The 72,089-nt window shown below is 44.3% G+C and overlaps 2 protein-coding genes across 2 annotated transcripts in view; both read right to left on the reverse strand.

Moving 5' to 3' along the window:
• Nucleotides 1-23,056: 23,056 nt before the first annotated feature.
• SYNJ2BP (synaptojanin 2 binding protein) lies at nt 23,057-49,812 on the reverse strand. Its single transcript, XM_088471220.1, has 4 exons — nt 49,588-49,812; nt 37,507-37,643; nt 31,154-31,249; nt 23,057-27,926 (listed from the first exon to the last, which is right to left on the reverse strand). Exons 1-4 carry the CDS (start codon nt 49,643-49,645, stop codon nt 27,783-27,785), a joined length of 435 nt encoding a protein of 144 aa, XP_088327346.1. The 5' UTR covers nt 49,646-49,812; the 3' UTR covers nt 23,057-27,782.
• A 19,120-nt stretch (nt 49,813-68,932) lies between these two features.
• Nucleotides 68,933-72,089, reverse strand: part of MED6 (mediator complex subunit 6) — an 11,612-nt gene continuing 8,455 nt past the window's right edge. Inside the window, exon 8 of the mRNA XM_088471304.1 lies at nt 68,933-70,328. Coding sequence (XP_088327430.1) covers nt 70,198-70,328 — 131 coding nt within the window. The 3' untranslated portion in view covers nt 68,933-70,197. The remainder of the gene's footprint in view (nt 70,329-72,089) is intronic.

Here is a 72,089-nt window from a genome sequence, read left to right on the forward strand (position 1 = left end):
CCCTTTTTGTAATTCTAAAACTTCCATGGTATTCAGCGAAATGGCACCAACCCTACGTTATGCTGTCCCTGTGGCACATGTGAACACACCCAGCAATCAGTTTAATTTAACACTTTGCCTACCATGCTATGATAATCCTCTAAAGGATACCCACCCCAGTACGGGTTATATTTAGGTTGGCACCGTTGGATACAGTTCTCATCAACTAGGGACCCACAAAGCTCACAAATACAGGAATCTTCAGACGATAAACCTCCACACCGTCCCCGAGTATCCGGAATGACAGCTCTCTTAACAATAACAGTACTAAGATTGGTCAGACACTCCCCTTATTGGCATTGCACTCCTCTTGACTCCACTCCATCAGCACTGCCATCAGCTCCCATTTCCTCAATCGGTCTCCCATTACAGAAACTGGATATCCGTGAACCGACCAGGATGGTGAACACTCTAAAAGAGAATATGAAAATTAACACAGCAGGCCCATCCATTGTCACAACAAGACCTGCAAATTTCTCTCAGTTCAGGTATCTCACTACGACCTTTTCAATCCTCCCGGAACAAGCTCCCGGGCGACAGGTCCACGTTATCAGCCTTGTCTCTGACTTGTTTCTCCACCGGTTGATTGACCTTTTTGCAGTGAGTGGAATGGACCCATGTATCTCTCTCAGCCACCTTCAAAGATGTAGTACTTGTCAGCAGCACCTGGTACGGACCTTCCCACTGATCAGTCAAACAACCTGAATGCAAGAAACTTCTGATCATAACATATTCTCCTGGTTCAACATCATGACAGTTAGTTTCAGGCATATCATTAGACAACAATTTCAGTTTCTGCTGCTGTTGCTTTAACTGCTTACTCATTGATATAAGATACTTTACGGTTACCTCGTTGTTACCTTTCAAGTCTTCCTGTGGACTTATATAATCAAATGAGGTTGTCTACCAAACAGTATTTCAAATGGGGACAGATTTAGAGGGGGTCTAGGGGTGGCCCTTATACTATGTAGGACCAAAGGTAACGCTTCTGGCCATCCTAGTCTAGTCTCTGCCATGATTTTACTTAACTTATTTTTAATAGTCCCGTTCATCCTCTCTAACTTGGCACTGGCTTGCGGTCGGTAGGGGGTATGAAGTCGGCTATTAATACCCATCAGATTACACATACTTTGAAAAACATCAACTGTGAAATGAGTACCCCTGTCACTCTCAATGATTTTAGGGATACCGTACCTGCATACAAATTCCGAAACTATTTTCTTGGCAGTAAATGCAGCAGTATTAGTGGCCGCTGGGTAGGCCTCAGCCCATTTAGAAAATACATAAGTGCACACTAATACATACTTAAGATTCCTGCAGGGTGGTAATTGAATGAAATCAATTTGTATCACCTGGAAAGGTCCATCGGTCGGTGGAATGTGGGATGGTTGGGTAGGGATCGCATTCCCTATGTTCTTCCTCAAGCAGGTCAGACAGGACATTGCTATCTTTTCTGCTTGTGAAGAAAAACCTGGTGCACACCAGTATGCTCTCACCAACTTGCACATACCTTGTTTTCCCAGATGAGTCAGACCGTGTGCTGCCTCAGCCAGGCTGGGGTAATATGCCTTGGGGGCTACTGGTTTACCTTGTCTGTCCCTCCAGAGCCCGGAGGACTCTTGCCCACATCCCTTGGACTTCCAAATGGATTTTTCCTGAATTGAACACAAATTTTGCATCTCAATTAATTTAAGCATATCAATTGTTTGAAAAGACATAATTTTTTCAGTTGGAGAAAACATTTTTAACCCTGCTGCCCATTTTGCAGCTTCATTGGCTCTGTTGTTGCCCAGTGACACCGGATCATCCTCACATGTATGGGCTTTACATTTCATTACTGCCACCGCTTTGGGCAGTTGGATTGCTTCTAAAAGATGTTTTATGTGTCGGGAATGTGCAACTGGTTTGCCTGCTGCTGTCATAAAATTTCTCAGACGCCATAGAGCCCCAAAATCGTGCACCAACCCGAACGCGTACCTCGAGTCAGTGTAAATGTTAGCAGATTTGTTTGCTGCCAGTTCACACGCTCTAGTTAGTGCTACTAACTCTGCCACCTGGGCTGAGTGAGGAGGACCAAGAGGTTTAGCTTCTATGATGTCTGTGTCATTTACAACAGCATAACCAACTCCCATCTGTATAAAAAGTCACATCCATATTCCCTAAAGGTGTTTCAGGTATGTCAGGTCTAGCAGTAAAGGTCTGATTCAGATATTTCATACAATCGTGCGTATCATTATGTGAACTCACCTCCCGCCAGCAACTCGCCTCCTTCCACCCTTTGTACATCATGTTGTACATATGGTAAATACGTTGCTGGATTCAGCATGCTGCAATGTTTAACAGTGATGTTTGCGGGTGCGATTAGAGCTAGTTCCCATTTGGTAAACCTCAGCTGGTTTGAGCTGAGTTCAACAGAGCAGATACAGCATGGGGAGTGTAAACAATCATATCATGACCCAGTACTACGTCCTCACTTTTACTCACCAATAGAGCGGTAGCTGCTACACTTCTCAAACAAGTGGGGAGTGATCTTGCTACAGTGTCCAATTGGGCACTGTAGTATGCTACGGGCCTACTGGCATCACCATGTTTTTGTGTAAGGACACCTGCAGCACAACCATCTGCTTCCGTACAATACAAATCAAAAGGTTTTTCATAATCAGGTATTCCCAATGCAGGCGCTTTTGTCAGACTATCCTTAAGATTAAGGAAAGCCTGCTCTGATTCCTCTGTGTGTATGACACGATTGGGCTTTGAGGAAGAGACTAATTCCTGTAAAGGCAAGAGCAAAATAGAAAAACCTGGGATCCACATTCTACAGTATCCAGACATTCCCAAGAAGGTACGAATTTGCTGTTGATTCTGAGGCAGTGTCATGTTCTGTATGGCCTGGATTCTATCATTTGTAAGATGTCGTAACCCCTGGGTTAGGCAGTGTCCCAAATATTTTACTCTGGATTGGCACGGCTGTAGTTTGTCCTTAGCCACCTTGTGTCCTGTATGCGAGAGATGAAGTAACAAAAGTTTAGTATCATTCAAACATAACAAACGAGTCAGAACATAGCAATAAATCATCCACATATTGAATTAGAACAGATTTATTGGCAGGTTGAAAAGATTGTAAACAGTCGTGCAATGCCTGGGAGAAGATACTGGGGCTGTCTATGAAACCTTGGGATAACCGTGTCCATATATATTGTACACCTCTGTATGTAAATGCAAATAGATATTGACAGTCAGGGTGGAGAGGCACAGAGAGGAAAGCAGAACAGAGGTCAATGACAGTGAAATGGGTTGCACTTGGTGGGATTTGCATCAGGATGACAGCTGGATTTGGCACTACAGGGAATTGCTCTCTACCACCTTATTAACACCTCTAAGGTCTTGTACCAGCCTATAACCCCTCCCACCACTCTTTTTCACTGGAAAGATGGGACTGTTAGCTATACTAGCTGTACGAACTAAAATTCCCTGTTGCAATATTCGCTCAATTATTGGAAAAAACCCCTAACGCTACCTCTTGTTTTAGTGGGTACTGGGGAATTTTTGGAGCTTGCCTACCGATTTTTAAATTTACCATTACTGGGCTTACGTTTGCCATTAATCCAGTGTCCTCTCTATCCTTAGTCCAAAGAGAATCTGGAATTTGGGACAAGATTTCATCTACCTGGGATGGATTTTCATTTAAACTTGTAGAGTGATACATTATGCTTTGGGGAGTGTCCAACATATCCCGCACCTCGTGTGCAACTCTCTCTGGGATATCTAAAAATACCCCATCAGGGGTGAAATATATAACACATCCCATTTTACATAACAGATCTCTACCCAGCAGGTTAGTAGCGGTCGCAGCAGCCAGAAGGAAAGAATGCCTAGTATGCAACGGCCCAATAGTAACCTCTGTGGACTTTGTTAAAGGATAATGTTCCACTTTACCTGTTACACCCATTGTTGGTTCTGTCTCGTTGGTCACCTGTAAATTAACGGCAGATTTTATCACTGACCTGGTCGCCCCTGTGTCTACAAGAAAAGGATATTCAGTACCAGCTACATCAACCATCATGACTGGTTCTTCCCTAGTACTTCCCGTTAACCTGACTATCTGTAGACTACAGGTATGACCTGAATCCTAGCGTTGGCTACCGTTCTCCAATAAAGCATTTACGGCCACAATTGGAGCTGGTGCCTGCTGGACATTTGCTGGTCTCTGTGCATATCCCTTATGGGGATATCCAGGTCTTCCCTGATTTGGGGTTCCTACTCTTTTTACTGTACAGTTTCTACTTAAGTGTCCTGTTCGTTTACAATTAAAACATGTTCGTGGATTGGGTGAAGACATGTGTTGTTGTGAGGTTTGAGCAGAGGGTAAAGGTGGTGGATATGGGTAAGGATATGGAGGGTAAGGGTATTGTGGGGGATATGAAGTTTGTGAGTAGTATGGGACCTGTGGTTGTATCGGGTTAGTGGAATAGAGCTGTGTTTGTTGTTGTGTGGGTATAGTGAGGGCATATAACTGTTCAGATGTAAGTGTGTGTGCAGGTGCGAGTGTGTCTGTTGGCTGTGATGTTACCGTCATTCCCTCCAGAGCTTGGATACTGACAGCCATTAGTTTTTCGCTCTGGATCTCTCTCTTCTTTGAGATGTTTTTATCATGTTCTATGGCGGATTCTATGAGGGTATCTATTGTGAGTCCCCTCCAGCCAGGCTGTGATGTCTGAACCCGAGTCTTTAAATTCTCTTTCAGACCGTCCATGAGTACCGTGACAATCATTCCCCTGTGGTGAGTGCTATCTTTAATATCTTCTATCCCAGTGTACTGGGTGATAGCCTGCAGAGCCCATTCGCAATAATCTTCTGCATATTCACTCTCATTTTGCTTAATGGTGAAAATTTTGTTCCAGTTAACTACTACTGGAAAATACATACCCAACTGAGTTACAATGTGGGAAATGTTACCTTGGTTTACTTGGTCTGTTAAGGGAACGTCACCATCCAATACACAATCTGTGATAAATTTTGTCACGTCGGTATTGCGTGGTAGACAGGCCCTTAACACCACACGCCAATCTTTATTAGTTGGCTCATGTGAACTACCCAAATTTCTCAAAAATCTTTGACATTTGGCTAGTTCCTTTTTGGGATCGGGGAAATCATTTATGATGGAATTTAGTTGTGCTCTTGTCCAGGGACAATGCATAACTACTTCCCTCGTGGGCACTACACCATTCGCATCTGCATTTCCATTCGGAACAGTTATCGTCCGAATGGGATGCAGACCGGTAGCGCTGCTACCTTTGACCTTGTTACCTGGCTGGGGGTTTAATCTGTTGCTGCTACATATGGTATTAACGACTTCCTCTACGGGTGCAGAGGGTGTTAACACTTCCCTTGCTGTTACCGATGGAGATGGCGGCACCACTCGTGATTGTGGTGATGCAGCATCTATCATTTGCATGGGAAATGGCAGACATTACAATAGGCTCATCATCCACATCATAAACATGTTCTTTATGGTTGTTTAAGAGAGGGTACAAATTGCTTGTTACATTTTTATGGGTATTTTTGGTAACTGTACTTGCACCTCCATCCACATAAGGTGGGGGAGGTGAGCGTGAACTGCTGACAATACTCTCCACAACGCTACCTTGCCGCACGTGCACGCCATTTTGCGGCTCGCCCGTATTGCAATTTAGCGTCGCGGATGTATTCTCTGGCAATGCGCTCGCGATGCTAGTTTCCGTCACTTGCGCATTTTTAAGCCACGCATCCCCTTCATGCTGCCACAAGTTTAAACATTCATAATATTTCACCTTTTTCTCTCGGGAGCGCATCAGACTGATGTGATCCCGGACATTATCTAATACATTTTTATCAAAACTACCAATTCTGGGAAACGGTCTAACACTCTTCATCATCATTTTAACCCATACATCACAATACCTTATCGAATAAGTACCGTACTTAGTATGCATAATACGACGGGCTGATCCAATCGGCGCTTCCATTAGCAGCACATCATTGTCTAACATCTCTACTGTGTACGGCTCCCATTCTGAGACAAATCCTATGCTTTTCAATAAAGATTTAAACTGGTGAAAGACAATCAAGATACTTTCACTTACCTGTGGACGATTTAAGTCGGCAGCGCCCACACACCTGGATAAGATTTGAAAAAGGCAACTTCCACACCCGGATACGATTTAGTAAGGCAACTTCCACACCTATGGAAGTTTGTATGTCGGCTACTTCCACGCACCTCTCTACAACAAAGACAACATGTACACCTGCTACTGTGTATAGAATGGTAAGCTGCTTACCGAGCGACTAGCACTTAGCCCTTAAAGGTCATACGGTACCTTTAACTGTAGGGAACAAGTTACCCCTACCAACAAATACTCACTGTTACACACTTTTTCCTGCGCAGAAAAATACATGTTAACCCAGATATTGATAACAATTGAAAAATGTAAACCTCAACGGCTTTGTTTAAACACGTGGCAGCACAACCGGAATTACGTATACGATATTGTGCGACCAGTCGCATACACAATAATGCGACTACCACACTACCGTATGATGACTTTTTAGCTGCATATGCAAAAGTGCGTCTTTGCTGTGTGCAAAACTGCGACTCAGCCGCGTACTCAATACTGCGGCACCCCTTTAAACGTTAGGTTCTATCAACAAAGGAAAACAAACTTTTTCCTCTCTTGTCCCTGGATTCTAGTCAGCTTCCTTGGCTCACATGGAAATGGATAGCGATGTTTCAGCACAAAGCGGTTGCAGGTAAACCCTGCATGTGGCCACTCCACCCTTTGCTGAGATATCGATAGCCGTATGTACTGTGTGAGTAGGTAAGTGACTTTACTATGAGCCCCCAACTAACGATACTGTTTTAGAACCTCTATACACTCCTTCCTATACCTTCTAATATCCTGCCTATACCTTCTAAGGATGACGCTAATTTGCGTACGCAGTCATACAGTAAATAAAGACTTCTGACCTGGACTCTGTGGTTCCAAAGCACAAAGTATTATTCAAGTAAAAAGTACAGTCAGTTACACGCTATTGATCCAGACACAATTAGGTGCAAAGGAATTATACAGACCCAAGTACAGTATACATACGCAGCGCTTCCGGACCAGATGTTAGGCATCAGCAAGAAACCCCTCGTCAATCAGCATTCAGCACGAAGACTAAAGACCCAGTGTTGGAGCACACATATTTATACACCCCAGAAATAGACAAAACATAGAGATTTTTGTTGCTGATGCCATTGGTTCCCAAGGGGGATGCATCTGTTACAGAGCGTTTAACAGGCTGTTTCAAATAGACCCAACCCAGCCTCCAAGAACGGGGGGGTCTCTGGATTCCCGCCTCATGCAACATCCTAACAGTTATTCATATCATATACATTTTGTTGCTTGAAGTCTCTGCGGTCCATAAGTCGAGAATGCATGATGCGATCTCCACACCGATAATACCGGAATTCTGTTGAAAGAGTACGCATCAGTACAAAACCAAACACGGCTTACTTAGCATTTATAAAACCTTAGTTACCAAATAATCTTTATTTCACAGATTTTATACTAAATGAACTAACTTAAAGCTTATGGAACCTTGTATGTGAATATGTAATGTGTGAGTATGAGGGGTTTGATATAAGGACGCTGGTTAACTTGGGACAGATGCGGGCGCATTTAGCTAATAAGCAGCATTTTCATATAGGATCTTATGCATTCGCTAATATGCGACTAGTTAACTGCGCAATTGTGCGTATTAATGTGTATATGAGAAATGGTAAAAGTTGCAATCGCATGGTGCTAATAGTAATATCGCCATATGTACTTAAATGTGGGTTTATCTAAAATGACGCTTGGGCAGCCATTCGCAAAATGGCATCTTGCGATCTCATTTCCAAGATGGTGTCTTGCGGCCAGTCGCAAGATGGTGTATCTGCAATTCAATTTTAAACTGATCTTGTCTCAGCCAATAATCCAGCTTCGACAGGGTAGACAACTCCACCAGCCACAAAAGACCATTTTCAGTGTTATTAGGAAATTATTTTAAGCGACCCAGTACTGTGCCTAGAATATTGGTATGATACTTTTTCTTTACATTTTAATTATGGACAACTTGTAATTTCATTAAGCATTGTTGCCCTTAACAATAGTTATTTTTAATTAACAAAAAAAAAATGTATTAATAATGAACCTGGCTTGTACAGTACATGCATTCCCACTGCTGATCATTGTAAATAAAGTGAGCAAATTATGATGCATCATTTAAGTCATTTTGTGGATCTCCTCCAAGATGCAGGCTTCAGCAGATGGTTTGAAGACTTAGATGGTTGTATATAATATGAACATTCCCCAGTCTTGCTCACAATTTGGCTGGGTATTTAGTCTGAAGATAGAAGTCTTGACACATAGTACTGAAGGGGAAAAACGATGGAGCAAACTGTTATTTTATTCAGCTACAGACTTAATGATGAATGTGTTTTGTGCAGGCTTAATATAAGTGCTAAATTTAAACAAGAGAACCATATGGATCCATGATTAGGCTTGTCTGCCAGACACTGGGATATCTTTTTCCAAGCCAGTAGGATAAAAGAAATGTGATGTCTTTGGGCACTTCAAGAATTGATCCTCAGGGAAATGAATTCCTAAAGCTCTCATTTATAATCAGCTTTATCCATCATGAAATGATCAGATGGCTTTGCAAGGCCATCTCGTAACAATGTTATTTATGAAGTCATGGCACCAGCTTTCCGACACGGGTCTATGAACAGCAGATCCGATCTTTTGCTTACCACTGAAATGCAAAAGTATAATAGAGAAATTATAAAGATGGAACAGACTAACTAAGCACTGGGGTTTACTAACCAAATATACTATACATCTGCTTCCAAAGCAATTGTATCTGTACAGATCATCAGCACAATTACTAAAATCAGTCTGTCATTCATTCATTCAATTCCAGATTAGTGTGCACATGGGCCTGGAGCTAAAATTTATTAAGGACCTATTGTGTGTCACTGCAGCGGGTGTGACAAGCGCTGTGGCGTTGTGACTACTGATGTGGAGGCATGACCAGTGTGGTGTGGGTGTGGTCTACACAGGTGGAGTGGCCTGTGCCATGCATGTGCCTATCTCCATGGAGGGCATGGACACTTTATAAAGGTTTTTTGTTGTGAAAGGGTGAGAACTGCATTGTCTGCCTTTCCTTGACTGCTGGAATAGTTTAGACTAAAAAAAATAAGTGTTATGGTGTAACATACCTTTGTTAACTCTTTTTCTTCGAGGTCCATAGGGTCCACAGAAAGTACTTTGGGGTATGTGGTTGGAGTCATCCAGGCACCAAACAGTTAACAAGCTTAAGCTTCCAGGATGCACTGGGTCCTCCTCCATATATAACCTACCCCTGGCCACAGGCAGTTAGTTTGTTATCAAGCCCAAGCAGAAGAAGGAAAAACAAGATGAGAAGGAAGGACTCCAGAAACACTCTAAGAAGAGAGAATAATAGAAAATACAAAAGAAAAGATTACCCAATAACACCAGGTGCGTTACTGTGGGTGCTCTGTGGACCCTATGGACCTTGAAGAAAAAGAGTTAACAAAGGTATGTTATACCATAACTCTTATTTTCTTCTTCGGAGTCCATAGGGTCCACAGAAAATACCTTGGGGATGTCCCTAAGCAGTTCCCTTAAAGGGGGGTAGGACGCTCCTGTGTTTCCGTAGAAAGGAGAATCCTACGCCCAGAGGAAGCATCCTGAGAGGCAAATGTGTCAAATGCATAAAATTTGACAAAGGTGTGAATGGAAGACCACGTGGCTGCCCTGCATATTTGTTCAGCAGAGGCACCACGACGAACTGCTAACGATGGTCCCATAGATCGAGTCGAATGTGCTGTTACCGTGTTTGGAACAACAAGATCAGCTTGTGTGTATGCTGGCCAAAGTCTGTTTGTTAGCTGGCCAGCCTCGCTTATGACAGCCGTACAACCAGAGGCGGATTTAGGCGTCATAGGGCCCTAAGCAAGATACCAATTTGGGGCCCCCCTTCTTCAAAGAATTCCAGTTAGTCGGCATATGCCCAATCCCCCCACCCCACCAGTCAGTCAGTGTATGCCTAATCCCCACCCCCCCTTCCGAGGACTGGAACATTTTCAGATATGTGGATATTACAGAGAGGGACTTATGTCTACAATAACTTATGTGCCAGGTTTAAACCCCTCCACACCCCCGGACTGCACCCACCCCACCCCCAACTACCCAATTGTAGCAGGTGAATGTAGGTGAAGTTGGAATCAGTAAAGGTGCCTGCTGGTGTGATGAGGTGGTAGGGGGTGTTGCCAGCCCAAAGCACCCTGCCTTCCCCCCACACTGGCAGGCACTACCAACCCCACACCTGCGCCACCTCCCCCTTCCCACAGTAGAATCAAAGGCAGCAGGCGCACTGTACTCTACTATCCACTTTGGGCAGCAGCGCACCTCAACTTCTATCTTCTTGGCTTCCCCCTCTCTCTGTCACGTCTCATGCAGGCAGACAACACAGTGGAGAGCAGGAGCGGAGACAGAGCAGCACCCGGCACCTGTCCAGAATTAATGCGATGACAGTCTGCCTGGGCCCGGAAGTAAAAATGCAAATAGACACTCCAATAAACAGCCCTGTCACCGCAATGGCAGAACTAGTGAGTGGTGGGACAATATGTGAGTGGGTGCAACAATATGCTTTGGGGAACCCACCCCACTGCAAGCAAGGGACTATGGCCCTCATTCAGAGGCGGTCGCAAGAAGCGAGCGCTCGTTCTGAATGAGGGCGGCCACTTCTATTTTTAAGTGCGGCCTTCTGGTTACCACCCACAGCTTAGCGACCAACCAGGGTGATGGTCGCGATGGTCAAGAACATCACGACCATCAGGGCTTGCGACGAGACCCTGGGGTTGGGTCTCGGCAGCCGCAAGCTCCAGGGAGCTTCCTGCTCTGATCGAGCAGGAAGCTCCCCACTGACATCACTGCTGATATCAGTGCGGCCACCCACAAAACGGCAGGCGTTCCTTAAGGAACGCCACCGTTTGTGAAACCACCACCCCCGTGCCCCGCCTACAAAACGGGCCGAGCTGTTGATCAACATCGACAGCCGGCCCTTTTGTAGTGAGCTCCGGAGCAAGAGAGTTTCTGTTTCGCTCTGGGGCTTGCGCACGCGCAGTGTGGCCGCTGTGCGTGCGCGGGGCCTAACCATTGACCCAGTTGCGAACGCTCAGCGCTTGCGACCGGGTCTGAATGAGACCCTATGTGTGCGCCAAAGGCGCGCAATCAAAATAGAGGTGTGGTCTTGTAGTGAAGTCTAATATAATGCAGAAAGCTTCACAGTGACCACCATATAAATGCAGAGAACATCACAAAGACTGCCTAGTAATGCAGAGAGCGTCGCAGTAACCAGTAAGAGCTACATAATGCAGAGTGTGTCACAGTGAGCGCCATATAATGCAGAGTGTCACAGTGAGCACCATATAATGCAGAGTGTCGCAGTAACCAGTAAGAGCTATATAATGCAGAGTGTCGCAGTAACCAGTATGAGCTATACAATGCAGTGTCGCAGTAACCAGTAAGAGCTATATAATGTAGAGAGTGTCGCAGTAACCAGTAAGAGCTATATAATGCAGTGTCGCAGTAACCAGTAAGTTATATAATGCAGAGTGTCGCAGTAACCAGTAAGAGCTATATAATGCAGTGTCGCAGTAACCAGTAAGAGCTATATAATGCAGAGAGTGTCGCAGTAACCAGTAAGAGCTATATAATGCAGTGTCACAGTGAGCAGCGGAATTGGTATGAAATACCGCTGGCCGCATGGCCGGCGGTTCGATTCCTGGCAGCGCCTGACCGACAGATGCAGAGTTCCCGGTAGCGGAAACCCGACAGCTCTGGAAATCCCGATCGTCCTAAGGTAAGTATCTACTAACCTAACCTCCTAACCCTCCTTAGGGGTGCCTAACCCTAACCTCCCCCCCAAGTGCCTAACCCTAATCCCACCTCTGAGTGCCTAACCCTAACCCCCCCTTCCCCGCTGCCTAAACCTAAGTCCCCCGGTAGGGTGGTTAACCCTAATTCCCCCCCGGGGGTGCCTAACCCTAACCCTCCCCCTAGCCTAACCCTCCCAGGGGGATACCTGACCCTAAGTCCCCCCCGGGTGCCCTGAACCTAAAACTCCCCCCTGCGGCTGTCCGCTCGCGGGGCTTGGCATCCCTTCCATCGGGATGCCGGACGCCTGTCTCCCGGCGTCGGGGAAATGTCAGGCGTCTACATCTAGACGCCTGGCATTTCATCCCTCGCTGGGATATGACAGTCGGGAAGCCGGCTGCCGGGATTAAGGCATCCGGCTTCCCGATTGTATACCGTGAGCACCATATAATGCAGAGAGTGTCGCAGTAACCAGTAAGAGCTATATAATGCAAAGAGTGTCGCAGTAACCAGTAAGAGCTATATAATGCAGTGTCGCAGTAACCAGTAAGAGCTATATAATGGAGAGTGTCGCAGTAACCAGTAGGAGCTATATAATGCAGAGTGTCGCAGTAACCAGTAAGAGCTATATAATGCAGAGTGTGTCGCAGTAACCAGTAGGAGCTATATAATGCAGAGTGTCACAGTGAGCACCATATAATGCAGTGTCGCAGTAACCAGTAAGAGATATATAATGCAGTGTCGCAGTAACCAGTAAGAGATATATAATGCAGAGAGTGTCGCAGTAACCAGTAAGAGCTATATAATGCAGAGTGTTTCAGTAACCAGTAAAGGTGCATACACATTACACACGTAACAATTTTTGAACGATTTAACTATAACAACGTCATTATTGTTCAATCGTTGAAAAAATCATTCAGTTTCTGCGTTATAACGATGAACGATTATAGTTCATGCGCGTTCCCGTTTGTAGTTCATTTTGACTGACCAACTGAACGATTTTCATTAAGGGAAGTTACAAAAATCGTTTGTAGTTCATTACACTTTAAATAATCTGACAGAAAATCGTTCATAAAATCATTGGTAACAAAATCATTGTGTGTGTATGCAGCTTAAGAGCTATATAATGCAGAGTGTCACAGTGAGCACCATATAATGCAGAGAGTGTAGCAGTAGCCAGTAAGTTATATAATGCAGTGTCGCAGTAACCAGTAAGAGCTATATAATGCAGAGTGTCGCAGTAACCAGTAAGAGTTATATAATGCAAAGTGTTGCAGTAACCAGTAAGAGCTATATAATGCAGTGTCGCAGTAACCAGTAAGAGCTATATAATGCAGTGTCGTAGTAACCAGTAAGAGCTATATAATGCAGAGTGTCGCAGTAACCAGTAAGAGCTATATAATGTAGAGAACATTGGTAACCCACATATAAGTTATAAAACAGATAATATGAATACACCTCTTACACACACAGAATATGAATACACCCCCCCCACACACATTACATTAATACACCCCCACCACAGATAGAATTAACACATTCCAACCCTCCCCCCCAACAAAAAAATAATAATCATACACCCCCTCCCCATTACATACATATACCATCCCCCTAGATGACACTGGCACTTACCTCAGGATCTGTGTGGCCCCTGCTGGTCTCAAAGAGACAGGAAAGGGAAAAACTCAAGGAGACACTGGGCTAAACAGAAAAGGGGTGGGTCTCTGTGTTAGAGGGCATGGTCTCAGGCATCGTTCAGGGATAGGATGACTATAGAATAGACAAAGAAGGGGGTGGGGACACATGGGGAAGGGGCAGTCTCGGTGTTGGGGGCGTGGTCTCGGGCAGCGTTCAGAGATAGGAGGGTGACTATAGAATAGACAGAGGAGGGGGCGGGGACTCAGGGGAAGGGTCTGGGCCTCGGTCATGCTAGTGACAGGTAGAGCGATAAGAAGGGGACCCTCCTCTCCTCCACCCAGACCTGCTCCTCCTTCCTTATGGCCAGCTGTCAGCCGCAGAATACTAAAATAATGAGTCAGTGTGACAGTACTGCCTGGCTGCTGGCCCCTTCATTGCTGCAGGCCCCCTGGGACCCACTGGGCCCTAAGCATCCGCTTTGGTAGCCTACTGCATACAACACAAATAAAGAATCTGACTTTCTAATGGCGTTGGTGCGATCCACATAGATACGTAGTGCACGGACAACATCCAATGATGCTTCACCAACCGAAAGGCCTGAAGCTTGCAAAACCAGAACCACAATTTCTTCATTCATATGAAACCGGGATACTACCTTAGGAAGGTAACCTGCCTTAGTACGAAGAACAGCTCTATCCTGCTGAAATATCAAAAACGGAGAGCAAAAAGATAGGGCTGCCAAATCAGAGACCCTACGGGCAGAGGCGATAGCCAGAAGAAAAACTGTCTTAGCTGTCAACCACCTTAGGTCTACTGATTTCAGGGGTCCGAATGGAGGAACCTGCAAAACCCTGAGAACCAATGTCAAATCCCACGGGGCTACCGGGGGGACAAAAGGAGGCTGAACCCTCAGAACACCCTGAAAAAATATTCTAAAGTCAGGCAATGGGGCGATCCTTTGCTAAAACCAAACTGAAAGTGCAGAAGCCTGAACTCTCTGGGTGGCCAGACGGAGACCCTGGTATAAACCAGCCTGAAGAAAAGAAAGCACTCGTGAAACCCTAAACACCTTAGGGTCACATTTTCTCAGTTCACACCACTGAAGATACGAGTGTCAAATTCTGTAATAAATGCGGGCAGAGGAAGGTTTCTGTGCCTTCAACATTGAATTACAGAATTGGAAAGACCTTTTGCCTTTAAGATGGAGGTCTCAAGAGCCATGCCGCAAAAGACAGAAGAGGAAGATCAGGATACAGGTAGGGACCCTGTAGTAACAGGTCCGCCCTTAGAGGAAGAGGCCACGGAGTGTCTATGGAGAGACTCTGTAAGTCGGTGAACCAATTGCGTCTTGGCCAAGCAAGAGCTATCAGTATTACTGTCCCACCTTCCTGCTTGACCTTCCTGATGACCCTTGGAAAGGAAAACAAAGGAAACAGATACACCAGTCTGAAGTTCCACTTTACATGCATGAGCATCCACAAACTCGGCTGCAGGATCCCTGGTTCTGGGCCCATACCTGGGAACCCTGTGGTTGTTACGTGAGGCCATATCTACCTCTGGAAGACTCCATCTGTCCACCAGGCTCTGAAATACCTGTGGATGAAGAGCCCACTCTCTGGCATGTATATCCTGCTGACTTAGTAAGTCCGCTTCCCAATTGAGGACTCCTGGTATGAACACCGCCGATATTGCCGGAAGGTGACATTCTGCCCAGACCAGAATGTTTGACACTTCCATCATGGCAGCCTGGCTCCGCGTGCCTCCCTGATGGTTGAGGTAGGCTACTGTGGTGGCATTGTCGGATTGTACCTGGACAGGCCTGTCCTTAGTATTTCCTGATCCTGAACCAGCGCTCTGACTACTGCCCTTAGTTCCAGGACATTTATGGACAGAATGCTTTCCCTTGTTGTCCATTTTCCTTGAAATGTGTGTCGACCGGTCACTGCACCCCGTCCCCGGAGGCTGGCATCGGTCGTGACGAGTACCCAATCTGGAATCCAGAATGGGCGAACCTTGTTGAGACCACCATGACAGGGACAGTCGCACTTCTGGTGAGTGACGGATCGTCTGTGCCTTTATTCAGTGGTACTCCCCCAGATCCCAGAACTCGCATTGCTGCATGAACAGATACTGATCAGCTGTGAAGAACCCTGCGTATCCGCAGCTGAAGGGTCGCAATCTTGTCTTCTGGCAGATATATCCTTTGTGCCAGAGAATCCAGGCGTGCTCCTAAGTGCACCATCTGCTGTACTGGAAGAAGCAATGACTTCTTCCAATTTACAATCCATCCCTGTCTGTGTAGACAGGCCACTGTCAGTCTGAGATGATGCTGCAACTCTTGTGATGACTGAGCCAATATCAGGAGATCGTCCAGGTATGGCAGGAGTCTGACTCCCTGGCGCCTGAGGCAGGCCGTCATTACTGGCATGATTTTGGTAAACTCCTGAGGGGCTGTTGATAAACCAAAAGGCAGTGTCTGAAATTGGAAATGCTCCTGCACCACTGCGAATCGCAGGAACCATTGGTGGGACGATGTAATCGGTACATGAAGATTATGCATCCTGAATATCCAAGGATACCATGAAATCCCCTGGTTCCATTGCCAACACAATAGACCACAGGGTTTCCATACGAAACCTGGGTACCCGGACAAATGTGTTGTCACTTTAGGTTTAGAATAGGGCAGGTGAGATGCATTGGGTTTTTCAATGAGGATAAGGTTGGAATAATATCCCATTCCTAGTTGATTCACTGGAACCGGGATTATTACCCCTGACACCAGCAGGGAGTGTATAGCCTGCTGGAGGGCCAAGGCTTTCACAGAATCCGCTGCCGGAGTTGTGCAAAAAAAAAACCTTTGCGGGGAAATTCTCCAGAAAGTGAGGGCATACCACCTCCTGAACCCAGGCATCTTTTGTTGTGTGATGCCAGGCATCTGAAAACTGAAGAAGTCTGCCTTCTACCCTGGAATCCCCCAGGGGGAGGCCTGTCCCATCAGGTTGCAGGTTTATCTTTAGTCCCGGAAGCCAGATGTCTGTTTGGCCAGAATTTCTTAGACTGCAGTTTCCTGTAAAAACTTGTCCTAGAAGAAGATTGACCTTTAGTTTTTCCTTGTGGCCGAAAGGACGACTGCTTAGGTCTAGTAGTGGATGCTGAAGGTAAACCAGCTGTCTTAGAGGCTGCTACCATCTTGTTTAACTCTGTGCCAAACAAAATGCCTCCTGTAAACGGAAGGGATTCCAGGGCTTTCTTAGACCCCGCATCTGCTTTCCAATCTCTTCAAGCCACAACTAAGACAGCTGATGCTTTAGAGGATAATATACCAGAATCCAATGCTGCCTCTCCCAAATAAGATGCTGCCTCCTTAACATAGGAGATAATCATCAACTGTTCCTTGGAAGCTTCTGGCAGAGTATCTTCCAGAATTATCATCCATTCCTCAATGGCCTTGGAAACCCAAGCCGTAGCCATGGCTGGCCGCGAAACTGCTCCAGATAGAGTGAAGTCTTCCTTGAGACAGTTTTCAAGTCTCGTATCTGTGGAACATTTAAGAGAGGATGCAGGTGGTATGGGCAACGTGGCAATCCTAACCAGATGTGCCACATGTGCATCTACTGCTGGCGGATCTTCCCATTTGGTGCACTGCAATGCTTCCCCTATATTTTCCGAAAGGTGCTCAGATTTGGGAAATTCAGCTTTTACAACTTTCTGGCGTTTGAATACTGGAGCCTTTCTTTGTACAGGCTCCTCATCATTTATGTTTAGCACAGCTTTGACCGCCCTAATCAGAGGGGAGACATCTGCTGTTGGAAACTGGTCTTCCTCTCCTGAGAGGAGACCTGTGTATCCCCATCCTCATCAGAAGATGTACCAGAGTCTGAGGACTGGACAGCGTGTGAGGTCGACCGTCTTCTGGTATATGGCTGTATGGGCCTAGCTGCTTACTGCGGTTGCTGGAAATCTGCCGAGGCTGAAGCCATATTCTGAGCTGAGTGAGCATACATGTCCATCCAGGACGGATGCATAGGGGTCATAAACATAGCAGGTTGCAGCTGCTGAGGGTACCCCATCATCGGGGCCGGCATAGAAGCCGCCAACGTTTCCACAACCTGCGCCATGATCTGGGAAAAGGCAACCCAAGGAGGTTCCTGTCCAGAATCTGGTCAATTTGACCGTTGTGGTGACTCCTTAAAACAGTGACCACATAATCCAACTTGTATGAAGTCCTGTTGTGAAACCCCGCTTTACATGCCATATTTGACACCAGCACAGGGGCTTCAGCCACTTGTCTTTCAGTCTCTTTGGATATAACGATATCTCTATAGTTATACAAAGTCTGAGTATAAATGTGACAATTGTTCCACACCCAATATTCCCACACACCTGTAGTATAGGGTTAATGAGGAGAAACAGCAGTGATAGGTTATGACTGACAATTATTCAGAAATAAAAAAGGCAGCATAACACAGCAGATTTCATTAAGTCACATGCAGTGCACATAGATATACATATCTCCATGTCATTAGACCTACCCTGGGAGCCCGACGCCTGGCATACCGAACGAAGGTAAGCCGGTTGCTAGGTTTTAGGGCTCCCGAGGGGACTTCAGGTTAGGCACCCCCCCGTTTAGGCTAGTGCAAGGGGGTTTAGGCACCCCTTCCCCAGGAGACTTAGGTTTAGGCAGCAGGGAAGGGGGGCTAGGTTTAGGCACCCATAAGGCAGGGTTAGATTAGGGTTACTCACCTTTAGAAACAGCGGCCGGTGGGATTACATACCGATTTCCCTCCCGCAGCCTAACCCTCCTGCCCCACAGCTTAAACCCAACCCTCCCCCTCGTACCTAACCCTAGTACTTACCTTCACAATCTGTTAGGATTCTGACAGTCGGGATGCTGCTGTCGGTATTGTGACCGCTGGCATCCTGTCAGGAAGCCGACTCCATCCCAGTATGGTAGCTAGCGAATGTTGATATTCATTTAAATACGATCATTTGCCTTTAATGGTAAATATCAAGGTGTTCTAGTTTTAAAAAATGCTGCAAAGTAAGAATGGTTTAGAAAAAAAAAATAGAAGTGTCAATAGTTTATTTTTATCAATTAACAAAATTCAAAGTGAATGAACAGAAGAGAAATCTAAATCAAATCAAAATTTGGTGTGACCACCCTTTGACTTCAAAACAGCATAAATTCTTCTAGGTACACTTGCACACAGTTTTTGAAGGCATTCGGCAGGGAGGTTGTTCCAAACATCTTGGAGAACCACAGATCTTCTGTGGATGTAAGCTTGCTCAAATCCTTCGACTCTTCATGTAACCCCAGACAGACTCGATGATGTTGAGTTCAGGGGTCTGTGTGGGCCATATAATCACTTCCAGGACTCTTTGTTCTTCTTTACACTAAAGATAGTTCTTAATGACATTGACACCTCCCTGATGGTATTGCATGATGGATAAGTACCTGCCTGTATTTCTCAGCACTGAGGATACCATTAATCCTGGCTAAGGCCCTGATTCAGAGCCGGAAGCTCTGACAGAGCGCTCGCTCTGAATCAGGAGCGCTTTTTTTTGTTTTTTGTTTAAACGGCCTCCTGGCCGCTCGCATTGCTGTGGGTGACCACCCACAGCTATAGCGAGTGGCCAGGAAGATGGTCGCGATGGTCAAGACCATCGCGACCATCGGGCTTGCGACGAGACCCTTGTGGTAGGGTCTCGTGGCCGCAAGCCCCCCCCCCCCCCCCCGAGAGATTTTGGCTCTAATAGAGCCGAAATCTCTCCCACTGACATCACTCGTGATGTCAGTGGGGCCGGCCCCAAACGGAGGCGTTCACATGGGAATGCCTCCGTTTGGGCAGCCACTCACCCGGCCCGCCCGCCAAAGGGGGCGTGCTGTCACTCAACATCGACAGCACGCCCCCTTTTGTACGAGACCCGGAGCGTCGGATTGCCCATCGCTATCCGGGTCTTGCGCATGCGCACTGGCCCACCATCGACCCGGTTGCGAGCGCATAGCGCTTGCGACCGGGTCAGATCAGGCCCTAAATCCCCAACTCCATTTGCTGAAATGCAGCCCCAAACTTGCATGGAACCTCCATCATGCTTCACTGTTGCCTGCAGACACTCATTATTGTACCGCTCTCCAGCCCTTTGTGAACAAACTGCCTTCTGTTACAGCCAAATATTTAACATTTTGACTTATCAGTCCAGAGCACCTGCTGCCATTATTTCGGCACCCCAGTTCCTATGTTTCTGTGCATAGTTGATTCCACGTAGAAGGTATGGCTTTTGGACCACAATTCTTCCATGAAGACCACTTCTGGCTAGACTTCTCCGAACAGTAGCTGGGTGTACCTGGGTCCCACTGGTTTCTGCCAGTTCTGAGCTAAGTGGTTAAATCAAATTGACTGAGGTACTAATTAAGTCACCCGTGATCAAGCATGGATATCCTTTAATCCTGGACTGTAATGGTGGAGCTTGGGAACCTCTGCTGTAAAGATCTGAAGTCTACAATGAAGGCCTGGTCTCCATTTCCCTATTCCACTGTATTTGTTTTGTCTCCCCTTTAGTTTGAAACCGAGAGAAAACTATTTCAATTGACATGCCGTTTGTTACTAGCAGAATCACTAGTGGTTGGGGCTCCCTGTGCCTACCACAATGTGTTACCAGTGGTAAGCACGGGGAGAGGACAACGTGTTCCGAGAATGGTACAGCAGTAGTGGGTATGGTGACATTACAAACAATGGCTTCTTTGTGTTGTACAAGCTTACATTCATTTTACTGGCATTAAATTAAAAACATTATGTAAATAACTCCTATGGGTATAATAATATAAAAGTAGCCTGTTACAAATGCTGGATACAAAAACCATCTGGACTCAAGCATCGCTATCCTTACATGGACTTCAATGGTGGAGTTTAGGAAGCTCTGCTTTAAAGAATAGTGTTAGCAAGAAACACTGGAAGGTGAAAGCTTTGTTTTAATTGGCACAATGTGCAATTCACAACCTGAAATAACAAGTTTCACATATTCCTACAACCTACGCAGCATAAGAATCCAGTCAGTCATCACCAGTCAGCCATGGGTTCCTCTTCATGCCAGCCTGAAATTAGTCAGCCTGCCTAGTTCTGCCAGCTGATCCTGGTTTAGTTAATGTCTGCCTATCTTACCAAGCTATACACAACACCTTGATCTAGTGTACACAGGTTTGATGATCACTGCAGGATTTGCAGCATAGCATAAATTTATTGGAAACTTTATAGCAAGAGCATGAAAACACAGACAGGCCGCATCAGTGTGAAATTATAGTGTGTCGCTGATTCACACTGAAAAATGGGGATATTTCCAAACTCTTATCATCTAGGGCAGTTGGCCACTAGTGTCTTCTAAAGCACAACTCCAAATAGACAGCAAACGTTGGTTGGAGATTGCACTAAAGGTTAGCAGTGACTGTAGTAAGCCATCTCGTTAGGCAAAGAACACCTAATAGATGGCATTGGAACAAGACAAGCACTTCATTATAATTTGTTTTGTTTCAGTAGTGATCAAATGCAAAATTAGAAATTGTGTGTGTTTTTGCCAGGCTATTTTTAGATCTGTTCTTATTTTCTAGGTTTTAGAAGTTATTTAAAAAGAGAATTTTAAATACAAACACAAAATTCTGTAATTGGCCTGAATGGGAATTGTAGTGCTCCAAGCTCCAGAGATTTTATTGTACATTCTTTCCTTCAATGGAGTCCTATAGGAATATTAAAAAAAAAAAAAAAGTCTCCTTTTTCTGTGAATCAGTTTCCTTAAGTGGCCTAGAATTGTTTATTTCACACAAGCCGAGAATTCTGTGTATTTATCATTAATAACATGCACATCCGTACCCTGCCTACACAAAGTATATAAACACACAGATGGTGACAGTATATAAAGTACTTAAAAGACTGTTCCTGTTATTAATCACAGAACCGGTTTCCGGATGGAAGATTAAAAGTCAGTCGGTCAACAGGCAATAGGTCAATATGGTAAAACGGTCGACAGGGACTAGTCAACCTTACAGGAGGTTGACAGGGTTAAAAGGTCGCCACAAAATTGGTTGACATGTTTTTCAATGGTTTTTCAACATTTACAAGCTTAGGGTGAGTGTTGGGCACTTGGGGGATTAGGGTTAGGCTGCTGGAGGGGACGGTTAAGGTTAGGCACTAGTGGCAAGGTTCGGGTTAAATAAAAAAAAAAAAAACATTTGACCATTTAAACCTGTTAACATTTTAACTCTATCAAACAATTGTCAGTGAACATTTTGACCTATTGACTATCTATTATACAGCATACACAGAACCATCTACACTACATTGCAGCAAGCATTATTACCCTGCATTGCAACACAATAGTGAAATAACCATCACCTACACATTATCAATAAACATGATGCTGGTGGCAATGGGGTCTCCACACCTTGTAAATGTCTCTCTATAAACGTTGTTTTCCTATATAGCTGTCAGATCTGGGAATACCCCTTCACTACATTAAATAAGGCAGGTTAGATCCCTAGAAATCCCTGTAACAGCAGCATGAGTAAGCTTTCTGTACTGCACAGGACCAGCTCCAGGGCTGTGCGCTTACAAATGGCAGATATTTTCTGTATTTCAGACATTGACGGCCTTGTAAGACCCTCTTGTTTAAGGCAATGGCGGGTGTCACAAAGGTATATATGAGGGTATGCAATTATAAAAAGGATTTCCCCAGAGCTGGAGTACCCCTTTAATGCAACCTAATTTATTCTAAATTCATGTTTACAATCAGCTCCATTTTAAAAGTTTGTACAAATTAACCCCCTGAATCCTGGAGGACGCATCATGTCGTGACAACTTCCTGCACGGATTACAGCTTTTCAACCCCAAACAACCAAGTTTCAGTGTGCCAGCGTGGGACTACTAGTACTAGGACTTGGCGTGATAAAGAGGCATTACAACACTCAACCATTGTAATAATGCTGTGTCCTCCTGCAAATCCTTTGTAGGCGTCCAACTTCATTAAGGGACCCCAACAGTTCAGAGAAAAGAAGAACCAAGTGATGGACCCTGACTAATCTTCCAAGGGGGAAGGGATGGGGGGGAATTCATTATTAGACACTTACCGGCTTACACAGTGGGATCAGTTTGTACCGTGAGGGTGAACCGTCCCATGTACAGTACTAGCAGCATGCCCTCTAGAGCTCAGACATCAGACTGCAGGCACTAGCTTTCAGCACAAGCTTTGAATGATTATGCGATTATTATTACAGGAGCTACAGCTCACATTAGCAATGGTAATAAACGAATGCCTTTTGGCAAGAAGTACAAGCTAGAGTGCGAAGTGATTGCATTTTCAATTGCTTTTTTCAATAATGATATAGGTCTTAATAACTTTGTGAACAATTTAAGAACCAACTGAAAATACTGGTTTGACATCTTGCTTTATTTTCTAGTTTTTCTCCAAGATTCCTACCGAACACACAAAATGTAATTAAAAAAAATGTTTTTTTATATATGTGATTGCAATTTCAGAACATATTCAGCTAGTGTAAAATGTTAGTTTCAAACAGTCTTGATGTAAGATATGATAAGTGACTTGATCAGTTATAAATTGTTAATTGCCATATTTAACACGTGCATAAACAGTATAGAGAAAGTCCTACATCTTTTCACTAGTCATTGAGATGCTATAGATAGTTCATACAGTATATACAATTCTTTTACCTGTCTTTGCGAACAGAGCACCTAGATTCTATCACATTAATCATGGCTTAAAAGGTGACCGCTGGGGATGTAGGTTCATTGAATAGATTTCGCACGCAGAGGGCACTCACCTTTCATCTAGCACACAGTTATCAAAATGTGGGAAAAACATTGGAAACTACGATCTACACAATCCACACCACCAAACGTCTGCACAAAACAGACCACATTTGGCATTTTGAGGAATTCATCCATTTGGCTCAGCTTTAGTTATGCCACTTGTTCCTATGGGGAAATTCTCAGATCATAATCTATTAAGCATACTTAAGAGAATTGGGACAGTTTTACAGCATCCATAAAACGTTGCTGGCTGCATTGTTTGATATTTTGGCATTCAGTACAACAGTAATTGTAATAACCTCTCGAATAAAATAAGTGAAGAGTTAGGGAGATGTTAAAAATAAACAAGTCTTGTTTTTTTTAGTTTAAAAGGAAACCAGACTCCTCTGCCTTATAATATATCCAATTTCCTTCTGGAGACCTGTTTCAATCCATGGCCTTAACATGCAATGTCTGGTGAACACATCTAGGCAGCACTAAAAAATTAACACTCCACAGTGTTTTACTCTTTAACCACTGTCAAGTGGAAATGGGCAACGCAGTGTATTTTCAATGGGGGTTAATGCACATAACCATTCCATGGCTAAACGTGTGTGAATGAAGTTGAATCATCTAAACTCAGAAACATACCTGGAAGTCAGAGTAAGGTTTATACCTCTATTAGATCTGAAGGCAGGGTTGACTCGACTGAGACCTCTTTCAGAATGGTGACCTGACCACTAATGCCGGGTCGATAACTTCATCGGTGTCACGTCATGAGCTGGCGCTTGGAAATGAGATCCAAGCGCCAGCGCTTCCTATGCATCGACCCGGGTAGCCCGCTCCCACTGCATCACGAGCTGGGTTGTACACATAATCAACCCTTATTGCGACCAGGGTTGAAATGCTCGACCCGACTTATTTCAACCTGGCCCTTTCAAACTGCAGTTACCCGGGTACTGCGTGTTCCCGTGTAATAACCTGGGTTATTGCTGCAAGTGTTGAAGAGGTATTAATGTGGAGGATGTAATAATATAATGTAGACTCTTGTGGGGGTATTAATGTGACGGAGTAGCTCTTTATTAAACACTAGCCATTAATATAATTGTAGGGGTTGTTACTGCAATGTGGGACTAATGAGTTAATGTCAAGGTAAAAGTTATTATCTGGATATCAAGGCTGATGGGTGGTAAACAAACCTATTTATTAAACAAGAATACTATTAATTTAAGGCAAGAATTGGTGGTAGCCAAAAGGTCTATTTATTAAATGTATGACATATTCGTAGACTGTAGCAGCACTCAGGATTAGGAGTATAGATGAATGACTACCAATATATATAGAATTAAACTATTTTCACTGTTGTACAAAGAGTCATCCACATTCCAAAAGTAACACATCAATAACTGATAAATGTGGTGCTCAGAGTATATGTCCTTAATGTGTTCCAAAAACAGCAAACTTGGGATTTGTAGGTGTCTGGTGTTAGCAGATGTACTTGCAGGTCTGTCTGGCGTAATAGCAGTTTACCCACCCTAAGATGCAAGGAGATTTTGGTAGGTTTGAGGACACGTCGGACAATATGTCGTCTGATCCCGCAGATTGGAGTGACACATCATACAGATCGTCTGATGTGTACCCATGATTGCACGCTCCTGCCCACCATCAGGGTAGTCGCATCCGTTCTGCACAGCAGATGTGACGTTCCGGCAGCTGACAGCATGCTCCTGCATGTGGCCACGGAATGATATAGTGCGGTGGTGGGCATATTGTGTGTATGGGCGACCAACGTATCGTTTACATCGTATGTCCCATTGACCACGATCCTGGAACGTCTGATGTGTACCCAACGTAAAAAAGTTACATTGAGGGGAAAAATAGGTACTATATGCATGAATACCAATCTTTAAAATAGACATGTGCAGATGTGTCCTCATGTACTATCTTTTTGCAATGATTCCAGACACCTGGCACAATTCCAGTGATGGGCACTTTTTCCTCAATTTTGCACCTTAGCTCCTACATAGCGTACTAGGCACTTAGGTTCCCTTTTTTGTCGCAAAATGATTTAGAATAAAGTCGCACATAAAGCATAGCAGTGCATGATCCAGGTCACTCATATCCAACCTTTTAGCTTTTTACATAGACTGCATACTTTTTCCTCAATTTTATATCTTACGTTACTTATAATGTACCAGGTACTTATTGCAACAAAGGAACTGGTATAAAAGTCACTGATTAGGCATAATGATATATGGTGCAAGACACTCATGTCCAAACTGTCTTTTACCCTACATTATGTTCTTTTTTTTTTTGTTCTTTATTTTGCATCTTAGTTTACATATAGTGTTCTAAGCACTTAGGATTAGTAGTCTCAAAGTCCATAGTGCACTAAATGGGGTATACATGGCATGATTTGAGGATAGGTGGATCAGTACACATACACTTTCTGACAAACATTAAGGTCTCTTTCATTGCTGGTTTTTTTTTTTTTTTACATTACCTGTAGCGTACAGAAACATTACCACTTGGAAAAAAAAAAAAAACCAGTGTACTCCTATGGGAAAGCAACAGAAATACATAGTATTGTATATTGCAAGCATTCTTTGAACAGTGGTAAAAGGAGGATTGAATGCAAGATATTTGTCTATACTCTGATCAGACTTTGCTTATTCACAAGCGCATGGAATGCTGGAGGCCAAGCAGGACAGTGCTACAGTCTACGTCAGCACCCTCCTATTACACCTTCACCCCCCAATACCAAATAATGATAGAAAGTTAGCAGAGCCCCCCTCCCAAATGTGTTAGTGTATCAGTCATTTGGGTAAAAGTGGCTTAAATGTCTAAGACCAAATTTTACTCCAGTTGAAAAGAAAAGAAAAAAAACCAAATACATAAAAAAGTAAAAAAAAAAAAGTAGTCACAATCTAATGCGGCCCATACACGATGCGATATGCACCATGTATGACGACGGCTGATCTGAAGCCCAACATATCGGGCGATCCCCACACACACGGTGTGAAGTGGTGGCCGACTGCCCGATATGCCGGCACCTCACCCACATAGCGCAACATGGGGTCATACATCTCATCCCCAGATCCAGGGGATTTTTCCATAAAGTCTGGGGATGCGATGTACGGCCCCACAGGAGCGCGCTTGGGATGATATCATGCCCACACACGGTACGATGTAGCAGCTATATCGTGCCAAAACATCGGATCGGCTACTATATCGCACAGTGTATGGCTGGCTTTACCGAATACTGCCCTGATGGTATTATACCAATCATTCTTGCAGCAAAGTGTCTTCAAATTCCTGGAATGCACTACCTCTGACTAATGGCCAATATCACCATTGTCTATTTAATGTCAATTGCCATAATCTTTGTAAATATGGAATATACCTCCTCACTAATACAGAGTATAAAAAAGCCCCATGAAGGGTCCCAAATTCATTGCTCATATAAGACAAACATTACTTAGATTTGTGTTCTATTCAGATCAATAGGAATACATTATTAATAAATATACAATTAATTGGACAATGGGTTTACATTGACAGCAACCTCATGTTATCCTTTACCATCTTCCCTTATTATCCCTACAAAAAGCTTATGGACATGTGGGAACTTTGTTCAATGGAGTTGTGGTACATAGGGCCTTACACACAATTTACCCACATACAGCCGGCCATATAAGCATCGCTGTCCTGTCCCGGAATTATAAATATACTCCATGAATACTGCCTGCAGTGTACACAGAGCATATCAGCACTAGTGCGCGGTACTCTGCGCTGGCAAATGGAGAGTGTATACACCAGAGTCCCTGGGCACTTAGGCAGTCACAGAACACATGTTACCTTATTTAGTAATATTGTCTTAGGATACAAGTTTGCCACCATCCCCCAGTAACGTGGTTTAAACAAAAGGTGTAATAATAAATGGATTGAATACAAATTAAATGGTTCCTGACTCAACATCCATAGCACACTAATGTCCACATGCAGTACCTTATAACATGAAGGCCGCTCTAGTTTGCTTTGAGAAATGTACAATTATTTGAAATAATTATTCTAGAACATGATGCAGTTATCATTCACAAACATAACTCATTTCAAAAGATGAACACGACAGGTGCAGAGCAATTCTGTAGTAAACTTGGAGATGTAACACATGATACCATATATTCTCAGAATGATTGTACTCATTACATTCCTGTGGCTTGTATCACTCCAAGCTATTACATATATAACAGTAGATATGGTGGAGGTATCTTATGTGACAGCATATATGGACATACGTATATAAAGCTATATTTTTTTCTTCTTCGTGTTTGCACATTTTGGCCATTTAGAACCTCGTCATACGTTGCCGGAATTTTACGAATGCAAAGATGGCCACAGCAGCTAGTACTAAAGGCACCACAATCATGGTTAGCGACATTCCTTCAGAGTCTCTATCGTTTCTGCCCCCCAAAGGGCCATTTAGGTGACTCTGTAAGGAGAGGGGGCAAAAGTAGAGAGGAAACATGAATATATAATAATATGAACCTTCTTTACACAACGTTTTATGACAAGATTTAGACAACAGATATGAATGTACGCCCATAAAAATATTAGCTTTTATTTTGTTTTTAAAAATTTCCCCCCATTATAATGAAACAGTTATGGCATCACTTCAGTATTCAGAACCTTCTGAAAGATTTGGAAAAGTATTTTAACTGTTCACAAATGAAGCAATAAGTATAAGTGCACCATTATCTTAAAAGATCCGCAAGTGGTACTGATTATTTCATTTTCCATTATGTGAGGAGATCTGGAAAAGATGCACTGTTAGGATGTCCCGAGGACAGGCTTTGAGAAGCACTGGCTTGGGCTGCACTTGAAAATAAAATCAGAAACAGCAAGAGATGTACCACTTTTGCCAATAGGCTTTCAATAGGATAACTCAAAACAGCAGTGCATAGCATATTCAAGGGTAAGGTCTAAATAGTACATTATCTAGCGCACACATACTGTATTACACAGCCTTTACAGTGGAGCGTACAATCTATATTCCCTTATACAAGTACATACACATGAGTTCATTTCATTGTTAGAAGCCAATTAACCAAACAATATGCTTTTGTATTTTGGGAGGAAACTGGAGTACCTGGTGGAAACCCACACAGGAAGAACATTCAAACTCTACACAGAGAGGGCTTTGGTGGGAATCGAACCCAAGGCTTCACTGCATTGAGGTACAAAGCTCACCACTGTGCTGCCCTTAATCCTCTGAATGAATACATTAGTATACATATACCCTTATTCAGTGGTTCCCAAACTCCGTCCTCAAGGGACCCTAACAGTCCAGGTTTTCAGGATAGCCGTACTTAAGTACAGGTGACTTAATTAGTACCTCAGTCAGTTTGATTATACCATCTATTCACAAACATGTATATCCTTAAAATTTGGAATGTTAAGGCTCATATACACTTAACAATATGCTCCCTGAGAGATATCGTTAAGTTTCCCCTGCACTGCCGGGCTCAATGTCGTTAACAACATTGAGCATACACACTGAACGATATCGTTAAAGATTTCGTTCAGTGACGGCACCCTTCCTCATCCCCAAACCTGACGATAGCGTCGGGTTGCCCTGCATGTACGGGCGAAGACAGACATAGTTAACGATCCACAGGAGAGCGCATCGTTAACAATATCTTGCATACACACTAGACGATATCGTTATATTTATTGTCTAGTGTGTACGCGGCTTTAGGTGCTGTGAGGACAGAGTTTGGTCCTAATCAATGAAAGGTTTAAAAAAACAAAAAACACAACACTAACCTTTTTGGGACTGGCACAGTGCAACTTAAAATCTATATTTACCCTTTTCTGGGGTTTTTAAACCACTAACGTAGATAACTTTCACCAGTAATCATGAATTGCAATTGTAGTCAAAGAAACTGTTTCTAACTGGGTTTAAGCAACAACAACAACAAAAAGCAACAGATCACAGCAGATGTGCTACCTAGCTCTGTCAGCCATTGTTTTAATATGTTCTGTAAGGCTAATTCAAGCTGTCAGGATTGATTCTTTGCTTCCTACTAATTCATCCTTATGCTTTCTCCAGCTTACAGAAATTACCCTGAGCAGCAGAGCAGGAAGTCTGCTTTAGACGAGGAGCCTGTGTGTTCCAGCTCTAACTCCAGGGAAGCACTGTATCAGCAGCCACTTCTTTGGAACACTACTGCATCAGAGTTATTATACAAATGGGAATGCAAAGTAGAATCGCTATAACATGCAGCAGATGTAAAAACCCATTTGGGAGAATCTGCAGACTTTTTAAATATGTGATTTCTCCTCTCCTGTCATCAATTCCCTTTTCATATTTTATGCTCATGGTTTCCACACTCAGACATCACATGCTTCTCTCAATAGCTAGTGAACATTGCAAGGCTAGGAACACTACATTCATTTTAGATTTAAAAGTAGATGTTCGATGCACTACAAGCATATCAGTGAAAAGGGTAAATACAGATGTACCATACGGAGGATAGATGTATGTGGACACAAGTTGCGTTACACAATGCGTGAGCACAGTGCGATGCTGTAGTGCAGAGCGCCTTTTCCCTTAAAATGTGTCTTATTCACAAAGCAATGTCAATAGGACAGACAAGCAGCTTGTGCTGATTAGAATGATATACGGAATGCCTATATTCTGTGTGCGACTTCGGCTGTATCTGCATGCTAAATGCTTTATGTTAGTGTCACTGTAACGTAGCATTTTGCATGCAGATACAGCCTCAGTAGCACACAGAATATAGACATGCTGTATATCGATTTAGTCAGCAGAAGCTGCTTGTGTATCCCATACACATCGGAATTAGATGTATTTTAAGGGAAAAAGTCGCCGAAAAGACGCTCAGCGCTACCAAGTTGCACCACGGCATGGCACGACTAGTAGGGCTGTTTAACACGCAAGAAGGCTAGATGTGGACACATCTATATCTTCTATGTAAAGATATTTTCTTCCTAGAATTGAACAGGCTTCCCGCTGGATCTCTTTAAAAAAAGCTATAAAAGATGCAAGAAGCCTTGGAGAGTGATTAAGTACAAACCAATCAGCTCCTAACTGTCGGATCTTTGTGGGATGGTGGTTTATGTCCAAGAAAAAGGATTTTTGGCTGAGGGAGAGGAAAATATATATATATATATATATAAAAAAAAAAACTATACAAATTTAAAATTGTGTGTATACACACACACACACACACACATATACATACATACACGCACACACACACACCCCTATATATAAAGGTGACACCTTTGGGGAATGGAGGTATTGATAAAGTGGGAGCTCAATGGCACTGCTGGGAATCTTCTGCACAGGGGGTGGGTATATATTGTTTTTAAATCAAATAATTTCATATATTTTTAAAAAGACATTCTAAACTTTATTTAAAAAATAAATAAAAAATTTCTGACAAGTTTTTGGGGAAAAAATAAATAAATCACCAGTTAAGTGGTCAAGAGCACTAAATATATAATGAACTGAAAAACTTGCTGGAGACACTGGTTCGAATCCTGTGGCCTTGTGAGTCCCTTTTTTTGACTGTCCCAGACACAGGGTCAAACCTCAACCAGGCAGGGAAAGTTTATGCACTGTATAAAAAGAATAAATACGCCCACATTTTTATAATATATTACATAGTCTGACCAGGAATAGTCACTGACCTGATGATTAACTTTTAACACCACTTGTTCACCAGCGTTCCTGAAGAGTTCCACAGCGTTATTGTGCAAGAGATTTTCTAGTATGACACCATTCACCTGCATACAGAATACAGAAAGTGTGAAGACTCCATGTAAGCAGGTCTGTAAATCATAGCATGACCCTCCTCAACGTCTAACAAAGAATCTCAGCAAGTCATTGCAGGTGTCCATTAATTATAAAAACAAAAAATAACCCAACAGTATAATCCAGCAATTTTATTTCAAACATGGATGAGTCTGTACGGGCTTAAAAAGTAGATTTTCCATTGTAAAGCTGGCTGCTCTGTGATAAGCCATTCATGGCATCCCATGCACAACTTGAAATTCAACTTGAAAAAGGTCACAAGAGTGAGCGAAATGCATTGTTGTTCCCGATATCACCTTCTGAAACACCACGATTTTCTTACCTCCCAACTGAAGACTTTAGCTGACAGCAAGCTGTGCCGACTAGAGTAAGAAGCACGACCCAGAAGTGGCCTTGTGAACAAGATCCACTGCCATCAATAGAGGTCCAGCACTTCTCCTCACCAAGTCAGACACAGAGACATGTACTAGTGACCCACGAGGGGGACGCCCCTTAATCCGATTGATACCCTGAAAACATTGTCGGGACTCTCGGTTCCTGTGATCTGGGGGACTTACATTTATCAGCTCATATACCAGAGGTAATATTGTGGTGATTTTAAATTGTCCAGTATTTATCATTTTTGCACTCAAGAAACAAACCACGAGTGAGATCAAGAAGTCCACATACACTGGCCGTTTGAACTTTCTTTGAACTTTTCAAGCTTTTGAAAGCAGATCATTTTTTATGCGCTTTCTGATACATTTGTATCTATGTAGCTTTTTGCTATGCTAATTCAGCCTGAGTATTTAAACACACAGTGTTTGGATCTGTTTCAGCAATTATAATTGCCATATTACAACTTGCATTAGCCATTTGTTTTTATACAACTGCATTCTTATTTTTATTTTGTATTTTTTTTTTAAATATATGTATAGGCTACCATGTGTTTGTACTAATAAAAAAAATAAGTATACTCTCCAGTGCAGAATTTTTTGGCTTTTTATCCCCTGACACACAACAACTGTACCAGGAAACAAAACCTGTTACATTACACACTTTTTAGGAACCTACTTGCTTTGACATGGATAATCACATTCATAATGCAAGGCAAAATATCATAACATTTCTTACACCTTCAATGAACCACAACAAAAAATACTAGAAGCATTTGCCAGTGTATAATATGGTTTGTGTATACAGTCAAGTACAAACACATACACAACTGAAAAGTTTTAGAAGAACCAGTACCAGCTTCTGCAAATGTCACATAAGTAAGCAATCATAACATCTAAATTACGCCGACTGCTTTGTCCTGCCTTCTATATTAGTGTTTAGAATTATGCTTCATTGTTCCAAGTTCCTTCCTTACATTTCTCGTCTGTTTATAGTAGCAATCACTTCTCCAGTTTATGGCTTTGTATGATTCTACATTTTCTGCTTGGTCTTAGAATTGTTGTCTCGGTAGACTAGATTCCCAAAATGCTATCCGTCAACTTGCATTTAAAACAAAAAACAAAACACAAAGGGGCATATTCAATTGGGCACGAGGTTTAGCGAGGAAAAACCCAGCGCAAAAAAAAATAAATCATTTCCCACTTACCTGGCCAGGGGGTCTCCACTGCCCCCGGTGGCCTCCCCTCCATCTTCTCACTGGAGAGGAGTCTGCTGGGAGTCCCGGGGGTGGTAAAAGGGCTATTGGGAGATGTAGTTCTCCCAGCACCCATTACGGGGGGCACACTGACACTGGGGTGGGGGGGGCGCACACACACACAAAACACTCATGCAGACTTACAAACACTGACATACTCCCCGTTGCTGCAGGAGACTGGGTCCCGACACTGGATGCAGAAGACAGCACTTCGGAAGGAGAGTATTAGACTAATTAAGCGACTTAGAAACTTCCAATTGTTTAGTCATTAGGAGGGGTGCCGCCGGGGTCCCAGAGCATTTCCCGACCTTTTTTCCTAAAAAATTGTGGATTTAGGAAAAATTGGTTGTGCTCTGGAGGTGCACAAATAAAAAACTCCCGCCGCTCAAAATAGCAGGAAAAACCTTGCAGGTGTGGGATTTTTGATATTTCTCACCCACCAATTGAATATGCCCCATAAATTTGAAAAAAAAAAAAAGTCTACAATGTAACATTGGAGGTTATAAACCACATTTGTACATTATCACTCTTTCAAAGAGCTGTAAGCATTGGTTGTATCCGATATTGGTGACGAATGGAGCAACCAATCTGCCTCAGCATCTCATTACCAAAATCTTACCAGGATTCAGCATGCTGGCTAATGACCATAGACACAATTATCACACTAGTTCTCAAATCCAGGAAAATTATAATACCAGTGGATTATTGTTACTTACCTGTTTTCTTGTGTAGTTACACATGAACGGGACTACATAATTCCTTCAAGAATTTGGTGTATATATGCAAACAAATGATCTAATCAATTTTACATTTTTCATGTTTCTTTTGTAAACTTTTGATCAGCTGACATTTTATTTTTATACTCTTTAAATTTTTTCGTACAGTGTTACAACTTGATGTTATATTAACTGTGATAATTTATATGGCTAGCGCTCTCTTGGTATTTTCTGTCTAATGACCATGCCTGCCTAGGTTAGCAGCTATAGGCCAACCACACTGTACAGGGCTGTCCAATGTGATCCAATGTTTTACTCAGATAGAAAACAAGAGATGTATAGAATGGCCAAATTAGCCACAGGAATCAAGTCCTCTCAGTCCAGTCTAACAAGTAATATCCGCTAATTTCTCAGGAAACCGCTAATCATTTATTTTAAACGGTCACAAACCACACTCTAGAGACTCATAATCGGGTAGTCACTGTATTGGGTCACATTATTTCAGAGCTCAATCTTGCACCCTATATACCCTAAACTAGAGTTCTAAATGAATTCCTACCCAACACAGTTACTCACTGCCACACACACATAAAGCTGCTATAGGAGGAGACCAATTTATTCAAAGTGAGTTGCGAGACATCTCCCATTTGTGAATGTGCTTGGTCACTATGAACATCGGCTATAGTGGGAATTAGGTTTCCTATATAAAAGAAAGGTATACAAAGCATCATTGTGCTTGCAGAACTTGTTTCCTTTGTGTGTGGACTGTGGACTGCAGGACCTTCTGTGGGATGGAAGCCTGGTGCCTTGTTAGGGGCTATAAAGTACTCCAATGATGGGATATAACTCGCACAAGGGGCTTTTTGAGGCTGCGCAGTTCTTAGCTGCTAGGCGACGAGCTTAGCGCATAGCTGAAGTCACTTTGCATTCCAATATCATTCTGCTGGCACAGAACGTCACGAGCAAATGTCCATATTATGTGTTATCAGGGATACAATCTGGTTGCTAGGCAGCTATGCTGAAAAGTTATGAGTTCTGTACATAACAAAGGTCAAATGTTATTACAAGCTACTCATCTCTTTCCTCCACAGGTTAGTCAGTCTCACTATCTCTGCTGCTTTTATCTCCCAAACACCTTTTTTGCACTGGCTATATATCAACCTTCAAATAAACCCTATTGAATAGCGCGATGTGCCAACTGTCTAGCCCCTCCTTTCAACTGAGGATTCGGACTAATCCCTAATATAGCTAATAGTTCACCTAGTCTGCTAAGGTGCAGCCTGCTATCAATTATCTAAAGTATGACATGTAATGCTGTGTACAACACTGTACAGTATATCATTCGTACCGCCGACTAACGCTATATCGTTCAGTACATCTGCAGGTGTGTAAACCAGATATGTCTGAACGATGTAGTTCACAGACATAGCACCTCGGCCCTGCAGCACGGAAGATGCAGATAGGTGTAACGGTAAGTCTGTAAGACCTAACAAAGAACCTCACAGGTTAGATAAACCAGCTGCTGTATGGAGGTGTGTTAAGTCTCCTATTTTATCCACCAGGGATGTGCAAATTGAGGTAAAAACAGTGAAAAGCGATAAGGTGGTACATTAAAAAAGTATAAAATGACTGTGGACTTAAAAGAATAAAATATATGACAAATTTCGATGAAAAAAAAAAAAATTCTGAACTTCAGACATAATACATATGATAATTTTTTTTTAATTTTTTTATAAGCAGCAGGTATGTATGAGGGACACTAGAATATTTCGATTTATATGGTACAGTATCTTTTTAAGAGGTGGGCACTGTTCCATAGGTTTCAGCATTGTCCTGTCGAAATATTGCTAATGAATATGGACTGTGGACAGTATTAAAATTCATCTCTTCTCTTTCTTACTTGCACATCAAACTCCTATTTATCCACTTCTCACCAGCCTGCACCTGATGAATGGGCCGATTTTATTTCTGTAACCAGCTACACTCCTCACCAAACTGCTCCTCTCCTGTATCTTATTTCTTCACTGCCCTAACTTATTACCCTTCTTGCTGGTCTCCCCTCACTAGTGGTCACGCACCTCATCTAAAGAGCATCTTCCAGGTGCCCATGACATAAAAATATTATTTTTAATAATTATGGGAAAGAGGAGGAGGAGAGACCTTTGGAGACTGATTAAAATCTGGCTGGTTGGTTATGATAAAGTTTCGCAATGTAAGTGCAGATACAAACTAGAGCTCCAGCTTTCAGTCCTCCGACAGATCAAGCCCCTTTCACTGTTTGATGAACTCAGCATGAATCAGAGATCAGAAATAACATTTTGCCCTAAGCACATTTTTTGGCGTATCTAAGAAAATGATGCAGTGTTCGGAGACCGTGCTACGCAATATCTGCCTTACTTTTTTTTCCACCTTTTAGTTGAGTATTTTTCGCACTGCATTCCCAATGGAACAAAACAAATAGAAAGCTGTAATAAATTCTGCAGGCACTGGTACTTTTGATAAGACATGTAAAGAATAACACACACACACACACACACACCTAGAATGCCAGATATCATAGGGATAATTAAACTCTATGCACACGGAAGCACACCTGGAACACATAATACAGTATTTGTGGTGTATGCAATGGGCAGGGGATGCTTCTATTATAAAGATCAATAATCACTATGAAAACAGGAATTACAGCTTTAAGTAAAAGCCGGGTATCCACTAGGCGATTATGACAGGCGATTGCACGATAACGACGTCGTTATCGAGCAATCGCCCGCAAGTCGGGCATGTAAATGCCAAAAACGACCAGCGATGTGCGTGCCTGCAGGTCGTTTTTGTCATCTATTATCGTCCATACATGCTGGTCAACCCGACGATCCACTCAGGTTCAGCATGTGCGGCGATGAGGGATGTGCCTGGACTGGACGAGTGAACATTCAGTCTAGGCACATCACTAGCTATACAAATGACAGCACGATTGCAATGTCGTAATTGTGCTCTTGTTTGTATGTCTGTAAGTGGATACACACCTTAAGAGCGGAATTTCTTGTTTAATGTGAAAATGTGTTTGCATGAAAACAAAAAAAAGTGTTTAATCAGTGTAGGAATCAGATATTTCTCCGCCACGACCTTTGGCTTTGCTAAATAATGGCGCCACACAGCCAGCTATGGTGATGAAACTCGATAGGCACTTACTAAGCGCTGAAAGCTGAGCATTTCGCCACTTGTCTAATTACACATAACACCATGTGTGGACAGCGATATGGTTACATCCAGCCTCCGCATGTAACTTCCCCAAGTGCATTTATATGTCACTAAGGGATCTAGTTACTAAGCAGTGTTAGGAGACAGAGTGAAAAGTGATAAGTCTGTGATAAGGTGCCAGCCAATCAGCTCCCAACTGTCATTTTTCAAACACTGCCTGTGAGATGACAGTTGGGAGCTGATTGGCTGGTACCTTATCACTTTCTTATCACTTTTCACTCTGTCTCCTAACACTGCTTAGTAAATAGACCCCTTATTTTTATATCTTGCACATGTACAACGCGGCGGCCCAGAAGCCATTACGTATCAGCACTAGGCTGCTGCGATAAAGACCGGACAGAGATTTCCGGAGTCACCGTAACACTTCTCCAGCGATTCTTTTTTAAATACACTGCAGCGCCGAGACATCCTGCATTGCTGCGAGAGATTACACGTTTTTACCTTAACCTTTTAGGGCTAACAATTTATTACACATTCCAGACTTAAAAACACAAATATATTCTGGTACTGCAGCATGAAGAGAACGGAGGCAAGTTGCAGGGCACTATATTTGTGGTCAGGTGGTTTAGCAATTAGCAGTAGTAGATAGTTTATAATCATTTGCAGTCAGACAACGGTCACTCACCTCCAATATCCGGTCTCCTTCCTGCAGCCTACCATCCAGTGCAGCCGCTCCATTCTCTTTGATGCTACTGACGTAGATGCCGCTATCATGCGATATATATTGCTGGTCTGTGCCACCCACAATATTGAACCCCAGACCTGAATAAATGAAACACAGTAAATTAGCTCAATGCATGGACTAAACTGCCATTTATTTCACCACTTCCCCCTATAGAACTTGAAACCGCCATTTAGAAGTAAATCCTGTAGCTTCACATATACAGAATTCTCAGAAGCCAATATATTTTTGTACGCTTTACGACGTGATACTCAATATTTATTGCCATACAAATTATGAATTTAATATTTACAAACAAAATAGATACATTTGTGCACTGAAATAGCAGATAAGAGATTGTATAATAACCCTAGAATGTTTTTAGTTCTGTTCAATAGCAAACAACTTTTACATTGTGTGCCGCAGTGATACTCTTCAGGGGCCATAAGGCTATCCCTACAGCCTTTAAACGGACCGTTATTACACTTTATTTCAGTAATACATTAAGACCATACAAATAAGTTATGCAAGCTACAACATACATTGGCATTGGAGCTGAGGGGCACGGGATACGTTCAGTATCACGACACAGGGGATGCCAGTGCACAGAACACCGTTGCTGGTGGATTACAGCATGGGGTAGGAGATATCACACATGGTGCGCCATGTTGATTGTTTCCACCTGGTTCACGGAAGGTAAAAGAGCATCTAGTGCTTCCACTCTGCTGTCCAAATTACCATGAGTAAAATCTTCCTAGCGTGGAGTTTGTGACTGATGTAATAACTTGTTCACAATCTTCCCAAAAAGTTTTTTTTATCCAAAGACCATCTCCTGAGTGCATCGAAGTGACAGCAAAAATCCACTAAGAGTTTTTCTAGTAATTTTTGGCTGTGTGCGCTGCTTAGAAGTCTTCTAGGACGTCTGACGTTCTTTATAGGAATAGTCTGGCTACAGTCACCACTGCGTGGCTCGTGGTACCCCCATGATGGGTGATAGATGCCACTATTGCCTGAGTATCTGATAGTACTCTATCCAGATGTCCTAAGATAATGCCTTTAAAATTGCGATCACTACTCAACAGTGATACGGCAACCTGTTCTTCAACAATACTTGTCCTGGCAAATGAACAGTGTGGGGCTGATTAAGGGTTGGATGCAGCAGCAATACTAGATGCAGTGGAGCAAGGTTTTTGTCTGCGCATACATCAGAGTTGCACCGCACATGGGTCCCAATTTTGCATAGTTCAGATTTGGACACATGGTAGTAGAAATGTAAGGGGGCATTCCTGGACAGGGACTGGAAGATAAAAGGGGCGTGGCTAAAAAGATGCACAGAGATTGTATGGGAGTGCCGGAGGTGTGTCAAGGAAAGACACTGAACCGTTCACACAGGAAGACCTATTTGGATGGAGAAACTGGACATGCTGTTTAAAGATGCACCGAGCGATATCTCTACACCTATGGAGGCTGATAGTGGACGTCTCGCTCTTTGCACATTTAGACACATGGCCTGATTTAGCAAGGATTGCAATTCTGCTTATACGCACGCAATACAGTTGCTAATATCAGCAGGGATATGTAAATGTTTGCATTCACAAAGCGATCTCAGCCTACGATGAGGACGCCCACTTCTCCTTACTCACATCTGTATACTTAAGCAACATAGCAAAACAATCGCTAACATCAGACCCATATGCACAGTTAAGGCAGGTCAGACCTCACTCAGGAATTGCTAATATCAGCGTACGCTATGAGGCCTCAGGCTGTGTATGGTATTGCAGTGACTAATTTATGCATGCCCCTGCAAAGCCATCCCAACGCACCAACAACCCCCCCCGTCACCACCCAAAAACAGTACTTCCTGTAAATCACTCCGCAATGGATCTGCGTACACACTGCGCTCTCATTCCCGATCGCAATGGATAGTTCGTGCGATGCATACGCAGAGCGCAAAAATCAGCCGACTGCGTGCGTCTTAGCTCCTGCTAAATCAGGCCCACAGATTTCCAAGAGGGAAGGACTTTGTAGTGCCATTAGCATAGAGACGCAACTGAGGCAAATTGCCACGGCTGCGTCCAACTCTGTCACAGTGTGCACGCAATCCAGTCTTGCAGTCATCTGTAGTAACGATCATTCATTCAGGATTGACAAATGCTCTTCCTACAGTGTCTCTTCCTCTGGCCACTATTGCAGATATCATCTTGATTCTCTCAATAATGAAATAGTCGGATGCAGAGGTCTCTGAAGAAACAGTTTTGGACGCCTTACATGAAGTCTTGTTCAAGGGACGACCGCTGTAGCTGCAGCCATAGAATTATTGAGTACTAATCCATTGTGGGCCAGGGACTGGTTTACAAATTTAGAACCTCTTGAATCCATTCCAGTCTTCAATTCTAGAAACATGAACACTCGCCCTTGTAGTGTTCTTATAGACCAGCATTCCACAAATCCAGTTCTCATGGCTCACTCACAATCCAGACATTAGGGATATCCTTGATTCAGCACAACTGGTCAAATCAAATTGACTGAGGTAATTAAGCCGCCTGTGCACATGCATGGTTATCCTTAGTATCTGGCCTGTGAGCGAGCAATGAGGACTGGGTTTGGGAAACACTGGTAGACAAAACCCTAGATATTGTAGTATATTGCAGAGGTTCCCAAACTCCATTACAGTCCAAGAATAAAGGATATCCATGCTTGAGCACAGGTGACTTAATTAGTAACGGTCAATGTGATTTTACCATCTGGACTCAAGCATGGATAGTCTTAAAACCTGGACTGTAATGGCAGAGTTTGGGAAACTCTGGTCTATGAGACAGTTGTAAATGAGATCTCTTCTGCGATACAAAGCCTTCTGTAATTGCAGAACTTGAATGACCCATGCTGACCACTGGAATGTTTCCGTGATTAAAAGGAACCTTGTTAAACACTTGCGGGTTCGATAACATCTGCAGACTGTCCAACATGGCTGTTCTTCATTGTTTTTCTTTTTTTTTTAATTTATTTTATTCATCAAAGCAATAATATAGCATATATACAACAAAAATAATGGTAAATAATAAATAGAACAAAGGCCCATTAAGGGCAGTAATATACAAATAGTACAAAATAAATACCTCTTTTTCTATTAATCACACTGTCATATTAAATTCACAGGGTTACTTCATCATCCCAGATGACAGCCATGACTCACACTGACCGCCCTACATTGGAGATAGCAGCAATGTCACTAGTTCCCAATGAACTGCATTCGTAGGGACCTATGTATTAAAGCTGTGAGAGTGATCAAATTGTGAGAGATAAAGTACTAACCAATCAGCTTCCAATTTACATTTTGCAGACTGTGTTTAAAAAATGTTAGGAGTTGATAAAATTGTGAGAGAAAGTGCTAACCAATCAGCTCCCAGCTATCATTTTTTAATCATTCTGCAAAATGTAAATTGGAAGTCGATTGGTTAGTACTTTCTCACTCTCACAGCTTTGATACATAGGCCCCTTAATATTGATTCAGCCCCATACTGGGTGTAGGTGACTATTAAGCTTTAAATGAATAAAAAAAATAAAAAAATTATAATTGCGCCAACTCTACGTGGAGTACACACTGTGCAATAATTTGGCCGAACAGCTAATTCTGGGCTGCACAGTGTGTACAAAAGACCCGGGGTAGACAATTCCAAAACCAGTCGGATCTGCTCCTGACATCCGGAATGCTGTACAACATTTGTCGGTCCCAGTGAGCCGATATCATGCCACTAACAGAGTACGGAGGTTGTCCAACATAATGCATTTAAAAATGTCACCTTGGCGATCTTTAAGGACGTTTAGTAATCAGACTGGCACGATACTGAGTAGTGTGTACACTGGCAATTGGACGTTCATAGAAGGAAAAAAAAAAAAACGTGGATCGTTTCTCTAGAACGTCAGGCAAGTTTCTAGCTTTATATCATGAGCCCCACAAGATCATCTGTTACCCTGTACATGAACGACCTCTGTCATAAACACATTTACTGTAAGCCATTATCAAGTACATTTAGCTTCTGTGGAGTCAATGTTGTGGTCTTCCAAAGCACTGTAGACACCATTAAATCTTTGATGCTCATAGAGAGCGTAGTCAGCAGAATAATCTCTTTGCAGAATCAATGTAACCTAGATGAGTGATTTTATTACATCACTCACTAAGTGTGTTTTCCCCTATATCCTGGAGATCAAGTTACTGATACAATATGCATCATCCCCAACTGATGTTTTTTGCATCGTTCCTATAATATTTTTATGTTATTCCCAGCTCTGACACAAATAAAAATGTAAAGAAAGGTTTTCAATGTCACACAAGGTCTCCATATGCTGCTATGGCATTAGGGCTATTCATTTGTTGTCCTTAGTAGTAATACAAAGATGGATGGGATACTGTGTCACGTAGAAACTTCCAAGGATGTTCCTGCCAAAATGTAATCAAATGCTATAAATTCTGCCTGTGGGCTGCTAATAAAAGCAGGCAGAAAACAAAACCCTTACAGTAAGAAATTAGTATGGTGCTGTCATTTAAGGAACTCTTGTCAACATAAATTAACATTTTATGATATAATATTACACAAGACAACCTGCATATTCTGGTGGCTTGTTCCAGAAGTGATTTAAAAAAAAAATCTATATTATATCTTCCTTGCTGGCAATTGCTGCCTAACGTCAGTGGTTGCAGTGTGTAAAGGTGAAGAAGAGACAGACGCAGCATGAATTTTTAGGTCCTAAAAAGAAAAAGAACGCTCTAAAGAAAGCACACGGTAAAGCAACGATAGTAGTAGACTTTCCATTTCCCAGTTTTACAACAAAGCTCTCCCTCCAGTCAGAAAAACCTAGAATGGAAGAATGGCACTAAAAGTCGTTCAACAGAGCCTACAATCCAGCATTTTGTCCATTGCTTAACCACAGTAGGCAGTTATAAGGATTTCAACCAATTGGAAGCAATCACCATTTGGCAGCAATCTCATTCCCTTGGAAGCCCAAATACTCCCAAGATAGCCTGAGCCACTCAATATAAACTCACAGTGTATTCAATAGAGCAGGGGTAGCCAACCCTGGTCCTTGAGAGCTACCAACAGTGCATGTTTTCCAGGTCTCTAAATGGGAAGGGAATATGGGATAGCTTCTGCACTAGTAGGTATATATGTGTACTATATCGATTAAACTCCAAATTGGAAATTCTCCAATTCTATTATTGATAGAGCAACTGGGGGTGCTGCCAAGGACAATATGAATTCACTGTTATAGAAGAAGAGAAAAAGAAATGTTCTCTTTGTTGGCGCACTTTAGAAAAATATATAAAAATAAAACTTTTATTACTTAAAATATTAGTAATTTTTAGAGTGAAATATAAGAATAAATTAATAAAAATATTTTATTATCAATTTATTCTTATATTTCACTCTAAAAATTACTAATAAGAATAAATTAATAATAAAAACATTTTATTATCAATTTATTTTTATTTCACTCTAAAAATTACTAATATTTTAAGTAATAAAAGTTATATTTTTTTCTAAAGTGTGCCAACAAAGAGGACATTTCTTTTTCTCTTCTTCTATAACAATGTTTTCCAGGTCTCCTCACAGAATCACAAGTGAAATAATTAACTCTACCTGTGGATCTTTTCAAATGTGTTAGTGAGTAATGAATACACCTGTGCACCAGCTAGGTGGTCTGGAAAACGTGAACTGTTAGTAGCTTTCGAGGACAGAGGTTGGCTACCCCTGCAATAGAGAAAATGAAGAAAAAAAAAAAAAAAAGGGGGTCATGGTTTTTGCAAAGTATATAAAAGGATAATAAAATCTTTTCCTGTATGAACAATATATACTATAGACCAGATATTCCCAAATGTGGTCCTCAAGGTTCCCCAACAGTTCAGGTATAAAAGGTGTGTACACACACACAACGATGTAAGTAATGAACGATTTTCGTTCAGTTTTTCCCTTGAAAAAGTGAACGAAAATCGTTTTACAAAGTAGTTGGTTTTCCTTTACATAATAAACGATTTTCTGTGTGTTGAAGGAAAAATGTTGCAACTTCTATTGCAAATCTTTCAGTTGGCCAGTCTGACTGAACTGCAAACTACAATCGACAAACGTGAACAAGCACGAACGATAATCGTTCATCGTTTTATACTGAACGATTTTTTGAATGAACGATAATGATGTTGTTCTAGTTAAATCGTTCAAAAAAATTGTTATGTGTGTACGCGCCCTCAAGCTGCATACACACAACGATTTTGTTACCAACGATTTTATGAACGATTTTCTGTCAGATTTTTTAAAGTGTAATGAACGAATTTTTTGAACTACCAACGATTTTTGCATATTCCCTTAATGAAAATAGTTCAGTTGGTCAGTCTGACTGAACTACAAACGTGAACGCGCATGAACGATAATCGTTCGTTTTAACTTAGAAAGTGAACGATTTTTTCAACGATTGAACGATATCGTTAAGGATAATCGTTCAAAAAATCGTGTGTGTATGCACCTTTAGAGATATCCATGGTTGAGCACAGGTGGTTAAATAAAGTCAACTGATGTATTAAGTCACCTGTGCTCAACCATAGATCTCTCTAATACCTGAACTGTTGGGGAGCCTTGAGGACCGCGTTTGGGAGCCTCTGCTATAGACACTTTCTGGATGTTTTCCTTAAATTGATTGCAGTTGTAGGTCATATTACACATTATCTTAAAACCTAGATACATCTACCACCTTGGAGAGTACATATTTCAAAGTACCCAATATGATTTTACATACTCTGCAAATGTGGTCTTACTTTACCCAAGAACATGATGTTTTTATTCAATGCAATTAGACCTATATGCATTTTGTTCTGAACATTAGGCCTGATGTATAGTTGGAAGTAAATCCGGTATATAGTGAACAAAAATAATGCTTATATTCACAAATGTACAAAGCTGCAGGTATCAGGATGTATGCCCACATCAGCACGGGTACCATATGCGCTTGGTTTGCTACGAATCATCAGCTTGTACTTACCCTATACTGTAAGCAAAAGATACACCATAAAAGCATAAGACTCCTCACTAGCCACACTTACGTGGCCCCCATGTTGTGATAATGCACTAGGCGTATTCACATATTAGACACTTGAGATAATATTCTGATTATAAGGTAGGATATTTTCCTATGCACAGTAGACTTCCTTTCAGTAATTCCATTTAATGCCATTAATGTTAGCTTTTTTTTTTTAGTCGCCTTTTAACAAAAATAGTTGATAAGTATAGCTTGCAGTCAGTTACATATAAAATGTATATAGAATGTCAAAAATAACAAGTTCCATTACAATATGAGAACTATTTACCGATCTACAGTATATTAGCAGTGGTTATACAAGGGAACTTAGTTTTAGGAGTAGCGTGGTCTTTAAAGCTGGGTACACACCTTTTGATCTACTGTTCTATAAATTGTTCCAACACGGAACAGAACGATATTTATCGCACATACCGTATAGTGTGCATGCCCAATCTGCTGTTCACAGCAGTTGATCATTGAATCTTCCCATCTGCTGTGCTCAGTGCCAGATTAATGTCCACATGGGCCTGGAGCTGAAATTCATGAAGGGCCTATTGCGTGCCGCTATTGCGTGCCGCTGCCACCCCGGGAGTTTTATGGTTAGGCACTCCTAAGGGAGGGTTAGGGGGCGGGGACAGGGGAGGATAATAGTACTTACCTGCCTTAGTTGGGATCTTCATCTTGTCGGGCACCCGCAGTCGGCATTTGAACTGGCTAAACAGCTGCCGGCATTTAAATACCATTCCGGGAACGAGATAGTGTGTGCAGAACACGCTATCTGACCATTGCAGGAGCATTTGAAGATGTTTATTGGCTAGCCCTCCTGCATATACACTAATTATTGGCCCGATCAATGTTTCAGTCCTCTGGAGGGTTCTTGGTAAAAGTCCACAGAGGACTGAAATGTTGATCATAGACCTTTGATGTCTCAATCATGGCGAAAGTGAGTGCCACCGTTTCTAACTGTATACAGTGCCAATCTAGAGGTGTGCGCTGTTTGTAGCACCGTCGCCCTTGACACTGGCAAACAGGTTGCTTGGAACAGCATCCTGCTGCCAGTATCGCTGATGCAGTGCTGCTCAGACAGACACCCTGCAGTCTGTGCAGCATCCTCAGGGCACTCTCGGCAGTGCTGCACTTTACACTTCCAGGTGATGACACTCCTGCCCCCCTGTGCGATGACATGACATCATGAATTTAGGGGACAGGACCAGTAATCTGCCAGGCCGCTTACTGTGTGTGTGTGTGTATATATATAATATAGCAGTCGAACGGACAGCACTCTGAACAGCTTGTATAAAGCACACTAAAATCCATTTACATTTTAAATATTTCAGAACCTGTTTTCATACTTTCGTGAGGGATTACAGAGAGAATGAGTGCAGGTTCTGCAATTTTGATACAGAATTTTAGTGTTATATACTAGCCGACCTGAGTGCAGCCCATTCGACTGCTACATGGTCCACTCCCTTCACAGGCAAAAGGTAATTAGGAGGACACCAGGCACCATGGCACAATACTTTGCACAGGAGTGGCAGCCTACCAATTGTGTGTATGTGTATATATATATATATATATATATATATTATATTATATACACACACAGTGCCGTAGCAGGACGGCAGTGTGCTCTGTGCTGTACTGCCGCCCCTCTCACTCCCCCCACCGCCGCCTACTTCCCATATGTGCATGCCTTTTCACCCGGCCGTCGGGTGGAGGGCAGGGATTTCTTTAGAGTTGTGCTGCTCTGTCGCTTAGCACTCCAGGAGGTCACTTCCTGCAGACCTCCGGAGCCCAGCAGGAAGAGGCCGATGACTTTGCAGGATTCTGCCCTGTGCGGAGGCACCGGCCGCACCACCCTCCGTACGGTCCTATATATATATATATATATTTTAAAGGTAAATAACAGGCGGTACTCCTGGTCTCATAAATCACTTGTATTGAAAGTATGTCACACATAACTTCCAAAGTTTCCTGTTATTTACCTTTGTAGTTGCTTATATAGAGGAGGTCACCTGGGCACTTTACAATAGGAGGAGATTGAGTGCTGGTCCACTACTTGATTAACTAACTAGATAGATAGATATGGAAACAACATAAGTACACAGGGATCCAGAATTACACTCACCTGCTGTGCTGAAAGTTGATCATGCTGTGCTCAAGGCTGCCTTCCCTCATGTGCTAGGCTACTGCATTCACAATGCTTTAGAGCAAGATGGCCAGGGGGTGGAGCTTCGGGTGACTAGGGGCGGAGCTTCAGCGGGTCCGAGGTGGGCGGGGCTTCAGCCGGCATGTGTGTGTGTCCACCAGCAGAGAGGAGAGGAGGACCAAGGGGGTGTGAGGGCTAAGATTCAGTCGGCCAGGAGGTGAGTGAGCTGGGCTGTTGGTTGTGACTGGGAAAAAAAAATGTTTTTTTTTCCTGTCTGCACGGCTGTCAGTTTCCTATGGGCCTATTTTCAATGGGAGGCCTGGAGCTGTAGCTCCACCCGCCCCATTGTTAATCCGGCCCTGGCTGTGCTGCGTATCAGATGGGACAATTAGACGGTCGAGGTAGTTTTGTTGCGTGCAGCATGTAGCGGTACACTGCGCCGGACGTAATGCATCTTTATATCACATCGCTGGGTCGCCTTGTTGTTTAGGTGTGTACCCAGATTTAGTTTCTAATTCCGGTTTATGCAGACAGTCACTCTTGTGCAGTTTAATAATCACGCTTACAGCATAAGTTATATTAACACCTACTTTAATTGAAAGAGAACAGGAAGTCATTGTGAATATATAAGTTTACACATCTATAAACATTTACACTTTTTTAAATGACACATTATCAGGTTATTGTGCACTTATAAAATGTAACAAGAAGTTAAACTCTTTAACTTGAAGCAAGAGAGTTTAGAGATCATACCCAAAGCTGCACTGTTGCCTACTAGAAACATTTTTATAGCGCATTCCACTAATAGCAGCCATGGGGGCTGCTTGATAAACCAGTTTTTCCTGCTGCTTTGCCCTTTAGCAGTCTATTTACGAAGCCTTGGGTGGTGATCAAGTCCCAACCAATCAGCTCCTTACTGTCATTTTTTAAAGACAGCCTGTGACATGGCAGTTAGGAGCTGATTGGTTGGGACTTTATCTCCAGCCAAGGCTTAGTAAATACACCCCTTAATGCCCAGGTTCTCAAACTCAGTCCTCGGGACCCCAAACAGTGCATGTTTTCGCAAGTGAAATAATTAGCTCCACCTGTGGATCTTTTAAAATGTGTCAGTGAGTAATGAATACACCTCCTGTGCACCTGCTGGGTGACCTGGAAAACATGAACTGTGTGGGGTCCTGAGGACAGAGTTTGAGAACCACTGCCTTAATGTAATACGGAATGGATAAACCTACTGTAATTTGTCCATGCATTTAAAATGGCTGCAGGCGGGTGTGAGATCAGGTGGGCCAATCAGAAGCCGGAATCTCATCACAAAGCCCGGAGTTCCTAACAAGATGGGCAGAAGAAACCACTACATGATCAACCACACTGGGGCGCTGGTTAAGGAAGACAGCAGGTTAATAAAATGTAACGTATAGGGAGCAGCGGAGCTTTCAAAACTGTTTTTTCAGTGTTAAACCCTGAAATGTCTGGTGTGGAAAATCAGGGGCAGTGTCGAAAAATATATGAAACGTAATCTTGCAAATGTTATGCATAGTTCACCAAATTATGAATATACACCCTATACAGAAAGCATTAATCTGGATTATAGATCCTACGCTTGTGGTTATTTAGACGTGTGCACACATGTAATCACATACATTTTTGCTGTATGTATAGATCTATAAAAAGCACAAGACAAAGATCTGCAATTCTCAACCAGTTAAAATGGGTTTGGTATATTATTAGGTCAACAGTGACTATGCTGATACTGATGAAATGCTGTCATGGTCACAATGTTGACAATTCATATGTAATGTATCCCTAACCCTAATGTTGACATTCTGTCCACATCGACATAACTGATGACATTCTGGTGTTGTCGTTCTTAAAGTCGACTACATAACTGCATACCGTTAAAATATAGGAGGGTGTACGCATTTTATTTAATAGCTTCTGTCATGCTGGCTTTAGGCTGGGTACACACTGGAGCGACGGGCATTCGATCCGACATGGTAATGAATGCCTGTCAACAGTGATTGTGCATCCACACTGGACGACTTTAACGACCGATGTAACGATCACCGTTACGTCATTAACAATGCACTGGGCGCTAACGATTTTGCTAGGTTTGATGTGCAGCAAATCAAACCTGGCAACCGTCGCTAGCGACCGCGGGAGTGCACAAACATGGATACACACTAAGGCCCCCATTTATTAATGATCGCTTTTGTAACGCAAATCAGGGGATGACAGTACCGCCCTAGATCGCATTGCAAAATGCGATCACAGCAGCCGGATGCATCATGTAGGACATGGGCTCCGAAGAGCCGCTCCGGAGAGCCGCCGGCCAGTGCAGGGGCTGCTGCGGACTGCACATGCATAGCCACAATAGCCAGGGAGGGTTCCGGCGAGTCCCTCCTCCAGCTAATTATGCGCGGTGTAGCCCATAGGCTACAGCGGCTAACGCCATCTTCAGATGGCGTTAGCTGCGGGGACCAATATCTGGAATGCATCGCACAAATCAGTAAAATATTACTTTGCAGCCTACAACACAATTCACGTTGTTAGTATATGTGAGCAATGTATAATGAATGCTGCCTCCAAGTTTTAAAAGACTGTCTGGAACACAATGAGACTGTAGTTTCCAGGGGGCATCCAGAGGGTCTGGGATTTCCCTGAACTGCACATGGGTACTAGTAAAGCGCAAGATGATAGATGCCCCCGTCCTTTTCATCCCTGCAAGTCCCGGATAACCCCAGGCCTGCACAGTCCCATGACACGTCCGATCCACTCCAGAGTGGGTTACCCGAGTGGGACTAGGGGACTAGTGGGCTACTGTGCTAGCTAGGTACCTGAGGGCCCTCTGATGAGCTCGATCTCCTCCACTGCAGCCTGGGATCCTGCGCTCATTGCTGCTTTCTCGCCCCCCCTGCAGGTCTAACCAAGGGCTGAAGGTGAAACGCTCTCCGAGCACTTTCTGTTTCTGCAGAAGCCTGCCAGCCGGGCCCCACGTGGGGGGAGGGCAAAGCATGACGGGACGTGTAGTTCGATGTAGCAGCCCGGCGGTGACGTCAGAGCGCAGTTACTGCTAATAGCTGGGAGTGGGATTGGACTCACTGTCACAGGTGATATCTAAATAACCACATTGGGGTCTTGCAGACAGACATCAATCATGCTGATTAGCTGGGATGGTGCTTGGTAGTTAAAGCTGATTTGTTGCTCAAAAGCGAAATATTAAAGTCTTGTAGGGGAATTCAATATGGGAGCGAAAACATCGTTTTGACGTCATTATCGCAGGTTTTCCTTTTACACTGTATTTAATTTCAAAGACTTTTCGCAGGTTCGAAAAGTCTTTGAAAAAAAACGGGGATAACTTTTCACCACTGAATAGGTGGCGAAAAAAAGTGCAGAATTGGGGTTTAGGGGTGCAGGCTTAAAGAAAAATAGCCTGCACCCCTGGGAATGACATTTAAAAGATAACTGTGTCAAAAAAAGTTTTAAAAAAAATAGGGACACCCAAAAAAATTATTTTAAAAATTGGGGTGAAAAAAAAAAAAATGGGAAAAAATTGTTTAACAATAGGGAAATAGGTTCAGGGCTATTCTGCAAGTATGCGGCAGGTGTTTTCTAGAATAGGCTATTAGCGGCAGGTGCACAAATGCAGAATTTTTAAAAGCTTACTTTAGGGACATAAAAATATACTAGTACCCATTTTCATGTACCCCAAATTTGATGGGACCACTTAAAAAAACGAAAAAAATCACCTAAGTGCTCTTCTGCAACACTTCTTCAATGTCGGGAAAAAAACACCTGCTGCGGCTATTTAAATCCCCGACTTTCATTTGCAGGCTAAAACGGGGGTACCCATAGTGATCCCCCATGTTTTTACAACTTTAGGGGGGTCCTACAATTTTTTTAAGGAAAATTTCGTAACTTTACGCAAATCCCACTTCGCCAGGTCCCGTTTTCGTTACTTTCATATTGAATACGGGGATAAGCGGGCGCGCGCCCGATACGTTATCCCAGGTAAAATCTCCGATATGAAACGTAAACTTCGACAGCGAAGTTTACGTTTCATATTGAATTCCCCTCATAGAAGGGTATTCAATATGGGAGCGAAAACTCCGTGCTGGGACTTTTCGCTCCACATCGGAGATTTTCCTGGGATAAAGTATCGGGCGCGCGCCCACTTTATCCCCGTATTCAATATAAAACCTACGAAAACGGGAAGCTGCGAAGTGGGATATGCGTAAAAAAACGAAATTTTCCTGGAATAACTATGGGTACCCTCGTTTTAGCCTGCAAATGAAAGTCGGGGATTTAAATAACCGCAGCAGGTGTTTTTTCCCGACATTGAAGAAGTGTTGTAGAAGAGCACTTAGGTTTTTTTTTTTTTTTTTAAGTGGTCCCAGTGGGGTACATGAAAATGGGTACTAGCATATTTTTATGTCCCTAAAGTAAGTTTTAAAAAGTTCTGCAACTATGCACCTGCCGCTAATAGCCTATTCTAGAAAACACCTGCCGCATGCTTGCAGAATAGCCCTGAACCTATTTCCCTATTTTTAAACACTTTTTTCCCTATTTTTTTTTTTCACCCCAATTTTTAAATTAATTTTTTGGGGTGTCCCTATTTTTTTTTTAAAACTTCTTTTGACAGTTATTTGTAAAATGTCAATCCCAGGGGTGCAGGCTATTTTTTTTAAGCCTGCACCCCTAAACCCCAATTCTGCACTTTTTTTCGCCACCTATTCAGTGGTGAAAAGTTATCCCCGTCTTTTTTCAAAGACTTTTCGAACCTGCGAAAAGTCTTTGAAATTGAATACGGTGTAAAATCGAAACCTCCGCAAATTAACGTCATTGGTGCGAAAACATTGCAAAAACTGAGTTTTCGCTCCACATTGAATACCCCTAATAGGAGTCAATTTACTTCAGAGCCAGCTGGGTCCTGCGAACCGCTCTCACGTCGAATCTGCGCAGAAAATGTAATTGACAAATCGATTCCAAACTCGCATTGTATTTTCCCAGGTTCTTTTATGCACACCCCCCACTCCCCATCTCTAGCAGGTGAAAAGATAAGGAAAATCTTTATTCTAAAAATAAAATATGTCAACACACCCCTCTGAATGATAAACACACAAGCTGTGCTCGCTCACCACTCCGCCACAAGGGGGTGTGCAGGGGCTTGCCCCTCCTAGCTCCTTCCTATGTCTAGGTGCTGTTTGAAACCCCCTAGTCAGTTTTCCCGCCGCCTGCGTGGAGTGCAGTAGTGACCTTCCTGGCCTCTCTTTTTATTTTCTCACAATTTTGTGTATTTTGCTCATTTTATGAATGAAAATTACAAAGGTTGTGGGTATTTTGCGGAAATATGTAGGTTTGTCCTGGGTGGCCTCCTAGGTACACTGCGCCTCTTAAAATTTAGTATTTGTTGTTTTACTTGCTTTAAGGTTAATAAATGTGGTTTTGTGAATCAGATTTCCATATATTCTCTCTTTGTACATCCTAATGATGGTCACTGATCACTTTAAGCGTTAGAATTAAGTTAATTAGGTGCTAATGACGATTTTATAACAGGCGCCTGTCAGACGCAATGCGCCCAAACCTGGGAGTCCCAGACGTGCACCTGACAGGGTTATATTGCATAATTTGGGAAATTAAGCCATATCAGATTTCAAGAGAATTCATCTAAAAAGCTCAATAATAGGTTAAATGATGTGGGACAGGTATGTGGAGGTGTAAATGATGTGGGACAGGTATGTGGAGGTGTAATGTGAATTATGTGGAAAAGATGTGTGGAGATGTAAATGTGCGGAGGGGTAAATGATGTGGGACAGGTATGTGGAGGGGTAAATGATGTGGGACAGGTATGTGGAGGTGTAATGATGTGGGACAGGTATGTGGAAGGGTAAATGATGTGGCACAGGTATGTGGAGGTGTTAGTGATGTGGGACTGGTATGTGGAGGTGTAAGTGATGTGGGACAGAAGGTGTAAATAATATGGAACAGGTATGTGGAGGTGTAAATGATGTGGGACAGGTATGTGGAGGTGTAATGATGTGGGACAGGTATGTGGAGGTGTAATGTGGGACAGGTATGTGGAGGTGTAAATGATGTGGGACAGGTATGTGGAGGTGTAACTGATGTGGGACAGGTATGTGGAGGTGTAAGTGATGTGGGACAGGAGGTTTAAATGATGTGGGACAAGTGTGTAGAGGTGTGTCGAGGTGTAAATGATGTGGGACATGTATGTGGAAATGTAAATGATGTGCGACAGGTATGTGGAGTTGTAAGTGATGTGGGGCAGGTATGTGGAGGTGTAAGTGATGTGGGACAGGAGGTTTAAATGATGTGGGACAAGTATGTGGAGGTGTAAATGATGCGGGACAGGTATGTGGAGGTGTAAATGATTTGGGACAGGCATGTGGAGGTGTAAATGATGTGGGACAGGTATGTGGAGGTGTAAATGATATGGGACAGGTATTCAGAGGGGTAAATGATGTGGAACAGATATGTGGAGGTGTAAGGGATGTGGGACAGGTAAGTGGAGGGTGTACATGATGTGGTACAGGTATGCGGAGGTGTAAGTGATGTGGGAAAAGTATGCGGAGGTGTAATGATGTGGTACAGGTATGTGGAGGTGTAAGTGATGTGGGACAGGTATGTGGAGGTGTAAATGATGTGGGACAGGTATGTGGAGGTGTAAGTGATGTGGGACAGGTATGTGGAGGTGTAAGTGATGTGGGACAGGTATATGGAAGTGTAAGTGATGTGGGACAGGTATGTGGAGGTGTAAATGATGTGGTACAGGTATGTGGAAGGTGTAAGTGATGTGGGACAGATATGTGGAGGTGTAAATGATGTGGGACAGGTATGTGGAGGTGTAAATGATGTGGGACAGGTATGTGGAGGTGTAAGTGATGTGGGACAGGTATATGGAAGTGTAAGTGATGTGGGACAGGTATGTAGAGGTGTAAGTGATGCAGAGGTGTAACTTCAATCATTGGGTGGTATTAAAAAAATAAATTGTGGTCAGTGGGTTTATATAATTTACCAATCCTGGAAATATATTTAGGTATTTGATACCAGCTAATCCATGAGTGGATGAGTTAATTAGATGGTAGGGTCAATATTTTAATACACAAATAATGTGTTAGGGCTATTACAGTCACAAAGTTGAGCATATTACAGTGCACAAAAAGTGAAAAGAAAACAGTGTGACTGGTAACAGAAACTAGCGATTGTTTGTTGTGGGTAACTAATCTATACTAATATAAGAACGTTGTGTCTGTCTGTTTGTTCCAAGTTGGCGCAAAAACTACTGAACCGATTTTCATGAAAACTGCATCATTTTGTAGCGGAAACTCCTAGAAATAACCTGCACTTTGTTTCATCTTGATCCGTCAAGTTAAAGCTGAGCAATAACAAAAACAACATTTATTGACCTCATCAATGCAAGAGATAGGAGTAGCACCATGCACGTGGCCGGTAAGGGGTGGGGGGAGAGGTGCTTTGGGTCCGCGTTCACTTGAATAGGACAGGCTACATAACAGTCTGTACACAGGGCACACAGTGACATTTGTGTGAGTGGTGGGTGAAGGCACTACTGCCACCAGTCCAGTGGCGGATCTAGACTTTTCATTTAGGGGGGGTTTAATGATAATAACCCTGACCCCTCCTCTTTTCTATCCTGGCACCACCCCTTTCTAATCTTAAACTCCTCCCCTTTAAAGCTGTTTTTTTTTTTTTTTTGATGGTCACATGGATTATTCCTATTTCTGTATTTCTTATTTTGGGGAACCTATGTATACAAATTCTTGGTGTGAATTCTCATTTAACTCCAACTCCAGCACTACAATAGATGACAGCTTTTGCCTGGAATTCACACAAAAATGTGTGTGTGCCATCCATGCTCTCTCCTCAGTTAGCGATGCCAGAAGGTACAGTACAGTGGTGACCGCAAGGTGCCGCCCAGTATTCCTGGAGACACACACACACACATATAATATATATATATATATATATATATAAATAAGGTAGTAATAGTCCGGCACTCCAAATGATCTGAAAAAACAGCTGGCCCAGGTGCCCGTCCTGAGGTACACTCATAGATAGCAGGAAAAAGTTTGAACGGCACTCCGGGACTGGGTATATATATATATCACATAAGACACATGCACATAAATATATATATATATATATATATATACACACAATGTGTTTATCTACTGTATATATATATTAGCACATGCATATATTACACAGGGACATACCTACACACCCACACTTACATAGGGACGTACATACACACACCCACACTTACATAGGGACGTACATACAGCCACACTTACATAGGGACGTACATACACACCCATGCTTATATAAATGTAATTATAAGATGCATTACTTTTGGAGCCTATCCTGACATGCTGCTGCTGGTTGAGAATGGGAACGGGGTCGAGCAATTTCCATCATTAGGCTCTGCCCCCCGCGGCATAATCCCGTGATTCGCGGGTCTGTGGGAGTGGATGATACTTCTGACCCTGCGACAGTGACCTAGTCAGGCAGAGTGCATTGTCCCTGGGGAGGAGCAGAACGGGAGGAGGGCCCATCAGCAGCAAATCCCCGGACACAGGAGGAGGGAAAGGAGTGGAGCGGGAGGCGGGCCCATCAGCCAGCAGCACTCACCTGTATGAAGACGCTGCGCTCCCATTCCGACTTCCGAGTCCTAGAGCCAGAGCGGCAAGGACGCTAGGGGGGGGGGATTGCTCAAATTCCCCCCCCTGGATCCGCCACTGCACCAGTCTGTATAGCGCTGCTGGTCACGTGGGCAACTCCCATGACAGGGACCCTATGCATAGCAATACAACTATAACACCTCAAATAATAAAAAAAAAAAATGTTGGCAAAAGGGATTTCATTGTGGGCGAAGCCGTGGGCAACAGCTTGTATGAAAATAAATATGTTCATATTTTAGCTTCTTGGAAACACCTTTGTTTGCGCTTTTAACAGCAGGCAGACATAGGGCCTAATTTAGAGTTAGAATTACATTTAGTAGGTGCAATTTTTTCATCTTAGTAAAATGATGGTGCACTGCAGAGAGGGTTTGGGAAATCTAAACTGTGGGTACCAGTATAGGACTAGACTTACAATGCTGCCACTTTTCTAAGTCTCTGCTTTTTTTTACCCCAAAATTTCAAATGGAAGTAATATTAAATGCAATACATGGCTGGTTTTGCAGTTAAAATGATTGCCATTTTAAATTCTGGGGCTAAACCGCTGCTTAGTAAATCTAGCCAATAGATTTGGGAGGGGCGGGGTCCAGAAGGTGACTCAACTAAATCACATACAGTACATATGGCTTTTTCATTTTCCCCACTGGTAAAATTCCCAGAGGAGCGATGCAGGTGCTGGCTGAGGATGGCAGGGCTCTTCGTGTCAGAGAGTGGGGTGTGGTGGCCTAGATATCATCATTCTCTGAGAATCGCTTCACTACTGCATGTTCCATCCCTTCCATTTTACTATACTAGGGAGTGGGCAGGATGCGGGAGAGTGACCTATTCTCACAGGAGTTGTGGGGACTCCTCAAAATTCGGGCCCCCCAGATGTTCCGAGAGTGAAGGCAAGTGTGTCCGGGTCCTGTCCGCATTCCAAGTGGTTAAAATGAGCACGTGGTGCCCTGGGGGGTGCGAATATTTAGAAAATATTCAATAAATATTTATTTTCTTAACTGACCCAGTATTGTATACTGCAACACCAGAGCAAGTCCCAAACAGCAGTGCTCTATAGCAGCAGCCTGATGCTGAGCACCTGGCTCAGTATCATGTCTGCTGTAGAAATGTAAATACGACCCCCTGTAAATGTGTGTTATCACTGCAGCTGGGAGCATTAGGTTCCGTGCTGCAGTAGTGTACACTGGGACTCATTCAGACCCGCTCGCAAGCGCCTATGCGCTCAGAAGCGTGTCGATGTTGCGGCCTTGCGCTCGCGCAGCAGCTGCACTGTGAGTGCGCAAGCCCCGGAGCGAGAAATTCTCTCGCTCTGAGACTCACTGCAAAAGGGGCGGCTGTCGATGGTGATCAACAGCTCGCCCCATTTTGTAGGCGGGGCGGCGGGGTGGCTACACAAACGGAGGCGTTCCCGACGGAACGCCTGCCGTTCGGGGGCGGCCCCACTGACATCACTTGTGATGTCAGTGGTGAGCTTCCGGCTCTAATAGAGCCGAAAGCTCACTGGGGCTTGCGGTAGACGAGACCCTACCACAAGTGTCTCGTCGCAAGCCCTGATGGTCGCGACGGTCTTGACCATCGCGACCATCAACCTGGCCGCTCGCTAAAGCTGTGGGTGGTCAGAAGGCCGGCTCTGAAAATAGAAGCAGCCGCCCTCACTCAGAGCGAGCGCTCGCATTTTGCGAGCGGCTCTGAATGAGGTCCACTGTGCACCAGGAAGAGTGTAAAGTGTTTAAAAATCAATAAACTAATTTATATAATGTATTTATGAATGACAGAATAAAATAATACAGCTGGGGGGCTCTTGGCATTGTAGGAGAGCTGCTCTGCCTGAGACAGCATAGACTTACTCGGAAGTTCGGTAGTCGACGATATGCGTTCAATATATCCGCTTTTAAAAAGTCAGCGGCGGATGCGAGATGCCGGCAGTCGGTGTTTCTATGTACCAGACGGCATCTGAGACATTAACATATTTTTGCAACTGCACAGCGAGCAAAATCGCATCTGCGATTGCATTAGGACCTATCCCTCATAACTGCATTTTAAAGACATATGTCTGCCTTATGTATTATACTGCATCAATAAATGTATTTATTCAAATTCAAATAGTGTTGGAATACTATTCACTGACATCTAAATTTCCTATTATTAGAAATCGGTTTGTCATGTGCTAGGAATTCTCTCTGGTGATTTGTACATTGTGCAACTACAAGAGAAACATGTGGTTATCATACCGGGGCGCCTAACTTTTCTGCAGGCCCAACATTATGGTAGTAGTTGGTGGAGCTGTTCTCACAACGTGATTGGAGCAACTCACTTGACACATTACTATTTTGACAACTTCCAAAACCTAAACCAATAAAACAGTCAAGGTGGGCAGGAGCCTGGCTCCTTTTAACCAGATCCAGCGGTGCTGGTTCTCTCTGGGCAGCTGTGGTGCTGCGGCTGGCATGTGCTGGTCTTCTACTGTTCGGCACCCGCATCAGCCTTTTGCTTCCCCTCTGTCTGGTGTACATGGTCCTGGCCGAGGCTCGCCCACTCCAGCAGCAGTACAAGCAGCTCTGGCTCTCGTTGCTATAGGACTGGCCTCTTCTCTCCTCCGACTCTGCTACATGTGGCTGCAGCTCCCATAGGGACACACGCTCCGCTCTGTTGTAAATTTAAAGGGACAAGCACACCAAAAATATGCCGCTGGCTCCAGCTTTGAAAACTTCCCTATCAAAGGAAGTCTCTGGGCACTATTCAGGGGCAGAGTATTAGGGCTCCATAACGGTTCTCCTGCTTCTGCTCCTCCAGTGTGATAATCTGTTTTTTGATCTGGTTTATCTGACTGTTCTCCTTGCCTACTCCACTGGTATTGCTCTTAGTGATTTCCTAGTTCTGACTGGCCTGATTTTGCTCGCCTCCTGGTAAACCATTGCCCACCTGGTTGTGACCCATCCCTGATGACTACACACCTTGGCGACCCTTGTGGGGGTCCCTGGTGAAGGTCAATGATATGCTGAGACTCTGGGCTCGATTCAGACCCGGTCGCAAGATGCGAACGCTTGTTCCCAGCGTCTGCCAAGGCATAAGCACGTCCACTATGTCCGGCTGTGCGATCGCTTTGTGTATGCAGACTCCTACCAGCCTGTCTTGAGACGCCCACTAGTGCACGTCATGTCCAGGAAGTGTATGCAACCATCGGTACATCGGGTACCATCGGAAGCAAATGCAGCACTTGAGGTAGACTATACCCTACCTCAAGCACTGCGATCACTTCAGTGTGTAATACAACCAGGTGACGTGTACTATGACGTACAGTACTATGTACTGTTAATTATGCACGCCTATAAAATATTATTTTGGTCAGGCACGCCTGCGTTTACATCTACACTCCCCCGTTTCTAGTGGCCAGCCCGTTATCACCCACAAACTGCTTCTCCTGTCACTCACTCTGGTGGGCTGTCTTTGCTGGGCGAGCGTACACTTCCCGATCTTTCGCTGCGGTTCGCGCACTGTGATGCATATGCATGAGCACAACGCAAACCATCGGCAGCTACGAGCGAACGCTTTTTAGCGTACAGTTTGAATCGGGCCCTCTGTGCCTCTATTCTGGGTATACAGCAACTCCAAGTGTGTGGGCAGCATCCACACCATCCATATGAGAGTTGTAACACTCACTACATCATAAATCCCTCCAGGAACAATTAAAGTCAAGGATGGTACAATGGAGAGAACATTTTCAGATGCAGTCCAAGGGTCTCCTACTTTGCTCATTAGTATACTCAATAACAATTGTCCCAGCAGTTACATATGCAATGTTCTTATATATCACATGGCCAGACCCATAATGCTGTTTTAAAATAACTCACTGCTGTTCGATATGTCATTAGATCTCGCCCGCTGCTAATGAGACTGCCCACTGATGATATGCATCTGTGCCCAGGATTGGAGACTCACTAATAACCTAGTTAGTGATCATCCTCTAACCCTAGAATGAGCTATACTGGGCCTCTCACATAGGAAAAGTGTGATCACGATGTGGGGGCAGAATGCTCCCCATCTATCTCTGGAGGAACTTTTACACATATTCCGAATTCATTGATTGTTGGATTCAACGCAAAAGGAGAAGACATTTTTTCATAACCTGATAAATCTTTACTGATAAGTCTACAAGTGTGGAGGTGTTTTCACCATGGAATTTGTATTTGTAATCACACTGAACTGAGAGCCTGATTCAGATGCGCTTGCAAGCGGGTCGATGGTGCCCTAGTGCGCATGTGCACGACGGAGGGAGCTCCGTCGTGCGCATGCGCGAGACCCAAATAGCGACGGCCAAGCCGTCGCTATGGGTCTCGCACCAAATGGGCGTGCTGTCGATGGTGAGTGACAGCACGCTCCCTTTGGTGGGCGTGCCTGGGGCATTGCTGCCCAGACAGAGGCGTTCCCATGGGAAAGCCTACCGTCTGGGACCAGCCCCACTGACATCACTAGTGATGTCAGTGGGAGTGCTTTTGGCTCCGATAGAGCCAAAAACACTGCTGGGCTTGCGGCAGCGAGACCCTACCGCAGGGTCTCGTCGCAAGCCCGATGGTGGCGATGGTCTTGACCATCGCGACCATCTTTTTGGCCGCTCGCATAAGCTGTGGGTGGTCACCCACAGCTATGCGAGCAGGCCGCTCCAAAAACAGGTAGGACGGCCCTGATTCAGAGCGAGCACTCTTGTCAGAGCATCCAGCTCTGAATCAGGCCCTGAGAGCACAAAAAATATGAGATATGGTAAGAACTTACCCTTGTTATCTCTATTTCTACGAAGTCCATAGGGTTCCACAGGATACCTTGGGGTATAGGTGTGACGTCAGTCGCAGGGCACCAAAGAGTTAAGCTTTCAGCCTCCCAGGATGCACTGGTTCCCCCTCCTATACCCCGCCCCCGAGCCAAGGCACCTCAGTTAGTTACCAAGCCATAGGCCGAAGGAGGAGAAGGAAGAGAGAGAACAAAGGGCCTGATTCAGACCCACTCGCGAGTGGCTGTCCGCTCGCAAGTGGGTCGATGTTATGGACTGAGCATGCGCACGACGGAGGGAGCTCCGTCGTGCGCATGCGCCAGACGCGACGAGTGAAGGAAAGTTCTTCGCTCGTTGTGTCCGATCAAAGGGGGCGTGCTGTCAATGTTGATTGACAGCACGCCCCCTTTGGTGGGCGTGCCTCCCTGACGGGTGCGTTCCCACGGGAACGCCTCCCGTCAAAAGCCGGCCCACTGACATCACTAGTGATGTCAGTGGGAGTGATTTTGGCTCTGCTAGAGCCAAAATCACTCCGGAGCTTGCGGTTGAAAACCTCAACCGCAGGCTCCGGCTCGCAATTTCGATGGTCACGACCATCGCGGCCATCACTATGCACGCTCGTATAGCCTGTGGGTGGTGACCCACAGCTATACGAGCGTCCAGGAGGACGCTCCATTTTCATGGAGCCCGGCCCTCATTCAGAGCGTGCGCTCTGCTCAGAGCGTACGGCTCTGAATGAGGGCCAAAGATCTGGACACATACAAGAATCACATTCTCACCAGAGGGAGCCGGAAAACCGGTGACCAGAGCAAAGCCCATTTGCAGCACAGGTGCGACAGGGCGGGAGTCCTGTGGAACCCTATGGACTTCGTAGAAATAGAGATAACAAGGGTAAGTTCTTACCATATCTCATATTTTCTACTTCAGGGTCCATAGGGTATCCACAGGATACCTTGGGGATGTCCCAAAGCAGTATCCTTTAAGGGTGGGGACGCTCCTGTGCTGAAAGGAGAATCCGCCGCCCGAAGGAAGCATCCTGAGAGGCGAAGGTGTCAAACCTGTAATACCTCACGAAGGTATGGACAGAGGACCACGTAGCAGCCTTGCAGATCTGGACTGCAGAGGCACCACGTCGAGCTGCCCACGAAGGACCCACAGACCTAGTGGAATGAGCCTTCACAGAAGGAGGAACCAGCAGGCCTTCATGAAGATAAGCTTCAGAAATAGCCATACGGATCCAGGCTGCCAAAGTTTGCTTTGAAGCAGGCCAACCCTTTTTACGGAAGCCATAGAGGACAAACAAAGCGTCCGACTTCCTAAACGAAGAAGTGCGGTCAACATAAGTCCTTAAGGCCCGCACAACATCCAAAGAGGCCTCACCCACGGAAAGACCCGGTGAGTTAAAGGCCGGAACAACGATTTCCTCGTTAACATGAAACTGGGAAAAAACTTTGGGAAGAAACTCGGGCCGAGTGCGGAGCACTGCCCTGTTCCCATGAAAAACCAAGAAAGGGGGTCTACAAGAAAGAGCCCCTAACTCAGAAACACGTCTGGCCGAAGCAATAGCCAGAAGGAAAACAGTCTTAGCTGTTAGCCATTTAAGATCCACTGAGCCCAGTGGTTCAAACGACGGTCCTTGGAGAGCCCTCAGGACCACAGCCAAATCCCAAGGCGCCACAGGTGGAACAAAGGGCGGCTGAATGCGGACAACACCTTGCATAAAGGTGCGCACATCCGGGATTGTAGCAATCCTACGGTGAAACCAGACAGACAGGGCCGAAACCTGTACCTTCAAAGAAGCAAGGCGAAGCCCATGATCTAGTCCCGCTTGCAGGAAGGCGAGAATCCGAGACAGACGAAACTCCCGCGGTGCATAACCTCTCGGTCGACACCACTGGAAGAACGTATGCCACACGATGGTATATCCTCGCGGAAGACGGTTTCCGAGCTCGCAACATGGTACGCACCACAGAGCTGGAAAACCACCGGGACCTCAGCATGGCCGTCTCAACAGCCACGCCGTCAAAGACAGCCGAGTCAGGTCCGGGTGACGACAAGGACCCTGAGACAAGAGGTCCGGTCGTAGCGGCAACCGCAGAGGACTGTCCACGGACAGACCCTGAAGGTCTGAGAACCAGTGCCGGCTGGGCCACGCGGGAGCTATCAACAGAAGCGTCCCTCCTTCCTGTTTGAATTTCCGGATTACCCGTGGAAGAAGGGAGACCGGAGGGAACAGATATGCGAACCGGAACGTCCACCGGACGGACAGAGCATCCACCAGAGACGCCCCTTCGTCTCTTGTGCGAGACCCGTACACCGGCAACTTGTTGTTGTGCTGGGACGCCATGAGGTCGATCTCTGGAAGACCCCATCTGTCCACCAGTAGTTGAAAAACGTCCGGGTGCAGGGACCATTCCCCCGGATGAACGTCCTGGCGACTTAGAAAGTCCGCCTCCCAATTGAGCACTCCCGGGATGAAGACCGCTGATATGGCCGGAAGATTGCGCTCCGCCCAAACCAGGATCCGAGACACCTCTACGAGAGCCGCCCGGCTTCGGGTTCCTCCTTGCCTGTTTATGTAGGCCACGGTGGTAGCGTTGTCCGACTGGACCTGTACCGGGTGACCCTGGAGAAACCGATGTGCCTGCTGGAGAGCATTGAAGACCGCACGGAGTTCCAAGATATTGATTGGAAGCTCCGCTTCTGTCGGAGTCCACCTGCCCTGGAACAGATGTGGACCCGAAACTGCTCCCCAGCCCCGAAGACTGGCGTCCGTAGTCAACAGGACCCAATTTGGAATCCAGAACGGACGTCCCTCGCTGAGGTGGGTCGTCTGTAACCACCAAACAAGGGACAGGCGAACCTCCAGGGTGAACACAATCGTCTGGGACTTCAGAGACTGAGGCAGCCCGTTCCACTTTGACAGGATCAGGTGCTGCAGAGGTCTGGAGTGAAACTGGGCATATTCCACCATGTCGAACACCGACACCATGGAGCCCAGTAACCTCATCCCCGAGTGTAGAGACACCTGGCGGCTGTGCAGACAACTGCGCACCCTTGACTGCAAAGCAGAGATCTTTTCCTCCGTCACGAAGATCTTTTGCTGTCCCGAGTCCAATAAGGCTCCAGGATGCAGAATCCTCCGAGACGGGATTAGAGTGGACTTCTGCCAGTTGATTAGCCAGCCGTGCCGTTGCAGCAGGGCAATGGTCAGGTCTAAGTGGCGTAACAGGAGCTCTGGAGATCCCGCCACCAATAACAGGTCGCCCAAGTACGGCAACATGCGGACTCCCTGCAGCCGCAGAGAAGCCGCCATGACCGCCATCACCTTGGTGAAGACACGTGGTGCTATCGCCAAGCCAAAAGGTAACACCCGAAACTGGAAGTGGTCGCTGCGGATTGCAAACCTGAGGAACTGTTGATGGCGCAAAAGAATAGGGACATGCAGGTAAGCGTCCTGTATGTCCAATGACACCATGTAGTCCCCCGGTTCCAGCGCCAGAATGATGGACCGTAGGGTCTCCATCCGAAACTTCGGTACCCGCAAAGACTTGTTGAGTGCTTTGAGGTTGAGAATCGGACGATACGACCCATTGGGTTTCTGTATCAAAAAAAGATTTGAATAGAAACCCTGGCCCCTCTGGGAGAATGGAACAGGCACTATAACTCCAGCCTGGAGCATAGTGTGCAATATCTTCCGCAGCTCCGTAGCCTTGTTCCGGTCTGATGGTAGACCCGTGGTGAAGAATCGAGCCGGGGGTCTGTGCCGGAAGGAGAGGGCGTACCCGTGGGAGACCACCTCCAGAACCCAAGTGTCTGTCGTAGTGACCGACCAACACTGGGCGAACTGTAGCAGGCGGCCTCCCACCCTGGGATCCCCCAAAGGGAGGCCCGGACCGTCAGGCCGCAGGCTTGTCATCTGGCTTGGGGGCTGGACGTCTGGTACTCCATGCCTGCTTCCGGGGCTTGACCGATTTCCTAGGGCCAGCCTGACGAGGAAACGACTGTGGTTTGGGCCTGCCCTGGGCCCTAGATGACCGAAAAGGACGATGGTCCAGAACCAGAAGGAGCAGCGGCCGACGGGAGACAAGCCGATTTGGCTGCCGCCAGCGTGGCCACAATCTTATCCAGATCCGGACCGAAGAGAACTTCTCCGGTAAACGGCAAGGCTTCCAGACCCTTCTTGGAATCTGCGTCCGCCTTCCAGGATCGCAGCCACAAGGTGCGACGAGCAGCTACCGCTGCTGAAGAAATTCTAGACACCAGAGTACTAATGTCTAGAGCCGCCTCGTTGATGTAAGTGGCCGAATCACGGAGATTGCCAATCAACTCCGCCTGTTCGGCCGGACAGTCGGAATCAAAAGAAGCCTCTAATGAATCCGCCCAGCGCTCCATCGCTCTGGCAACCCAGCAAATGGCCATAGCCGGCCGTGCTGCCCCCCCGCAAGGGAATAAGCGGACTTCAGGCAGATTTCCACCTTGCGGTCCGTAGCATCCTTAAGGGAGGACATGGATGGCATCGGCAATGTGGCACTACGGACAAGACGGGTCACGTGAGAATCCACCTGTGGAGGGGATTCCCACTTGGCAAAATAATTATCCGCGAACGGATAAGCCACCGCCAGGCGTCTCTGCGGCTGGTATCTTTTGCCAGGCTGTTTCCACGCCTCCTCTAAATGGTCCACCAACTGACCCGAAAGAGGAAAGACTGTGGCATCGCCCTTCACATCTTTGAAAAAGGCATATTTAGACTTAGCCGCTGGGGGAACTTCGTCCTCAATCACCAAGGCTGTGCGGACCGCCCGAATAAGTCCAGGAATATATACTTTGGACTTAGCATCAGCGTCCTTAGTAAGGAGAGGTTCCTGATCGTAAGGATCCAGAATCTCCCCATCATCAGACGTCCCTTTGTCATCCTCATAAGGAGCGGACAGAGACGCCACCGGCCGTTTATGAGGCCGCATCACAGACTCCCCTTGCAATACATCCGACAAGTGCTGTACAGAACTCGTCAGGGAGTTAACCCACGCTGGCTCCTGAGAAACCGGGAGCGGGGAAATAGGGAGACTGTGGGGTACCACCAATTGTCGTGGGAAACCCTGCATGGGTGACGACACCACAGACTGCTGGGACAAACCCATCGGAGTAAACGCGGGCTGCGGAGCTAACTGGCCCACTAAAGCTGTTAGCGCCTGAGCGAAACAAGCCCAGGGCGGCTCCTGTACCGGTGCTGTAACCGTAAGAGGCCGCGCCATGGACAAACACTGCCGGCAAAGGCCCTCCGCGCTACCCTCCCCCTCCGCTAATGGTACTTTACACGTGGTACACTGTAGCCGGAGGGGAAAATCACTTTCAGACATGATGGCACCACGTATGTGACCCCTCTCACCAATTATATATTAAATAGGCGAGAGACCACCCTGCAGCACCGCACCGCAAGGGCTTAGCAGAAAGAACAGGGACAGTAATAAAGCTGACAGTTTAGAGAATAAAAGTTACAGGCAGCGCTAGCACAGTCACATACAATGCAGAGAAATAACAATTCCTGCACTAACAGCGCTGATCACTCAACTACACAGACACAGGGCCTGGTAGGACACAGCGCTGCATACACAGACCTGAGCCACAGCGGAGGAGAGGTATGCTGGGGGACCCAGACCACGATGCTTCCGTCCAGTGCTTCCAGCAGCGTTCACCATGCGTTGGAGAAGATGGCCGCCGAGGAGCAGAGAGGAGGCTGGCCTGGGGGAGGAGCGCTGACACAGGGCCAGTCAGCACAGTGCAGAGAGGGCTGTGTGCAGCGGGGGAGGCGCCGGCTGTGAGACAGGGAAGGCGCGCTCCCCTGGCATGCATTTAACCCCTGGGACGCCGCAGCGCTACCGCTCTGCTGCGGTCCGCTGTCCCAGGGGGTAGTGGAAGCGCAGGTTGGTCGCCTGGCTCCACGCTGCAGCCAGTCCCCAGGGAGCCCCCTGCCTGGGGACTTAGGACCATGTGATCAGCGGGGACCCACCGCGGGACCCCGCTGCTTACCTCTGTCCCCCTTGAATCCGGCCATGGTCCGGAACATCTGGGGTCACCGCTAGCTGTGACCCCAGATGCCCACCAGCATCCCCGGATCAGTACCGGCGTTCTGGTACTGGCGGGGTGTAAGGAAGACAGCATGGACGTCAGGACTGACTGTCCATGCTGTTCATCCAGATGTGCAGCCACAGCTGCATGAAGAAAAAGCTTCAGGGGCTCTTCTAGCCCCCACTCCAACAGGTGCACCCGACTCCGGCCAGGCACCAAACTAAACTGAGGTGCCTTGGCTCGGGGGCGGGGTATAGGAGGGGGACCCAGTGCATCCTGGGAGGCTGAAAGCTTAACTCTTTGGTGCCCTGCGACTGACGTCACACCTATACCCCAAGGTATCCTGTGGATACCCTATGGACCCTGAAGTAGAAATCCCAGTTCTGGTTATGAATCAGGAACAGCGGAGTCTCTTTACTTCTGCCATGGTCTCCATGGTCCTTTTATGCAGTGCCTGTAGAACATCTTCATACCCTGACCTTTTGTCACATTACACCCTGGATATTAAAATACATGAAATCAAACTTTTTCCAGCTTTTTTATTTTATTTTACACATTTCGTGGTACATGTAATAGACTTCAAGCATCGACAAGTCCCATGCAAGACTGCCCTATGTTTTAAAGTGGCAGTCATTTAAAAGGCAAAACAGCAGTCTGTTACATATACCCCCTCACCTTACATCATTCAACTAATGAAAAAGTAGGCTGCAGTTCTGCAAATTAATTAAAATAAAAAACAATAGTAACAGTGATTTAAAACAGATCAGTCCCCTGATGTAATACTTTGTAGAGCCAGCTTTTGCTGCAGTTACAGCCAGTAGTCTGTTTGGGTATGTCTCTACCAGCTTTGAGCACCTAGATTTGGGAATATTTGCCTATTCCTCCTTGAAGAGTTGTTCAAGTTCAGCCAAATTTAATAAGTGGCGAAGTGCTGCTTTCTTGTAGTCCATACAGATTTCTATCGATTTAGGTCAGGGCTTCTCAAGGACATTCACCTTCCTATCCTTAAGTCACTGCATTGTTTTCTTGGCAGTATGTTTAAGGTCACTGTCGTACTGGAAGGTGAACCACCAGCCCATCTTTAGCAGTCTACCAGAATTTGGGTGTACTTGGCAACATCCATCTTCCTTTCAATATTTACCAATTGTCTAGTCCCTGCTGAGGAGATTCACAGTTGGGTGGTGTGCAGGGTTTGCTTTTCACCAAACATAGCACTTTGAGTTCAGCCCAAAACATTCTGTCTTGGTCTCATCTGACCATACAGACTTTTGACCCATGGCTTAAGAATCTTCCAAGTGTTTTTTTGCAAAGCGCGATTGAGACTGAATGTGGCACTTTTTCAGAAGAGGAATCTTTCTTGCTACCAAGCCATACAGGCCAGCTCTGTGTAGAGCTTGTGACATAATGGTCACATGTCAGCCATAAAGCCTTGTAAGTCTTTCGAAGTTGCCATTGGCCTCTTGGTAGTTCTATACTCAAGTCTCTTGGCTCTGTCATCTAGTTAGGAGGGACTGCACGATCTAGGCAAGGTGTTGGTGGTGCCGTACGCTTTCCACTTCTCCATACGGCTTTGAACCGTACTCAGAGGGAGAGTAAAAGCCTTTGAAATCTTTTTTGGATCCTCCTAATTTGTGCCTTTCCACAATTTTATCCTGGAGCCATTTTGAAAGCACCTTTCTAACCATGGTATATGATTTGCATTACCAGGCACTAATCCGCAATGTACAGCCAGTTTCATTCTGAAGTAATCAAAACCACTACAATTAATGTCAAGTGATGGCCAATTAGCCTGTTGTGTGATCTGGTTGTACCTGAGCAAGTTCATAATGGTTACTCTTAAGCTCGGTACACACTATGCGTATGCGATCCACTGAACGATCTATCGTACAGACGCTGTTCGGAATGACAGATCATGTGGATCACATAATGTGTAGAGACTATCTGGACGATCCGACGGTCGCATGCAATATCGTCCGGTCGGCCGTGCTGCACGGCCAACCAGACGATATCGCATGTGGCGCCGTTGCAGGTAATGAAGAACGGAACAAGGGATTGTTCGTTCCGTTGCTCAATGTGTAACCGTCGGGCCGAACATATCGTCTGGGTACACATCGGCAAGTGTGTACCCAGCTTAAGGGTATGATCACATATCCAAACCAGGTATTTTAGTCATTAGATTATATTAATTAAGATTTTGTGTATTTTCAAAGTCATGTTGAGTTGTATTTCATATTTTCCCCCAAGGTATAATGTGATAAAGGGCATGGATTTTGACAGGGTATGATGATATTATATAGGCACTGTAACATACAGAGTTCAAAGCGTTACTCTTCAAGCACCCATGGAATGTATGGATTGGAAAAGTTCAAAGACCCACAGAAAGGACAGATTTATGTGTAATCATGACTGAAAATTGGTTAACAGCTGTTGTTGTTTATCTATTCTCTTGCTCAGGATTACAGTGAATGAGTTACTATGTGAACAGATTTTAACTTCACTCACATGATACTCAGGGGTAAATTTACTAAATTGAGAGTTTTTAGAAGTGAGTAAAAGGGAGCTTTGCCCATAGCAACCAATCAGATTCTAGCTATTATTTTCTAGACGGTGCTAGTTAAATGTTAAGTAGAATCTGATTGGTTACTATGGGCAACATCACTTAAAGCTCACTTCTAAAAACTCTCACTTTAGTAAATTTACCCCTCAGTGTTGTCATGTTTACGAAGCAGTGATTTTAGAAGTTTAGCTGTTGCATTAAGTCTCATAAAATATCACTAACTTTGTAATAATTATTCAGTGTTTATTGTTTTACAAAAGTGTAAAATACACTAATAAGTCAAAACATATGCCAGTGCTTCTTTAAGAGGACCAGTCATCAACTAGAATGAAGTTACATTCCTGCCTTATGCAATACGTAGCTTAACCCTAGTGGTTCTCAGCTGTGTGTTCCTTAAAGACCACTTGACAGAATAAGTTCTGTCTATGCTCAATCATTGCTTTTCTATTCTGTAAAATATTATTTCCTTGTTCTGTTACTGGGACCACAACATCTCATTTAGAAGCTGCTGTCACTGAAGGTTGTTGTATTAGGTTTGATATATATATTTTTTTTAGCGCATTAATTATTGTGTTTAATAATAAATGTATGTGCACTACAAAGTACACACTAGCACACCATTAGTGAGAAGCTTGCTGGAGATAGCTATCATTTTACAGTGTACTATGAACCGGGCAGTGTGAAGACCAAGAGTTTGCATAGCCTATAGGGACCAGGAATGAGGGTAGTAATAAGACTAACTGCTAAAACATAGCTATCCAGAAGGAGGACACGGGGGTAGAGAGAGACAAAGGGGTATATTTACTCCACAGGTGGAGCTAATTATTTCACTTGATTCAGTGTGGAGACCTGGAAAACATGCACTGTTTGGGGTCCTGGGGACAGAGTTTGAGAACCTGTGATCTAGCGGACCATGAGTGATCAATCCTTGTATTAAAGGACACACGCGGCTCCCTACTGTGTTTTGCAATAGGCCTATACACAAGGGAACTATATACTGTACCTATAAAAAGTGCTTCTGCTAGGAAACCCAATGTAACCATTTTCACACGTTCCGGATGTAATATACTTGGTCAGTGAGTAGAAGTCTATTCAATAGATAGAAAACCCTAAGTTCACCAGTTCTAGGTGCCATCATAGAAATCACCACATTCTTCTTTTGACTCAGTTTTTTAACAAAAGAATGCGATACAAACATTTCAGCGTACCCTGTACAAAGTGGCAGGGCTGGCGTTTATACCTAAACACCATGAGACATATTCGGCTATTTACATTGACCATTTGTCCAAAACTCTCCAGTCAATGTGTCAGATCCTCAGGATTTGAAGAAACCTGAAACCAACTTCTACTGTAGTCGCATTCGTTTCTCTGGCGGTCCTTTAACTGTTGCTTGTCCTTGTGGGGTTTTAACTGGCTCCTTTTCTTCTTGTTTTACAGCCTCAGCCGGCTGTTCTGGTTCTTTTTTTATGTGTTCAACTAAAAGCAATGTAAAAAAAAAAAAACCAACACATTATCTTCATGCATCAATTCAAGCCAAAATCAAATGATATCACTAAGCAATAGCTACAGGGTCTAGAGTTGTTGTTATAGGTAAAGCACCTGATTTACAGTTGGATACAAGTCCATGTACCCCAAGTAAAAATACAACTTGCAGGACACTTGTCACACTGTGCACAACTCGCACCCGTATTTCAAGTGAAGCAGATCCTTTAACTGCGCCCACTTGCACTTGAAAAGGTGGTGTGTTCACAAGTAAGCTTAGAACAGAAGGGATGTGAAGACAGAAGCAAATCACGTCCCTTAGAGAGGCATGCGATTTTGACTTACACATTTCCTATAAGTTATGCCTTTTGGACGTTGTACTTCTACGTGTTCCATAGGCCTGGAGAAAAAGTCAGCGTTTCCCAAACTCAGCCAATGCAGTCCAGGTTTTAAGAATACCAATGCCTTGAGTCCAGATGGTTAAATCCAACTGACTGAGGCACTAATTAAGTCACCTGTGCTCATGCAAAAATATACTTAACACCTAAAGGCAGAGTTTGGGAAAGTCTGTTCTAAAGGCCTCCATACACCTACCGTCGGATTGCCAGATCCTGCGATGAGATCGGAATCACCAATCTACCAGTGAGATTTGCTGACCGATGGCCATCGTTGTTCCGCGATCCGCCAGAGGATCGGTGAAATTCTCCATGTTAAATTTAAAGGATTTGCAAATCACGATCATATTTTGATCATGATCGGCAAAATCCAACATGTTGGATTTCACCGATCCTGCACCCCGGCATCTCAGGGCCGCAGGAACGCGGTGGTCCATCGTTAGTGTACTGGCCCCTTTAGTTGTTGGTGATAGTCATATATTTGCACCAGACTTGTCTACACTTTAAAATTAAAAGTTCCATATAGCTTAAGATATGTACAACTCAACAAACAGTTGCAGGAAAACAGGTGTAAAGACACATTTTTTCATGTCCGCAAAAGTCGCTATTGATCCTTTAACGCTGAAACAGACCCAAACGTACAAGGCACAGCAGTGGCTAATCATGGGCTTAAGGTGGGTACACAAATATTTTCTATTCAACCATCCAACTAGTTGATTGGTTGGAATGAAAATCTGGTAAGGTATGAAAGCAAATGACAATCAGCAATTTGCTCCCAAATGCCGGAAAATGGACAAGAACTGTTGTTTGCACAAATTGTTTAGATCAAACATTTAACAAACTTGTCTGATCGACCATTTTCATCTGTTTCTGGAATTTAGGAGCAAATTGCTGATCATCATTTACTCCCATACATTACCAGATTTTCATTCCAACCAATCAACTAGTTGGATGGTTGGACAGAAAAGCTTTACGTGTGTACCCAAGCCTTAGTGTTTGAGTATGCAACACTAGCAGCCTTTGTTCTAGAAGCATTTCTACACTAACATATTTATCTAAGCCTCCTAACAAGAAGTGGTAGAAAATGAACACCTAATGTATTCTAACTCCATCCAGAATATTTAAAATATGAGTTTATGACGGTAAAAGTGAAATATACAAATAATCACAAGCAGAAGTCACATACTCTAATGGAGATAAAGCAAGCTATGTTCTCCACTCTTTTAGGAACAGTATTGTAGCCTTGTATGAAAAGGATCAGCTCTCAGATAAATGCATTTTTATTTCCATTACTGTAAATGAGGAATATAAAACTATTAATCATTGTCTGCAGTCCGGCTTTAATAACTACTTTAGCTAG

This window comes from Taudactylus pleione, unplaced genomic scaffold (assembly GCF_031769625.1).
Source record: "Taudactylus pleione unplaced genomic scaffold, aTauple2 ptg000113l, whole genome shotgun sequence".
Lineage (NCBI taxonomy): Eukaryota > Metazoa > Chordata > Amphibia > Anura > Myobatrachidae > Taudactylus > Taudactylus pleione.

Bases quoted from the DNA above. Each gene is read 5' to 3' on its own strand.
- SYNJ2BP (XM_088471220.1), bottom strand. From the start codon at position 49,645: ATGAGCGCAGGATCCCAGGCTGCAGTGGAGGAGATCGAGCTCATCAGA. The intron at 31,250-37,506 runs GTGAGTGACCGT...TTCTGTATGCAG, and splicing joins AAGGAGACCGGATATTGGAG to GTGAATGGTGTCATACTAGA. The intron at 27,927-31,153 runs GTCAGTGACTAT...CTCTCCTTACAG, and splicing joins TGTTAAAAGTTAATCATCAG to AGTCACCTAAATGGCCCTTT.